Source organism: Capra hircus, chromosome 18, assembly GCF_001704415.2.
Source record: "Capra hircus breed San Clemente chromosome 18, ASM170441v1, whole genome shotgun sequence".
Taxonomy (NCBI): Eukaryota; Metazoa; Chordata; class Mammalia; order Artiodactyla; family Bovidae; genus Capra; species Capra hircus.
The window spans coordinates 52940457-52996259 of record NC_030825.1 but is presented as its reverse complement, the minus strand read 5'-3'; the positions used below and the strand labels follow the sequence as shown (position 1 = coordinate 52996259).

Below are 55803 nucleotides of genomic sequence, written 5' to 3'. Positions count from 1 at the left end.
TAGAGACCGGGACACAAGCACACCAGCCTCCTGGGGGATATCTCTGGCTCTCTATTCCAGCGCCCATCTCTGCACCTTCCAAGCCTCCCTCCCAGTCCAAGGGAATCTTTTATGACAGTCTCCACCCTGGCTCTCCTCCCAACCCCCTCCCTGGCCAGGCCACGTGTCCCACCCTCACTCCCATTTCCTGGGATGAAGCCAGAAGCCCCCACTACCCAGAGGCCCCTGCTTCCAAGGTGGCGCTAGGGGTAAAGAGCCTGCCTGCCGATGCAGGAGACGTAAGAGATGCAGGTTCGATCCCTGAGTCAGGAAGATCCCCTGGAGGAGGGCATGGCAACCCATCCCAGTATTCTTGCCTGGGAAATCCTATGGACAAAGGAGCCTGGCAGACTACAGTCCATGGGGTTGCAAAGGGTCGGACATGACTGAGCAACTTAGCACTCACACAGCCAGAGGCCCTGGATACTCAGAGGGTTTTGCTGACAATCTGAAGCTCAATTCTGGAAAGAATCCTCCAAAAGAACAGCTGAGGAGGAGGTGGAGGCCCAGAAAGGGAAGAGAGGGGACTTCACGCCCCCCCCCCCAAAAAAAAAAAGAAGAAAGGGAAGAGACTAGCTGAAGACCACAAGGAGAAAGGGAAATGGATAGTCTGCTGACTACACTGAGTTCTTAAACCACAGGCGAGACAGAAATGCAGGTCAGCACACAAACTCATCCACATCCTCACTGACTGACACAAACACAGAGACCAAGAGTTGAGGAAAGATCCTCAGACATTCCCAGACGGCAAACACACGAACTAAGTTTTCTCCCCGCAAATCCAGACCCAAAGCCTGGCCCAGGAGGGAAAGGAAAGACACGGAACCTCAAGTACAGAGTCATTACAGACAAGTCCAAAGCAGGTACAACAGCCTCGCAAGCCATACACACGCAGGCGCACGCAGACCAGCAGACCAGAGGAGCCGCAGTCACATTTGCAGACAGCGTACTCAGACGGTGGCCCCTGAAACCCTCCACGTCCATGCATCCTGCTCCAGCTCCTAAGCTGTGTGAGCAGCCACGAGCCAGGGTCCCCAAAGTAGACACATCAGGCTCTGCCCTTGGGAGCTCCTGGTTGGAGGAAAGGAAGGGGATGGTCACAGCCAAGGGTAACTCTGGACCAAGACCAGGACGCAGGACGCCTGCACAAAGGCATCTAATGCAGGCTGGCACACTGCCAGGGGCACTTCTCCCAGCTCCGGAGAGTGCCAGCCCGTGGGAGGCTGCACCCGTGCCTGTCCGCCAAACCTCCTCTTCTGTCTTCATTTATCAAACACTCAGCACCTCTCCAAGGCCCTGTGCTGGGCTAGATGCTGGGAACACAGCAAAGACCAACCCCCCACCCCCGGCTCTGTTCCCGTGGGACTGATTCATAGTGCAGTTAGAGTGTCAGTTGCTCAGTTGTGTCTGACTCTGCGATCCCATGGACTGTAGCCAGTCAGGCTCCTCTGTCCATGGGATTCTCCATGCGAGAATATTGGAGTGGGTTGCCGTTTCTTCCTCCAGGGGCCTTCCCAACCCAGGGATTGAACCCGGGTCTCCTGTATTGCCGGCGGATTCTGTACCATCTGAGCCACCAGGGGAAGCCAGGGTAGTGGGGGAGTCGGATCCATCCCCACGCCATGATGACCCGGAGCGGGCCAGGCTGGGATGGGGAGGGTGGCCCAGAGGACTGTGGGAGCACCAAGGGACCACCTGAACTAGCTCAGGGGTCAAGGAGGGCTTCCTGGAGGAACAGGCACCTGAGCTGAGAACTGAAAGATGGGTAGGAATGAGCCAGATGGTTTGCTTGAAAGTTGCATCCCAGCCCTAAAGAACCTAGGCAAAGACCCCGAGCTGAGAGAGAGCTCTTATTTGTCTTGTAACTGACTCAGCTGTGTGGTCATCCTACAAACATTTGTGTGGACCTCACCAGTCCTTGTGCTGGTCCCAAGATGTGACTCACACATCCCTGCTCCTACAGACCTCCCAGGCTGGTGGGGGCACTCTCTCCTCACATGCTGAAGCCAAATGCTCACTTATAGGACATTGTTGATACACCAGGTGTCCATGGACTTCCCCGGGGCTCAGTGGTAAAAAATACCTGGCTGCCAATGCAGGAGACGCAAGTTCAATCCTAGGGTCAGGAAGATCCCCTGGAGAAGGAAATGGCAACCCACTCCAGTATTCTTACTGGGAAATCCCATGGACAGAGGAGCCTGGTGGGCTACAGTCCGTGGGGTTGCAGAGAGTCAGACGTGACTTAGCGACTAAACAACAACAAGGTGTGTGTGAAGCCTGTCAGGTGGAGTAACTCATTTAGCCCAGACTAAAATTCCATTCTCCCACCTGTCATCCCAAGATAGACACAACACCCAGGAGCTGAGACTGGAATAGAGAGAAAGATAGAGAGAAACATACCAATTCACCCTCTCCTTCTGTGGGTTCCCCAGCTCATCCAATCTAAGGTGCCGTGGTTGTCAGGTACACCGTTTTCTATCCCATTAACAAAATTTGAAAAGTGCTGCCAATAAAGTTATAATGTATTTCACTATCACTTAAAATGTTTAGGAAATTCCCTGGCGATCCAGTGGTTAAGACTTGGCACTTCCATTGGAAGGGGTATGGGTTTGATCCCTGTTGGGGAACTTAGATCCTGAATGTCACATGAGGTGGCCAAAAAGCAGAAAATAAAATTAAATGCAAGAGTGCTTGGTAGACTTACTGAGAAAATATAGGTTTGTATCTTATACTCTCTGTGTGTGCATCTAACTAGGACAATACAAGAGAAATAAGTTAGCTAAGCTGAGCCTAAAATCACAGACTCTGACTCTGTGGAGTCACTTCTGCTCCATACAGTGGATGCCCACACTTTCTCACGCAACACATCTTCTGTCCTCCATGCCAACAGGCACAGCCATGAGGCTATTAAAAGCAGCTCGATTATGGGTAAAGAAGATGTGGTACATTACACAGTGGAATTCTACTCAGCGTAAAAAAGAATGAAATGGTGCTACTGGCAGCAACATGGATGCAATTAGTGATTATCATACGAAGAGAAGTAAGTCAAAAAGAGAAAGACATACGTTATCACCTGCATGTGGAATCTAAAATATGACGCAGCCACAGCTAAGCTGAGCCCATGTTCCCTGCAATCTGTGCTCTGCAATAAGAGAAGCCACCTCAAGGAGAAGCCTGCTCACTGCAGCTAGAGAGTAGCCCCCTCTTGCCACAACTAGAGAGTAGCCCCCTCTCGCCACAACCAGAGAAAGCCCACGTGCAACAGTGAAGATGCTGTGAAAGTGTTAGTCACTCAGTCGTGGCCGACTCTTTGTGACCTCGTGAACTGTAGCCCTCCAGTCTCCTCCATCCATGGAATTCTCCAGGCAAGAATACTGGAGTGGGTTGCCATTCCTTTCTCCAGGGGATCTTCCTGACCCAGAGATCGAACCGGGTCTCCCGCATTGTAGACAGACGCTTTACCATCTGAGCCACCAGGGAAGCCCAGTGAAGACTCAGCACAGCCATAAATAAATAAATAAAAATTTTAAAAGTAGTAAAAGGTGCTCATTTATGAGCTTATTTATGAAATGAGCTTATTACAAATGAGCTTATTTATGAAACAGAAACTCATGGACATAGAGAAGACTTGTTGCCCAGAGGGGCAGATGGGAGAGGGATGAAGTGTCAGTCTGGCATCAACAGATGTAAGTTATTATATGTGGAATGGATAAACAACAAAGTCCTGCTGAGTAGCACAGGAAACTATATTCAATATCCTGTGATACCTCATACTAGAAAGGAATATTAAAAATAAAATGTGTGTGTGAGTCACTCAGTCATGTCCAACTCTTCGAGACCCCACGGACTGTAGCCCGCCAGGCTCCTCTGTCCATGGAATTCTCCAGGCAAGAATACTGCAGTGGGTTGCCATTCCTTCCCCAGGGAATCTTCCCAACCCAGGGATCAAACCCGGGTCTCCTGTGTTGCAGGCAGATTCTTTACCACTGAGGCACCAAGGAGGCATACATATGTGTAAACTGAATCACTTTGCTATATAGCAGAAATGAACACAGCATTGTAAATCATCTATACTTCAGTAAGAAAATAAATTTTTAAAAATGCTCTACCACTAAAATAAGGATAACCATCGGGGTGAAACAATCTTCGTGTTCACACCCAGTCAGTGACAGCTGAGTCACAATGACTGCCTGGATGTAAGGTGCCAACCTCTATGACTCTTCCTGGTCTCAGAATTACTAAAAGGCAGGGTGGGTGTGGGGGGTGAAGGGTGCATCTTAGAATCGATGAAGGTGCTTTCTGAGTGTTTGCTCTGCACCTGCTAGTCCCGGAACACGGCGATGACGCAGACGGTACTTCCTGCAGGGAGGAAGTTTGTGCAATAGACACTGACTGTGGGCCAAGGCTGTTGGTTGACGGGTCTCACTGTGGTGGCTTCTCTGTTGGGGAGCCCGAGCTCTGGGGTGCTGGGGCTTCAGGGGTTGCAGCACGCGGGGTCAGTAGTTGCGGCTCCCGGGCTCTAGAGCACAGGATCAGTAGCTGTGGCACACAGCCTCAGTTGCTCCGAGGTCACGTGGGATCTCCTCGTATCAGGGATCGAACCCATGTCTCCTACACTGGCAGGCGGATTCGTTACCACTGAGCTACCCAGGAAGCCCCCACCTTCTCCCCATTTGTCATTATCCTGGGGAAACCTGAAGCTAGCCCCCAGGGGTTCATTCATTCATTCAGATAGGTACTGTCTGCCTTCTGGATCTAGACAGAGTTCTGGGCACTGACACAAGCCACAGGTGACTTTTGCGCTCATGGAGCTTATACTTTTGGGAAGATATAGATAACAAACAAAAGCAAGATAGTGTCCAATAGCAATAAGAAAAGAGAAGCACAAGGCAGCAAGTGTAAGGGGTGGATTGAGGGGTTGGTGGATCTCCTGCAACTGTGACTGCTGACCATCTCTCCATCTCCTTAGACACACACCCCTCTTCCCCACAAGAGGGGGAGTCTTTGTCCTCTCCAGAATCTGAGCTGACCTTGTAACTTGCTTCGATCAACAGAATGTCTGTATAGGATTGTCTGAGTTTGGGAAATGAAAACAGGAAGAGATATCTGAGATTGTTAACATGAGGTTCCTGGGATGAGCTTCCCTGGGGAAAGTCTCTGGGGAGAAAACAGAAAATGCAAAGGGCAAAGGCTTGGTTCAGAAAACTCAAAGCGTGGACATAGGTAGCAAAATTGCCACTATCGTGTTTGGGGCAGAATTTATCTCAGGCGAGGAGAGGGGAAAGGCAAGCAGCCAGGGAAAGGGCCGCAGGAGCTTTCAACTGTTTCGTTAATGCTTTCTGCCTTTTAGCTGAGCCGTGAAAAACACTACCCATTTCTTTATTTGTATTTGTAGGTTGATTTTGTTTTTTGTTTATTTTTTAATTATTTAAAACTTTTGTTTGCTCATGTAAGCTTTAAATAACTAATAGTAAAAAGTTTACCTTGAATCATGGACCCACATGTATGCCGTTACAGAAAAGTAGGAATGAAAAGACTTGACAATAAAAAGTCCTGAACAGTAAAATTCAAGCTTCTGCCCAGGTCAGCCCCACCCCACTCCCAAAGTACCTTCCTCTTCCTGCAGACTTCAGGGTTGCTGCTGCTGCTGCTAAGTCGCTTCAGTCGTGACCCCATAGAGTTACAGCCCACCAGGCTCCGCCATCCCTGAGATTCTCCAGGCAAGAATACCGGAGTGGGTTGCCATTTCCTTCTCCAATGCATGAAAGTGAAAAGTGAAAGTGAAGTCGCTCAGTCGTGTCCGACTCTTAGCGACCCTATGGACTGCAGCCCACCAGGCTCCTCCGCCCATGGGATTTTCCAGGCAAGAGTACTGGAGTCCGGACTCCAGGGTTAGGGTCATTCAGTGACTTTTTCCTTCTGTGAGCAGTTCCTGACCACCTGCCATGGGCTCCAGCTCAGCCCAGGTGGATCATATCCTGGCCTCATCCCTGGGGAGCTCTGATCTCACAGGAACACTTCCTTCCTTCCTCATCCCCTCCCTGCCACCCCAGGTCACTCCACACCCACACCTCAGGGCAGGCATCCTCTAGACAGGCCATGCTGGGGAGCAGAAAGAAAGAGATTTTGTTTTTTAAAATAGTGTATATTGTTGTTGTTGTTCAGTTGCTGAGTCATGTCCGGCTCTTTGCGACCCCATGGGCTGCAGCATACCGGGCCTCCCTGTCCCTCACTGCCTCCTGGAGTTTGCCCAAGTTCATGTCCATTGAGTCGGTGATGCTATCCAGCCACCAATAAACAGTGAGTATTCTTTTTTAAAGACTTATCTATTCTATTTTATTTTTTCTTTAATTTTTTGGCTATGCTGGGTCTTTGCTGCTTTGTGCTTGCTTTCTCTAGTTGCAGCAGCAGGCGTGGTGTGCACACCACGCTCCTCGTTGTGGTGTGCGGGCTTCTCACTGCCGTGGCTTCAGTCACTGTGGCACACGGGCTTAGTTGCTCTGTGCCCTGCGTGATCTTCCCAGACCAGGGAAGGAATCCGTTTCCCCTGCACTGGCGGGTGGATTCTTAACCACTAGACCACCAGGGAAGCCCAAGAAAGGGATTTTTAGAGCCAAAGGGCATTCTCCCTCCCAAGTAATAGTAGTAAATGCTCTTGGTTACTTACAAGAACCTCTTTCCACATGTGCCTTTTTGATTTCTGTACACATGTCAACTCTTGAGTAGGAAGTGTGATCACCCCATTTCATCAATGGAAACACTGAGGAGTAAGGGCTCACCCAATGTGATAAAACTAGTCACTGGCTAAGCTGGACTTCTAGCCTAGACAGACTGGTATCAGAGTCCATACTCTTAACTACTGCACTGGACTCTCTCTGATTGTGTCTCCTGACTGCAAATTGAACTTTTGACATGATTTTTCTATGAAGACTTTAGAAGAATGTCACTACCCCAGGGGTGAAGTGAGATAGATATCTGAAGGTGAAGGACATTCGGGAGCCTTTTGCTAATGGGCAGGGATGGGGGCAGGTCATGCTTGGCTCTCATCAGGTTTATTTAGTTAATCCTCTCTCCCAGGAAGGAGGGGTAACCCAAAGGGACTTCCCTGGCAGTCCAGCGGTTAGGACTTTGCCTTCCATCGCCAATGCTTTACAATGTTATGTGGGTTTCTGTTGCACAACAATCATTCAGCTATATGTAAACATACATTCCTTTCCTCCTGAGCCTGCCTCCCACCCATCCAGGTCGTCACAGAGCCCTGAGCTGGGCTCCCTGGGCTAAGCTGCAGCTTCCCACTAGCTAGCTATTTTTCACACGATAGTGCGTATATGTCAATCCTCCTCCCCCAGTGCATCCCGGCCTCCCCTTTTCCCTCTGGGCCCACATGTCCATCCCCTCTCCATCTGCATCTCCATTCCTGCCCTGCAGATAAGTTTGTCTCTCCCATTTTTCTAGATTCCAATATATGGGTGAATATAGGATATTTGTTTTCCTCTTTGTGACCTGCTTCAACAGATCAGAGTTTTGGATGATGAATCCAGCACAGTCTGAAAGGTTATAGCGATGGCCTGGGAGAAATGGATGATGGCATTATCTTTCCAGACCCGTGACAGAGTAAAGGAAAGACAGGCAAGAAGAAAGAACGTGTTTTATGTTTAGCTTAAGTACAAGGTCTTTATCTGGCATCTTGGGAGGAAGCAGTCCGCCGCAGTGTCAGCTACATCTCTTCCCAGTCAATTTGATCCGGAGGTCTCTAGCATTTTCACAGGATCAGATGCCAGGCAGGGCCATTTCAGCTGTGAAATGTGTGTCCAAGTTTCCAGTGCCTGAAGTTTGGCTGCCATCCAGGTAATGAGGAAGACCTGGTGTAGTCCCTTCCAAGGAGATCCAAGGGCAGTGGATCCCTTGTTTCTACTGATTGAAACGTTAGTGTGGGGATTAATAGCCAGATATCTGTGGAAACTAGCAGAATTCAGGGGCTTCCCAGGTGGCACAGTGGGAAAGAACCCACCTGCCAATGCAGGAGATACAAGAGATGAGGGTTTGATCCCTGGGTTTTGAAGATTCCCTGGAGGAGGGCATGGCAACTCACTCCAGTATTCTTGCCTGGAGGATCCCATAGACAGAAGAGCCTGGCGGGCCACAGTGCATGGGGTTGCAAAGATGCTGACCACACACACACGTACACACGCAGAAGAATTTCCAAGATCCAGTTCAGTTTATAGGTATCTAATAAAACCTCAGAGACTGTTGACAAGATTAGAATATATATAAAGGTGCAAACATAATTTCTTTCTCTCTACAATTGCCCTCATTTTTATCAAAGATATACAGGGAATCCCCTGGCGTTCCGGTGATTAGGACTAAGCACTTACACTGCTGGGGGCCCAGGTTCAATCCCTGGTTGGGGAACTAAGATCTTACATGCCACACACACACACACACACAAACAAACAAGACCCCAAAACCCACACACAGTCAAAATAAATTTATTTGCATGAAATGTTGTCCGATTGTTGACATAAATACAGCAAGAGCAGTGATTGACCATATATTAATAAGCTCTTTTTAAGACTGCTTTGTTAGAAATTTTTATAGGGAGTCTCAGATTAAATGCTTAAAAAGAACTCTCAAGGCCAGGAAGTCATACCAAAGTTAAAGCCACTCCTTAAAGCTGTCTGGTCATATTTGAGCCTATGCATGTCTCTCTTGACTACAATATTCCAGTCAACGTCTTGGTAATACATCCAGTATTTCTAATTATCCTGTTATTAGGAGAATAGCTTCTTGGGGGGAGGGAGTGGGCTGCTGCATGGTATGTGGGAGTTTAGTTTCCCAACAAGGAATCGAAATCATGCCTTCTTCAGTGGAAGCAGAGTCTTAACCGCTGGACCACCAAGGAATCTGTCCGCCAGGGAGGACAGATTTTTATTGAACTTATGTAAATAGCTAACTATATTGCCATGAGACTAATGTGCAAGGATTTCCAAATTTTGGAGAGATCAGGTAGAAAGAGAAAGCAAATGTTTCATTTTTGTTTACAAAGGTATACTTTGCCAAATGGCTATAAGTCATGATAGCTTAAGACAAAAATGTATATGTTCATCTCTCCGTTGTGTCTGACTCTTTGTGACCCTCATGGACTATAGCCTGCCAGGCTCCTCTCCATGGTATTTTCACCAGGCAAGAATACTGGAATGGATCGCCAAGCCCTCCTCCAGGGGATCTTCCTGACCTAGGGACCGAACCTACATCTCCTGATTCTCCTGCCTTGGCAGGCGGGTTCTTTACCATTCATGCCACCTGGGAAGCCCAGCTGAAGACAAAAGGTTTCCTTAAACTTGAAAACGCAAACACTAAGGAACAGTATGGTTTCAAATGAAAAGTGATTTAAAAATTATAATCCTCTCACTTCATTCAATCCTATGTGATTAATACTTGTTCTTCTTGAATCTAGTTTTTCCATTAGCTCTGGAAATTCTTACCTAGTTCAGTTTGATGATCTTCAAGTTATCAGAAACCTGTACTTGTGAAAAGCCCTTTCCTTGAATCTCTTTGACTATGAAGTACTTCCACAGGAACGTTTTTGTGAAAGCATCAGGATAAAAGAATAACGGTCTATAAATGACAAAAGGCTTAAAAATGCCAATGGCTAGATATCTGATGAGAGTTTAGTTCAACGCAATTGACAAGAAAATGCCATTGTTTCCGTGACATGCATTTTAAGACAGTAACTAGAATTACAACTGAAAACATTATGCCAGAACATATCAGAATGTTAGGATTTTATACAGTTTCTAGAACACATATTAATAATATTCACCCATGCAATATAACTTAAGAACATTTATCATCACTTACTTGACATTGCTTCTCATGTCATTTAACATACCAAAGAAGCCTAGTTAATTTAAAATTCTGTTTTCCATAAACAGAACAATTTTTTTGCAATGTTCCAGAAGCCCTCTGGAAATCCCCAAAGTTACTTTAGATCAAAAAGACTTTCTTTAGAATTTGGTTTGGGAGAAGTTTGGCAAAAATATCAAAAGATTTTGGACATTGACTAAATTGGATCACAGACTATCATGAAATGATAATTATTATCTACTTTACCAAAGTGACAAAAAGATTTCTAAGGTAAATGTAGAAAATCTCATAGTTCTGAGCAAAACTTAGCTCTTTAAATATTGAGGAGTCTCTGTTTTCCTTAAGTAATCAAAGATCCGATTAAGATGACATGAAGCCCAGGAAATAATTTTAACAAAACACAGAATCTTTGCTTTCTAGGCATATTACTTAAAAAGTAAAGGAAATTGATTCACATTTTTGTACAGCAGAAACCAACACAACATTGTAAAGCAATTTTCCTCCAATTAAAAAATTTTTTAACCAAAGGGAAGCCTTGAACAACCCCCTCTCAGAAGCAGACCCATACTCCAAGAAGCTGTCATTTTAGCAGATGAAAGAAGGTTAAGTTCCAATTTTACACATAAGTACACTATTTAATTTTTTTTTCAATCTTATCCAGCTTGATCACACCGTAAGATTTCTTTCCCAGATTCCTTTTCCACAAACCTTCAGATTCCTGTGTTCATTTTCATTTCTTTCCCTTTCCAAAACAACCAGCTTTATTTTAAGACAAAATCACTTTCATTTCCCTCAACAAAAATGCATCTCCATACCGCGTACACTTTTTAATTTTTAATTTTCTCGTACACTTTTCAATTGTATCTGTGTTTTTGGCTGCACTGTCTTCGTGGCTGCACACGGGCTTTCTCTAGTTGTGGAGAGCCGGAGCTGCTCTCTACTTGCGGTGCCCAGGCTTCTCACTGCAGTGGCTTCTCTTATTGCAGAGCACACGCTCCAGGGTGCTAGTTGCGGCTCACAGGCCTGGTTGCTCCCCAGCATGTGGGATCTTCCCAAACCAGGGATGGAACCCGTGTCCGCTGCACTGGCAGGTGGGCTCTTAACCACTGGGCCACTAGGGAAGTCCTCTCATACCCTTTCTAACAATAACAATAACAGCAAACCCATATCTTACTTTTCTTGCATACTGAGTTAGTAGCTTTAATTGCATATGTGAATTAGAATTCTTAACCCTTAGAAGGGCTTCCCGGGTGGCTCAGCTGGTAAAGAATCTGCCTGCAATGCGGGAGACCTGGGTTCGATCCCTGGGTTGGGAAGATCCCCTGGAGAAGGGAAAGGCTACCCACTCCAGTATTCTGGCCTGGAGAATTCCATGAGGTGTATAGTCCATGGGGTCGCAAAGAGTTGGACATGACTGAGTGACTTTCAAGAAACCCTTAGAAACCTCAACTTTTAGTGACTATAAAAGAGTAAAGAATTATGAACTTTCTTTTCTAATTAGCATTCTGTGGCTTGGCAAATTTAGATATACTTTTTATAACTTCCAGAAACATACTTTCTCATGGAACATTTTCTCAGTGTGGCATCAAATATATTTACCACTAAGCCCAAATGTCTAAAGAAAGCCCCAAATGATAAACCTATGTTCAATATTTAGTGTTTCGGTGTTTTATCTTATTTGGAAATGATCTGGATATTCAATGATTTTGGCTTAACTCATTATTTAACTGAACTTGGCTTCCCTGGTGGCTCAGACGGTAAGGCGTCTGTCTACAATGTGGGAGACCTGGGTTCGATCCCTGGGTTGGGAAGATCCCCTGGGGAAGGAAATGGCAACCCACTCCAGTACTCTTGCCTGGAAAATTCTGTAGATGGAGGAGCCTGGTAGGCTTCAGACCATGGGGTCGCAAAGAGCCAGATATGACTGAGTGACTTCACTTTCACTTCACTTAACTGATCTTAGCAAAACTAAGGTTTCCAGGTTACCAGAAGATATGGGGAAACGATTTGTAAAATTCTCCTTAAAACTTTTTATTCTACTTGCATCTATTTAATTTTGGAGGAGGGAATGGTAACCCACTGCAGTATTCTTGCCTGGGAAATCCCATGGACAGAGAAGCCTGGCAGGCTACTGGGCCACCCCTGGCAGGGGTGGCAAGAGAGTTGGACACGACCTGGTGACTAAACACCAACCATTTAGATTATTTGTGAAAGTTTCTTCAAACCCACTTACTTTTCTTACTGACAAATTTTGTGGCCTGAACTTATTTTACTGATAAACCCAAGTAGAATAAAAATTGTATGTTTGCATTACACTCCATGTTTAAAATTCAAAGACATGTCTATTTTAATCGAACCAGCAAACAAAGTAATTCTAATATTGAATGTTTCCCCATATCACATGAACCTGAAAAGCATTTTGGTGATGTTCTACTGTATTTCCTAAAGTTTTATGAATACTTAATTTATGCAAGCACATGATTTTCTTTAAGCCAACTGGATAGAATTCTTTACACATTCATTTTTGTAATACCATCCAAAAGTTAAAAAAAAAAATACCACACATCTATAACACGCTTATTGACACACATAAGCAGAGACAGATACAGAGACCTTAATAGTTTCATTTTAACATTTCTTCCATGAATCAGGTACAACAATACAAAATACACACTAGTTATAAAAGGACAGTTGGAAAAAGTTCAGCTTATCGTCTCAGATGGCTATAGCTCTCCTCTACCACCCAGGTATATTTTAGCTTAAAAGAAAGGGCCTTAAAGAAAATTTATCTCAGGGACTTTCCAGGTGGTGCGGTGGCTAAGAATCCACCTGCCGATGCAGGGGACACGGGTTCGATCTCTGGTACCGGAAGATTTCACATGCCACCGGGCAGCTAAGCCTGTGCACCACAGCCACTGAAGCTCCAGCGCTCTGGAGCCCGAGCTTTGCAGTGAGAGAAGCCACCGCAATGAGAGGCCCGGGCACCACAACCAGAGAAAGCCCAGGAGCAGCAATAAAGGCAGAGCACAGCCAAAAATAAACCAGTGAATAATCATAGTAGTAAAAGAATCTGTGTGTTCACTGCAGAGGGTGTGGGTTCAATCCCTGGCTAGGGAACTAAAATCCCACGTTTGTGCTTAGTACCTCAGTCGGGTCTGACTCTTTGTGACCCCATGGACTGTAGCCCACCAGGCTCCTCTGTCCATGGGATTTCCCAGGCAAGAATACTGGAGTGGGTGGCCATTTCCTTCTCCAGGGGATTCTCCAGGAATCGAACCGGCGTCTCCTGCATTGCAGGCAGATTCCCACGCGTTCTGCAGCAAAAAGGGAGGAGGGGGAAAGGAAGGAAAGAAAGACAGTGGTTATCTCTGGGAGAGGAAGAGGTCTGCGTCTGGAAAGGAAGAGACAGTGTGAAATGTTATATTCTTCTCTCAACTGGCCGCTACAGATGGAGGTGCGGGACAGCTGATTCGGGTAAGAATTTTCACCTTCTGTTGGCTCCTGCCAGGTTTTTTAAGGGTCCTGTCTACAGGTTCTATGTGGGATTTAAAGTGGATAGTGTAGCTCCAATATTTACCGGGACTTGGCAAGGTTTTCTTATTAATTTTTAATTTTTGTTTCCCCTTATCTGTTTAAGGGTATAATGTAGCATTTAGCAGGAACTCCCAGAGACTTGTCAACTCTAGGGGAAATTACGTGTCAAGACAGGAAGTGGCAGCTGGAGCGCCAGAGAAAAGGGGAAATTCAGTGAGAGGGTTAGAATGAGGAAGAGGAAGGTATGAAGGAGACTGGGTAGGAGCCAGAGGCAAAGAGGAAACGAGTGCAGTGGGGTAAAGGAGGTGAAGAGCCTTCTGATGACTTTTAAATTCTTTCAATCGTTTATTTGCCGCTGTCAATTTAGAGACTGTTGTCATTCAAGCTAAGTCATGTCCAACTCTTTGCAACCCCATGGACTCTAGCCCACCAGATTCCTCTGTCCATGGGATTTCCTAGGCAAGAATACTGGAGTGGGTTGCCATTTCCTTCTCCAGGGGATCTTCCCAACCCGGGGATCGAACCCAGGTCTCCTGTGTTGGCAGGGGAGGATTCTTTATCGCTGAACCACCTGGGAAGCCCTTGAATCTTGATTAGGCACAGTCAGTCGAGATAATCCATCACCTTGCCACAGATCGGCTGACGGGACATGACAGGGTCTGCTTGATGATGGGGTTTCTGACAAGACAGAGATGGGAAGCCTCCTCTCCCAGCTTTGGATGTGGTTGTACAAATGCTGATGGAGCTCTGGCCACCATTGTGCAAACACCGACATGCTGAGGACAGCAGGGCAGCAAGGTAGGTTCTCAGTGACTTTAGGAACTGCTGAATTAATGACCCCTGGGTATCTCCATCCCCACTCTTTCTGTTATGCTGTATTACATTAGGTATTCCTTACTGCTCTTAAGAGTCCCTTGGACAGCAAGGAGAGCAAACCAGTCAGTCCTAAAGGAAATCAACCCCGAATACTCATTGGAAGGACTGACGCTGAAGCTGAAGCTCCAATACTTTGGCCACCTGATGTGAAGAGCTGACTCATTGAAAAAGACCCTGCTGCTGGGCAAGACTGAGGGCAGGAGAAGGGGGTGACAGAGGATGAGATGGTTGGATGGCATCACAGATTCAGTGGACATGAACTTGGGAAAACTCTGGGAGATGGTGAGGGACCGGGGAGCCTGGCGTGCTGCAGTCCATGGGGTCGCAGAGTTGACACAACCTGGCAACTGAACCACAACTGCTCCTACTCCGGCACCTCTGTGTTTGATGTTCCTTCTCCCTGGAATGCCTCCCACTCGCTCTCCAGACCTCTGCATGGCCCTCTGTCAGCCCTTTTCAGGTCTTCATTCAGATGACACTCTAAATCCTCCCTGCATAAAAGTGCACCCCAGAACTTCCCCGGTGGTTCAGTGGCTAAGACTCCGAGCTCCCAGTGCAGGGGGCCTGGGTTCCCTAGTCAGGGAACTAGATCCCAAATACTGCAACTATGAGTGAACATGCTGCAACGAAAAGAACCTGCGTGCTCCAAAGAAGACTGAAGATCCTGTGCGCCACCACTAAGACCCTGCATGGCCAAATGAATAATAAATATGAAATATAAATGCAATTTTTTAGAAAGGGCACCCCTCTGGCAGCATCCCCACTTCTCTTCCCAAACTGTGTTCTCCAGAGTCCTCATTACGATATGAAATATCATGAAGTGAAGTGTTGGTCACTCGGTCTTGGCGACCCCATAGACTGTAGACCACCAGGATCCTCTGTCCACGAGATTTTTCAGGCAAGAATGCTAGAGTGGGTTGAGATTTTCTTCTCCAGGGGATCTTCCTGACCCAGGGATCGAATCCGGGTCTCCTGTCTTGCAGGTGGATTCTTTACCATCTGAGCCATCAGGGAAACCCAAATGAGAGGATTATTATCTTCCTCTCCCATAAAAACACAAATTTCCTGAGAGCAGGAGATTTTGTTTACTCAGCGTCCCCCGTGTCTACAACTGTGCTTGATGTATACAGTATTGTGATCAATGCATTTTTGTTAAATGAATCGCTTCAGTTCTTCTCGTTGGGCTTTCTATTACTTTCAGCTGTGAGCAAATGTTCCTGGCCTTCTGTCTGCGGTGAGCTCCTCGATTTTATTATACCTCTCTGCTCCGTCCTTTGGATCCAAAGCTTGCTTTAAAATGACGCTCACTCCACACTGAGCATGTGATCTCAAGGCTCCCAGACCTTGCCATCTGAATCCCCAGGGTATAGAGACCACATCAGGGGGCCCACTTGAGGCTGCAATGTTAGCAAAAGGAGGTCCAAACCACTAGGCACTGTGCAACGCGATTCATTCAGCTTTGGTGACAGCTAGGATCAAACCCGTCAGTCCTAAAGGAAATCAACTCTGAATGTTTACTGGAAGGGATTTGAGCAAACTCTGGGAGATGGTGGGGGACAGGGGAGCCTGGCCTGCTGAAGTCCATGGAGTTGCAAAGCATTGGACACGACTTAGCAACTGAACAACGGGACTGAAGAGGGCCCATGGTGGGGCTGGAACGGGCTGCTCTGAAAGCCTGAGGAGCGGGTGTATTTTGTCCTCAAGCCCCAGCTTGGCTGCCAGGACCTTGCTAGACCCTGAAGAGGGGAAGAGAAGGAGGAGCTGCTCTCTAATGTTCTTGAGAAGAGATACAGTCTGAGGGAGTAGCCTGGTATTGGGAACCTCCTAGTTTGAGGAAGGATGTTTATTTAGTCTTTGGGCCCCCCAGTACGAAGGAGAATGTGTAATCTTAGAAGCATCTCTCATCCTAGGAGGAAAAACAGCCTAGTCTGAGGAAGGAGGCACAGCCCTTGAAGCCCTTGGTGAGGAAAGAGGACCAGACTTGAGGAAGCCCTAGTCCGAGGGAAGAAGCGCAGCCTTTGGGGTCCCAGCGTAAAGAAAGAGGACTAGCTTTGGGGAATCTCTTAGTCTGAGGGAGGAGGCTCACCCCTACTTTTTTTACTTTCTCACTGGAAGCTTCCAACCCCCTAGAAATGCCCTGGTAGGGGGGCACCATCTGGCGGAACAAGCAGGGAGGCTTCGGGGCGGGGGTCGGGGGTGCAGGCGGGCTGGCTCAGGAGAGGGTCGCGGTGCCCAGTGCGATGGTCAGCACCGGCAGGGCGAGGCGGAGGCCAAGCGCCGCGCCCGAGTGGCACTTGGGGTCCAGGATGGCACGTTGCCTGGCGTTGCAGACGGGCGGGCCGGCCAGCCGGTGGCCCGGGAGCGCCGGGAAGCCCTCTTCCTGGCACAGGTCGCGGGTGCCGCAGCCGCGCACGCTCAGGTTCCGGCCGCCTGCGGAGACGAGGGTGGGGACGGGGCGTGAGGAGCCTGGGGGACTGCAGTCCATAGGGTGGCACAGAGTTGGACTTGACTGAGCGGCAGGTACACACCAACAGGAAAATACTTAACCACAACTGTTGGTGTGATTTTTTAGGTCCTTATCTTTTAGCCACATGTGGAAATGCTTATGGTTGAGTAATGGGATATCTGCGTGTATTCAAAATAACATGGGACCTGGGTAGAGATAAAACAGGATCGGCCATGAGCAGATAATGATCACAGTTGGGTCAAAGGTCCACAGGGCTTATTAAACCGTTTACTCTTATATCTGCCTTTGAATTTCTCCATAATAGAAAAGTTAAAAAGAAATGTAAGCCTCACAGCACAGTCTGAGTTTGTGTCATCTTGCCCTGAACTGGAGTACACTTCCTCAAAGAGCCATGTTTGTGAGTTATGGTCCCACACCCCCCATCATGCACACCCACCCACACATGTACACACACACACACACACACACACCTCAATCACAGCCCATATGAAGCCCAAGAGACCAGAGAACAAACTGCACAAACACACCCAGGCTTCCCGCTCACCGACATATCACCCCTCCTCCGGAAACACCCGCACACTTACCCCCTCGTGCACAAAAACCAACTTCCCCAGTTCATCCCTTCCCTGGACAGTGATCGATTAAAGAGCTATTCAGTCCACCTGAGCCTTATTCACAGTTAACAGTGATCACCACCAACGCTGCTGCTGCTGCTGCTGAGGCGAGTCAGTCGTGTCCGACTCTGTGCGACCCCAACAGGCTCCCCCATCCCTGGGGTCCTCCAGGCAAGAACACTGGAGTGGGTTGCCATTTCCTTCTCCAATGCATGTAAGTGAAAAGTGAAAGGGAAGTTGCTCAGTCGTGTCCGACTCTTAGTGACCCCATGGACTGCAGCCCACCAGGCTCCTCCGCCCTTGGGATTTTCCAGGCAAGAGTACTGGAGTGGGGTGCCATTGCCTTCTCCGAACCAGTAACACTGAATGTCATCAATTCCAAGATGCAAATCCCTATTCCCCAACACACACGCACACATACACACAGTTTAGTCACTCAGTTGTATTCTGCTCTTTGCAACCCTGTGGACTGTAGCCCAGCAGGTTCCTCTGTCTGTAGGATTTCCCAGGCAAGAACACTGGAGTGGGTTGCCATTGCCATTTCCATCTCCAGGGAATCTTCCCAACCCAGGGATGGAACCCGAGTCTCCTGTCTTGGCAGGCAGATTCTCTACCTCTGAGTACATGCATATATTTTTGAACACTTTGGAAGACAGCTGTCTTCCTGTCTTTCCATCACCTTAGATTTGCTGACATGCCATACATAGCCCTTACTATGTTCTAGAATTATGCTATTCAGTATAGTAGCCACTAGCTGTATGTGGCTCTTGAGCCCCTGCCATGTGGTTGGTTTGAACTGGGATGGGCTATGAGTGTAAAACCCAAGTGAGATTTCAAAGACTTAGTAGGAAAAAATGAATGTAAGATATCTCGTTTATCATTTCTCATGTCATTTGCATGTTGAAATGATAACTGTTGGATAAGTTGGGTTAAAAATATATGTTATTCGTTTGGTGGAAACCAACACAATTCTGTAAAGCAATTACCCTTCAATTAAAAAATAAATCAATTTAAAGTTAAAAAAGAGAAGCCAGAAGAAAATATATTATTCAATGAATTTCACCTTTTACCTTTTGCATAAGGCTAGGTGAGGTGAGGTGAGGTGAAGTCCCTCGGTCGTGTCCGACTCTTTGTGACCCCGTGGACTGTAACCTACTAGGCTTCTCTGTCCATGGGATTCTCCAGGCAAGAATACTGGAGTGGATTGCCATTTCCTTCTCCAAGGAAGGCTAGTAAAAGTTTTTAATTTGCATATGTGGACATTGTATTTCTTTTGGACAGCACATATCTAGAAGCTTCATGGATTATCTTATTTAAGATTCATAACAGATAAGAGACTTTGATTATCAGATGGGGAAATTGAGGCACAGACAAAGAAAGTCCCCTGCCCAGGGTCACCCAGCTCATAAGGGCTAGGATTTGAACCCAAGCAGCCTGGCCCCAGAGTCCTGCTTTCCGCCCTCCACTCCATCACCTCTCTCATGAACTCATTTCATCCTCATCAAACCCTGTGAGGTATGCTTCTAGCATCCCCACTTATCAGAAGAGAAAAATGAGGCTAAAAGAGATGAAGGTGCTTGGGCCACACAGGGTCAATGATGGGACTGGGCCCCCCAAACTCAGGCATGCCTGTATCCCAAACCAGCGTGTTCAGACTCTCTCGTGCACAGGTGCTCGCACACAAACACACATCTTACCTGCTTCAGACACCAGGTTCCCGTGGATACACTCCGTCTCCCTGCTGGGACACTGCATGTAGAAGGAGGGGCTGCAGGGCCCCGAGTGGCCCCCAGGACATGTAGGGCACAGGAACTCACTCAGGGCGCTTGAGGCTGGCAGGGCAGCTGTAGGGGGAGAGTGATGGTCAGCCGGGAGGGCTCTCAGGACCTCCCAGGGTCCTTCGTGTGCTCACAGGCTCTACTACAGGGGGATGACCTTAATGGGATTTCCCAGGGAGCTGCAGTCAAGGTGGCTTAGGGCAACCTGACTGGTAATGTGGGTTGAGTGCCCACCCTCCTCAATCCAGGGCAAACTCTCCTCCAAAGTCACCCCACCACCTCCTTGGCCTCCCATCTGACCACTTTCTGGTGGCAGCGCACCGAGAGGACTGGGCTCTTGGCAGTTGCCTTGGCAACAGGTGGTGTTGACCCAGAAGCCAAAACCAATGCTGTAGGTCAAGGCGGAGACGGAGTTGTCAGATGTGCAATTCTTGGAGGCCACGCAGGAACTGTTTCTCCAAGCGACAGAGTTAGTTGCACCTAGGACTGGAAGGATATGGAGGGTGGGTTCATGAAAAGCAAATACGAGCCATCTTCATTCCCCCACCAGAGACTGAACCCACACCTCCATGGGCACCCTCTGCTGTGAAAATGCTGAGTCCAAATCACTGGACTGCATGGGAATTCCCCAAATCATTGTTAAGTCATGAAGTCTGTTTTTTGATCATTGTGGTAAAAATATGTATATACATAATATAAAATTTACCTTCTTGGCCAGTTTTAAGTGTGCAGTTCAATCGTGTTCACTGTATTACATTGTCAGGTAATACATCTCTAGAATTTTTCATTTTGCAGAATTGAATCTATCACCATTCTACTTTCTTTATCCATGATTTTGGCCACTCTAGATACCTCATGTAAGCGGAATTATACAGTATTTATCTTCTTGTGTCTGGTAAGTAAGTAAGTAAGTGAAGTCGCTCAGTCGTGTCCGACTCTTTTTGACCCCATGGACTGTAGCCTACCAGGCTCCTCTGTCCATGGGATTTTCCAGGCAATAGTACTGGGGTGGATTGCCATTTCCTTCTCCAGCGGATCTTCCTGACCCAGGGATCGAACCCGGGTCTCCTGCGTTGTAGACAGATGCTTTACCAGTCTGGTGAAGCTTCTATATTTTTAGCTGCTTTGCCATTCAGGAATTCCTATGACACTTGCAGCATCAGGTTTTAAACTCCCATCCTCTGTGCAACCAACCTCTGTCCTTCATAGCCAGGAAAGCGTTACCATGGCTGGAACTGAAGCAGCAAACACAGGAGGGCAAGGCGAGGCCTTGGATGTCTTCTATCCCGCTTCTGCCTGTCCTCCCCCATCCTGTCCCGGGGCGCTCACCTGTGATGCCCACCGTCTGAAGGCAGTGGTTCCTATCTTCAGTGCAGGGGAGAGGGTTGCAATGGTGGAGGTCTGAGCAGGTGAAGCACGTGGTGACCTTAGCCTTGCTGCGGGCCGTGCAGGGACCTGGGGAGAGAGGAAGATGAGCTGGCTGGAGGGTGTGTGTGTGCGCGTGCACGCGCGTGTGTGTCAGTTTCTGGGCACACAGCTATATGCTAGTGACGGTGCTGTGTGGATGCACTTCTGTGATGATGCAGTTTGTGTGTCTGAGCATCCAGGCCTGTTTCTCTGTGCACACGTGGTCATGTGGCTGTACATGCATGTGTTGCCCTCTGTGTGTTCTGGAACTGTCTGAAGAAAGGTAGGAATGTTTGTGTGTCTGCTTTCATGAGCCCCTCTGTGTGTGGGTGTCTGTGCGCATTTCTGTGTTTCTGTGTCTATGTTGCTGTGATTGTTTAGTCTCTAAGTCGTGCCTGACATTTTGCAATCCTATGGACTGTAACCCGCCAGGCTCCTCCATCCATGGGATTGCCCAGTCAAGAATACAGGAGTGGGTTGCCATTTCCTTCTCCAGGGGATCTTCCCCACCGAGGAATCGGACTCCATCTCCTGCATGTTAGGCAGATTCTTTACCACTGAGCCACCTGGGAAGCCCATGTGTCTGTGTAGGAGGCTGGTCTAGGGAGTCTGTGTTTCCAGCAAGGTTTAGGGTGCTTGGATATACATGTTGGTGCACAGATGTGTCGGAGAAGGCGATGGCACCCCACTCCAGTACTCTTGCCTGGAAATCCCATGGACAGAGGAGCCTGGTAGGCTGCGGTCCATGGGGTCACGAAGAGTCGGACACGACTCAGCGACTTCCCTTTCACTTTTCACTTCCATGCATTGGAGAAGGAAATGGCAACCCACTCCAGTGTTCTTGCCTGGAGAATCCCAGGGATGGGGGAGCCTGGTGGGCTGCCGTCTATGGGGTCACACAGAGTCGCACACGACTGAAGTGACTTAGAAGCAGCAGCAGCAGCAGCAGCAGCAGCCCAGATGTGTATGTTAGCTAAGTGTTTCAGTGTGTGTGTTTATTTTGTACTTTTGTGTATTAATATTTGTGTGTTTGTACCTGTCTCTTTCCCAGTCCATGTGCTTGGATCTGACAACTAACCTTCATCTGTGTGTGTCCCTGCATACATGTGTCATATCCACAAGGACTGTACCCACAAAAATTCCACGCCCCATCTCCCAGTTGTCAGTAATCCTAGTTTGCCCTTTTCCTCTTTCCACGTTGTAAATTTTAGCTCTCAAGCCTACCATGTTTTTCTTCATCGTCATCATTCATTTAATCCTCTGATTAGTTTTGAAAAGTAAACTGCCTAACAGCTGGTAATCTGAGATAGTAAAGGTGAGAATGTTCCTGCTTTGCCTGTAAATTCAGCAAACATATCTTCTTTATCACAGGACTGTCTTTGCTGTGCAGGTTCTAACAAGAGTATTTTCTATGCCCCCAGGGCTGAGGGGACAATGAATCCAGGTTTGAAAATTACCTTTGCTCCTCTGAAAAGTCTATAATTCTGCTCAGTTGTCACTTAAAAACCTGTTGCTGGGACTTTGCTGCTGGTCCAATGGCTTAGATTCCACTCTCCCAATCTGGGGGGCCCGGGGTTTCATCCCTGGTCAAGGAACTAGACCCCACATGCTGCAACTAAAGATCCTGCATGCTGCAGCTAAGACCTGGCACAGCCAAATAAATTAAATAGATATTTTACAAAAAAAAAAACAAAACACAACTGTTAACCTGGTAAATACTATCTCAATTAACATCTCTCTTTTCTGGAAGACAAAGACTATTGTGAGTGTTCTTTGGTAAGCCAAAAGAAGGCTGTTGTCAAATCTGTCTTCTTTCACAAGCCAGGAAGTGAAGAAAAGGAAAAGACCATCAGATTTCTTCTAGACCGAGTTTAGATCTCGAATCTCATTTACACAACAGGATGTTCTCGTTTTGACGTAGGGCTCCTCTGCAGGCGTGTTTTGGGTGCTAGGATGTAAATGCAGATGGTCTGTGGATGTGTGCCAATGGGATTTTCTGCATCCCGGTGTCAGGTGGTGTGAGTGCGTCTGTGTGCATCTGTGTGAGCTCGCGCCTGTGCACATACGAGTAATTGCAATCTCTGGGAGCTTGATGGTAGGGAGAAGGGATACTTGGGAACACGTAAGATCAGGAAGGGCATTAGGGACCCAGAGAGGGCAAAGAGGGTAGAGTCTCAGGAAGTCACCATTCAAAGCACCTGGCTGGGTGGTGGGAGTCACACGGCCGCATTCGGGCTTGGTGATGAGATGAAATCCAGATGCTTCTGGGCCCAGAGTGGTGTTCGTTTGCAGGTGGCAGATCTCTGGTGTAGCACAGCCTTTCAGGGTTTGGGGGGTCCCTGTAGCAACAAGGTAAACTGGCGGGGGAGGCTCAGAGCTTGAGTCTTCCCAAATTGATGTCTTCTCTGTGTGAAAGTTTCCAGCTCTCTTGATTCTTCTGTATGATTCATTATCAAATCTATCTGGTCATTTGTTACAACCTCTTGTTGCCCACTCATTTGAAGGATTCTAACTTTATTCCTTCATATATGTCACGTATAACTACACCATGTTCTGTGGCTGCTAATTATAATAGCTGAGTTCCTTGTGGACCTATATCCGCTATTTGTTGCCGCTGCTATCATTCATGGTGGCTTGTTTCCTTGTGCGTTTCATGGGCTCTGGATTGGGAGTTCACATGGGGTTGATGTCATCTGTGGGAGTCCTGGGGGCTTTTCCCTAGAGAGGATTTGCCTTTGCTTATACTGAGATCAACTGGCCTATGCTTTGTCAGATAAGTCAGATCAGCTGACTCACTGGAAAAGACCCTGATGCTAAGAAAGATCGAGGGCAAGAGGAGAAGAGGAAGACGTGATGAGATGGTTGGATGGCATCATCAACTCAGTGGTCATGAGTCTGAGCAAACTCTGGGAAACAGTGAAGGACAGGGAAGCCTGGCATGCTGCAGTCCATGGGGTCACAAAGAGTCAGACAGGACTTAGCAACTGAACAATAAAATACTGAGAGCCAGGGGTTCTACCAACCTGGGATCATTTCAGCTTCCTTCCAAGATCCCTGACTTACATAGGGGTTACACAGTCAGTTCTCCAACCATGCTGTGGACCCAAGATCTAGTCACTTAAAGCAGGCTTTTTTTTTTTTTTTGCCCACACTGAGAAGCATGTGGGATCTTAGTTCCCTGACCAGGGATCAAACCCACACCTCCTGCACTGGAAGGAGAGGTCTTAAACATAGGCCCACCAAGGAAGTCCCTTAAAGCAGGCTGTTATAAGTATTTGCTCTCAGGACCACTGTGCATTCCATGTTCACGCACTGATCTTCTGATTTCTGCTCACATTTTCGTTTTCTTTGGGGACCCTTGGAAATCTCCCTCAAGCTCCCAAAATCATGGCGAAACTTTTGTACAGCATCTAGTTCATCTGTGAACAGTGGAACCAAGGGGGATGGGTGGTGGGAGCAATCCATCCTGGAAGCAGGCTAAAAGATTAGAGTGTATTGCCTGCGGAGCAGTTAAGAACAATAAAACCAACCGAAAGTCAGTCTGCTTTTTATTATCATCATATACCAGCACTTCTAAACAGTGGTGGTGATAAATACCTCTCTCCACCGGAGCAGACCCCTCCTACCATTCTCATTCCTCTCACGCCCACCCTCCGAGCATGCCGCTGTTAACAGAAAGACCCTGCGGAGCATCCAGTCCACCAGACTGCTAGCAGCACAAGCCCAGACCACTTCTCTCTCTGACTCTTCACAGGTAATCTAGTCTCTGATCACTGTGGTTGTGTTCCAAGCCTTTTGTTCAAAAAGCCTCTGCTCCAGCCCTGTGCAAACACGTGATGATTTAAAAATCCACCTGCAGGGATTTCCCTGGCGGTCCGGTGGTTAAGACTCCACCTTTCAACGCAGAGGATGCCGTTTCAGTCTCCGATGGAGGAGCTAAGATTCCACATGCCTCACTGCCAAAAGACCAAAACATAAAATGTTCAGAAGAAATATTGTAACAAATTCAAAAAAGACTTTTTAAAAAATGGTCCACATTAAAAAAAAAAAATCTTCCCTGGGGTAGGAAATGGCAACCCACTCCAGTATTCATGCTTGGAGAAGCCCGTGGACAGAGGAGCCTGGCAGGCTACACAGTCCATAGGGTCGCAAAGAATCAAACACACCTAAAGCGACTTAGCACGCATATCTAAGGCTTAATAATAATAAACTTATTTTTTTACCTTAAAAAATAAAATAAATAAAACGTGCAAATTCTTTAAGACCAATAGGTGAGGGTCTATACCTCCTCTCCAACGAAACCAGATGGTCTTTTGTGATGATTTCAATCAATAAAACACAGAAGACACGACAGGGTGTGAATTCCAAGGCTAGGTCATAAAAGACCATGCAGCTGCCACCTTGTTTGCTGGAATACTTGCTCTTGAACTCTTCGGCTGCCATGTAAAGATTGTGGCAGCCATGATGTGAGGAAGCCCAATGAAGAGAAACCATACAGAGAAGCTTTGAGATTACATGGAGAGAGAGGTGGGCCAACCAGCCCCAACCGCTGCCTCATTTGCTGCATTAATCAATCTATGGGAGCTCCAGCCACTGTATAAAAAGCCCCAAGGCAGCCACGACATAAGGAAAGCCAGTGTAACCAATGCGGAGAGAACACATGGGAAAGCCCAGATTCTACACGTACGAGATGCTCACTAAGCCCCTAGTTGCCCCTCGGTGTCAGCTCCAGCAGCCCTCTAGCCGTATCTATATGAGAGAACAGAACTTCCCAGATGAGCTTTTCCTGAATTCTCAACCTACAGAAACCGTAAGATGAAACCATAACATAAAATGCTTGTTTTAAGACACTACAGCTAAGAGACGTTTACGTAGCAATAAATAACCGGAACACACGTGCAAATGACCCTCCGCACTGATTTGTGCAGACAGCGTGGAGGCCGGCCAGGCAGCTGGCCTCCTGAAGGGAACCCTTACCTCCATGCCATGTCCCACTGAGGGTGAAGCACACCGTCTGGTTTCCAGTGCAGTTCATGACCGAAAGGGAGTCACACAGGCCCAGCTTATTCCTGGGACAGTGGTGGCACTGCACCCCGTTGGGCTGGGCTTTGGGTCTTGCTTCTGGTGGGAGTGGCTGTAATAAGAGTGAGATGGGGCTGAGGGAGAATCCCCCCGTTCATCCCCCTTTCCCCACCTGCTGTTCTTGCTGCTTCCACCCACCACAATCTTCCTCCAAAGTGAGACCAGTCTGGTCTGAGACACCTCCTTCTGGTCCTTGAAGACTGATTCCAAGGAGCAGTGAACAGAATCAAAGGTGGAGTTGGCCCCATGCTTTCCATTTGTCCTAAGAAAACCTTCATGCTGAAGTCCAAGGGTTCTTTCATTCATCCCACAAACATTTCTTGAGCACCTACCCTGTGCCAGGCCCTGTTTTCAAGACATTGGCCACACAGACAAAAGCCCTCCCTCTAAGGCCCCAAATTCCAAATGTGACGAAAAGGTGATGCTGTTATTTTAGATTTTAAAATATTGTGGTGTTTTACAAAAGAGTAGTTCACCACCATCTGGTTAATTCCAGGTTCTTCACCATCTGATTAGTGTTCAGAGCTTTCTTAGAGATCTGAAACATTGAAGAGGAAGCTATTTAAGCATATTTTTTTTCCTTAGTCAAAACAGCCACAGATTGTTTTAACATGGGTTTATAGTGAAACATTGGCAGATACAGAAAAGTAGAGAACTGTACTGATTAATAGATGGCTTCTCTCTACACGTGGTTATTAAATGCTTAAACTGTGGGTGGTTCCCTTTGGGATGTGCTCTGAGTATAAAACACACCCTAGAGGGTGTGTTTTCAGAGGTTTCATTTGGGAAAAGAAAGTAAAAATATCTCATTAATAATTATATATTGATTATCACCATGTTGAAATAATAGCTTGGATATGGTACCTGAAGATCTATTCTTAAAATTAATTTCACGTGCTTCTTCCTACTTTTGAATGTGGCTACTAGAAAAGCTTTCATTTTCTGTATGGCTCACAGTTTATTTCTACAGACAGCTATGGGCATCTCGCATGCGTGTATGATAAATCACTTCAAAGGCCAGTCGTATCTGGCCCTTTGAGACCCCATGGACTGCAGCCCGCAAGGCTTCTCTGTCCATGGGGATTCTCCAGGCAAGAATACTGGAGTGGGTATCCATGTCCTCCTCCAGGGGGGTCTTCCCAACCCAGGAATTGAACCCAGATCTCCCGAATTGCAGGCGAATTCTTTACCATCTGAACCACCAGGGAAGCCCTACCAAGAGACAATTACTCCAGTACACCTGAAACTAACACAACATTGTAAATTAACTATACTGCAATATAAAATGAAATATAAAAATATAAAAAAATCTTAAAGAGCAATAAAGTAAAAATATGGACTTCTCAGGTGGTCTGGTGGTTAAGACTCCATGCTACCAATGCAGAGGGCGTGGGTTCAATCCCTGGTCAGGGAATTAAGATTCCACGTGTCACGTAGCATGGCCAAAAGATAAAAATTAAATTAAGATTACCAGTAGAAGAATCTGAAAAAGAACAGATATATGTGTACGTATGACTGAATCACTTTGTTATTCATCTGAGATTAACACAACGTTGTAAATCCAACATAAAATTTAAACATTTTAAAGGAACAAAAAAATAAGATAAAAATGATCAGTAGAAGAATCTGGAAAAGAATGGATCTGTGTATATGCTTATTTTGAAATTTAAAAGAATGAAAAAAATGAGACAGTTGCTCCAAGTATTCTAAAGTAGTCTCTGCAACATTTCTTTACACATAGGAGCTTTGTCTGATGCAGTGATACTCCTAACTGACAATTTATATGCTGACTAGCACACCCCACTCTCAGCTCAGACCTGGATGTTGTATTTGGCTGATGCGCACAGTTTAGGAGGAGGGAAGTCCCGGGGGTCTGGACGGATGGCTAGTAGCCCCAAGTGTGGAGCTGCCTAGAGTCTCCTCACTGATACGCCTGCCAAATTCAAAACTCCTTCTCTGGGAAAAACAGCCAAGCAACAAAAAGTGATCTTTATCACCGTTCAGAGCCAAGTTTGGAAAAAGCCAGCGAGGAGATGCTCACTGTCAAGGTTGAGCAAGTGCAAAGTCAGCACCAGAAAATAAGCATTTCCCCTTACCCTAGACCAGAGCCCATCACCAATCATGACATATCTTGTTCTGTTTGACTAGCTTTCAGGCAACCCCTCTCCCAAGGAGAAAGAAGAGTCTGGGGCTTCTGTTAGGCGCCACCCCCCACCCTGCAATAACTCCATAAGTATAGCTACAATTTATAGAATGTCTACTCTGTGTCAGCTTTGCACTGTCTGCCACTCTGGCACAAATTATTGCACACCCATTTTCCAGATGAGAAAACTGAGGTTCTTCTTGTCCCAATCAGCCAGGCAGAGCCAGAGACTAAGGCCAAGTTCCCATGACACCCCAGCAGGATGTGTGGCCCCCAGGGCCTGGCCAACAGACCTTGTGGGGTAACACTGCTGCAGTTGTCTTCACAACAGGCTGTGTGGATCCAGAGACTCAAGCCAGGACCGTAGGTCAAGGAGTAGACATCTTCTCGACAGTCCCCAGGGGCCACGCAGGACCCATTCTTGATGATAGTCCCATTTGCTGGTGACAGAAATTGAGGATGGGAAGTTAGAGACCTCCCTGCCCCAAAGTCCTCCGGGACCTCTGCCCCCTCTGCAGCAATCCCCACAGATCAGTCTGGGGCTTCAGATGGTGTTGAGACCAACCCCCCCAACCCCCACCTCCCCACTGCCATCCCAGCAGCCCTGTGCTAGCTGAGCTACGAGGTATGACCAGAGGGGGCTGGTCCAGGCCACTCTCCTCCAACCTCTGCCCACCCACTTTGTCCATCCTCCCTACCCACCCCCGACCCCGGCCGGCCCATGCCCCACCCAGCTGCAACTGGCCAAGCCAGCAGGAGTCCTGGGCCGGAGGACAGGTTTTCTCCATGCAGTTTCCCAGCAAAGGGCAGACTGGACAAGTCTTGGCGGTCCCTGTGGGGAGAGAGGGGTGATTATACCCTGAGATTTGAGAAGGAGGAAGGGAGAACACACACACTTACTCACACACAGACACCCAAGTCAAGAGTGGAGCTAAGAGGGACTTCCCTGGTGGTCAGTGACTAAGATTCTGTGCTTCCAATAGAGCTAATGGTGGTGGGAGGCTGGGAGAAGACCAATGAACATTTTCCTGGTGGTGGGTGAATGGCATTCCAGGTGGGTGAAACATTGCAGGCAACGGTTGGGAGCTGAAATCAGCATCTCCAAGCTGGAGCTTAGGACAGTCTGCATGTAACCTACCAATTCTCACCATGGAACTCTTTCTCCAGACATCTCCCCCCTCCCCTACCAAGTCCAGAACTGAGCAGATAAGAGAGTCATTTCCTGAACTTCCCGTGTGGTCCAGTGGTTAAGAATCCACCTGTCAATGCAGGGGACATGGGTTCTATCCCTGGTCTGGGAAGATCCCACATGCCGTGCAGCAACTTAGCCCGTGTGCCACAGCTACTGAGCCTGTGCTCTAGTGCCAGGGAGCCGAAACTACTGAAGTCCTGACACCCCAGAGCCCGTGCCACCCAGACCTTGTGGGGTAACACTGCTCGTACCACCCAAGGGAAGCCACCACAGTGAAAAGCCTGCACACCACAGTATGAGAGTAGCCAGCCCCACTGCTCTCCCGCAGCAGCCAAGTGAAAAGTGAAGTCGCTCAGTCGTGTCCGACTCTCTGCGACCCCGTGGACTGTAGCCCACCAGGCTCCTCCGTCCATGGGATTCTCCAGGCAAGAGTACTAGAGTGGGGTGCCATTGCCTTCTCCAGGGAATCTTCCCAACCCAGGGATCAAACCCTGGTCTCCCACATTGCAGGCAGATTCTTTACCCTCTGAATCACCAGGGAAGATCTATCCTGAACCAAAGGTAGCAGAATCGTAAGCAGAGGGAAGATAGTCAGGTGAGGTAGGAATAATAAATTATTATTAATAACTCACCTTCAGGCAAGGCCACTTATGGCCTGATATTGTTCTAAGTTCTTAAAAATCTCTTCAAACAAAAATTTTTGTAAGTTTAGAATTATGTTTTATTTGGGGGCATTCCTGAGGTCTTAAGCCCAAGATACAGTCTCTTAGATAGCTCTGAGGGACTGTTCCAAAAATGTAAGGGAGGAGTTTTCTGGAATATAGTACAGTATAGGAGTTATTGCAAAAACAAACAAACAAACAAAAAAAACAGATAGTTGAACACCAAAAAGTTACTATTAAAGAAAACCCAGAAATATCAAGTTATTTGATTTTGCATTTTTCTATCCCCTCTAACACATTAGTTCAGTGAATGCCCTGCCCCCAAGAGCCCCCCGAGGCAGAGTCACTATCATCCTCATTTCACAGACAGGGAAACCAAGGCATAGAGAGGTTAAGTGGCTTGCTCAAGGTCACACGGCTAAGAAGTGGCAGTGCCAGGATTTGAGCCCAGGCAGCCTGGCTCCAGAACTACGCTCTCAAACACCCCATCCAGCTGCCTCTGCCGAAGAAAAAGCCAAGATACAAGAAGCTGGCACTGGGACTCCCGTCACCCCCTCCCTCTCCGAGGAACCACACACAGTGCAACTTACCTTCTGGGACTGCCAGCGCTCCCAGGAGCACTAGAAGGGGGAGGAGCCAGAACACGATCCTGGCTGGAGAGGAGGAAGAAGGACCAAGGTGCCCTGGCCTTTTATTCAAGGGCCTTGTCTAGGGTGTCAGCCCCGGAAGAGGGAGAGCAAATAGGCTGGGCAGATAGAGTCCCACCTGCCAAGCTGGCCACTGGGAGCCGGGGAGGGGCCTAGAGAGCTTGGAGATGGGGAAACTGAGTCCTAAGGGGCCTGGGGGACAAGCCAGAGGCTATTCAGTGAAGCCAAAGACGGACAGTTGGCCTGTTTTTGTGGTTTTTTGTTTTCTTCTTTCCTTTTTTGTCCTTTTTTTCTCCCCCGACCTTTTTTTGTTTGTTGTTTGGGCATGTTACTGCTATTAATATTATTACTAATAGGTTTGCTGGTCATTTTATGGGAGACGTTAACTCACTGGATCCTTCTAATAATCCTACAAGCCATTATCATTAACCCTAGGAGGCATATTCCAAAATATTTGACCAGGGACTTCCCTGGTGATCCAGCAGTTAAGAATCTACCTGGCTGTGCAGGGCACACAGGTTCAATCCCCGGTCAGGGAACTAAGATCCCACGTGCTGAGGAGCCACTGAGCCCACATGCCTCAGCTAAGACCCAACACAGCCAAATAAAAAATAAATAAATATCTTTTTAAAATATTTGATCGTCAGTCAGTACAGGGCAGGCTCTGCAGCAGTAACAATTCAGCCCCATTACTAGAGTGCTGTTCTGGTCCCCCTCACCAACCTGGTGATTCCGTTTTAGTTAGCAGAACTTGGGGGTGTCTGGGAAGACCCAGACACGCCATGAGTTGGGGAGCAGCCAGGGTCTTGGAAGAGCAGATTTCTACCAACCAAATCTGGTTAAAGTCTCAATATTTTAACAGTTGGTACGGTTGCAATCAGCCCTGAGTTTCCCCATGTTACAGAGAAGGAAACTAAAAGCTCAGAACAGTCCAGGCCCTTGTCCGAGGCCACAAGGTGAGGATTCTGGCACAACCAGGATTTGAACCCAGGCCCCACTGCCTTGACTGTTGGGCTCCACCAAGAGGGAAGAGGGAAGACAGCGCGCCCCTCCTGATGAGGCCCACAATGCTCTCTTGCCCTCACCTCTGCAGAAAGGCTTGATTTGCATATCTGCTCAATGGAGATAAGATCCATCTCAACCACCCACAAAGGGCCTTTGAGTCCCAGTGCTTGGAATGTCTCTTCACCAGCTTTGAGTCCCACCTGCCTCTCCTTTGAGAAGTAACTCTGGGGCTGCCCCTTCCCTCTCATTTGGAGCCTCGGTGTGTTGAACCCTGAGGTCCATTTCTTTCACCTCTGAAATCCTTATGATTTGAAATCAGAATTGATCATCTTCAACGGGCAGTTCCATCGTCCTGCAAGCTCTGGCTCTGACCCCTGCCCTACCCCCAGGATCTATATCAGGTGTTAGGAGACCACAGCTTGGCTGACACTTCCCAGGAAGAATTAGACCCTCAGGGCTCCACCAGTCCCTAAGCAGATAAGAAGAGAGATATATCACTGCCCTGGTGACACTAAACTGGGATCAACCCAGGGCCCTCAGGAAAGGCTCTGTTGGCTACATTCCTGTACAGGTGATGTATACTAGTGATGCTCAGGCTTCAAGGAAACCACATGCCAAGGGGGGTGAGCACTGAGGAATCAGAAGGCCAGGATTCAGGTTCCAGTTCTGCCTCCTCAAGCGGGGTAATCTTGGACATTTCACGCCCCTGAGTCTCAGTATCCTCATTTGTCAAAGAGCGCGCGTAGGAGGGCTTATGTCATAGGGCTGCCATGAGGATAAAACGAGCTGATGCATCAGAGAAGAACGCTGAGAACAACAGGTGCTCGATGGTATCATCGTCTCAGCTTCTCCCCATTGTAACCGTCATCTTCTGGCAGTGGGCCTGGCAAGGCTGGGGCTGGGCTCCCCTCTTGGCTCAGAGGAGAGATCCCAGCAGAGAGAAAGGACCAGTCCAAGGTGACTCCACAGGCCTTGCTGGGCTTTCCAGACTCCAGGGCGGGGCCCTCAATCAGGGTGTAGAGTCAAGGAGCCCACTTGGGAAGGTACCAGTCCTAAAGAGAAAGGCAGGAGGCTGGGGTGGGGCGGTGTCTCTTCTCTCCATGGGATGGGATGCTGTGGCAGAGACGAGTCTAGGGAGGAGGCCACCTCCTTCCCAGGTGGATCCCCAGCCTCTTGGTTCAGGAGAGGTGGGAAGAAGGGAGAACAGTCCCCAGGGAGCCTGAGGTTCCTGGAGGAGGGAGCAGCTCCTGGTGCTTTGTGAGTAGCAGCCAGTCTCCTCAAAGGTGAGCTGATAACTGAGGCTGAGTAAACAGGTCGAGGTTTTCTGAGTAAAGATTGTGAAGGGCAGGGAAATGTCCTTTCCATGCCTCCCTGCCCTTAATTTAAAACCTGGAGGTGGGGGACCTCAGGGCAATTCTCTAATGCATGTCCAAGCAAATATTCCCAGGGAGCTGAGTGATAAAGAATCCTCCTGCTAAAGCAGGAGATGCAGGTTCAATCCCCAGGTTGGGAAGATGCCCTGGAGGAGGAAATGGCAACCCATTCCAGTATTCTTGCCTGGAAAGCACCACAGAGAAGCCTGGCAGGCTACAGTCCAGGGGGTCATAAAGAATTGGACACAAATGAGCACCCACCCACCCCCCCTTTTATAGACAAACAACAGTATATGATACACACAATTCTGCCCCTAGATTTTTCCACCTGACAATCAGGTAACCTGAATTACATAATTTCCTCTTTTTTTTTCTTGTTGGATAAGTATACCTCTTGTACTGCTGCTGCTGCTGCTAAGTTGCTTCAGTCGTGTCCGACTCTGTGCGACCCCATAGGCGGCAGCCCACCAGGCTCCCCCGTCCCTGGGACTCTCCAGGCAGGAACACTGGAGTGGGGTGCCATTTCCTTCTCCATACCTCTTGTACAGTTTGGTACAAACCTCTTGTACAGTTCCCTGTAATTACAAACAGCTGCGGTGAAAAACGTAGGTACAGAGTTCGAGTTCCCAGAAGCGGTGAAGTGTTTTTGCAACATCAGGAGCGTTTTCTACATTTGTAAATTTGAGAGCGATTGCCAAACGCCCGTCTGTTTACACTCCTGTTAGTAGTGTGGGGAGTGCCCATTTCCCCATAGACTCCCTAGCTTTGTGCATCTTCCAGGTGTTTTATTTTTGCCAACCTTAGGAGAAAGGGGTGTGGCAGGACACCATCCTGTGTGTGCTCAGCTGCATCCGACTCTTTTGCAGCCCCATGGACTGTATGCAGCCCGCCAGGCCCCTCTGTCCATGCGACTCTCCAGGCAAGAATACTGGAGTGGGTGACCATTTCCTCCTCCAGAGGATCTTCCCCACCTGGGGATTGAACCCGCATCTCCTGCATTGGCAGGCAGATTCTTAACCACTGGATTACCAGGGGAGTTTTGCCATTGTGTGTCTTCTTCCATCCTTTCCTAATTTTTTGTCAATTCACAGGAGCTATATCCATGTCCTGTGGCTGCCACAGCAAAGTACCACAAACTGTGTGACTCGAAAGAGCAGAAATGTATTATCTTGCAATCTAGAGGCTGGAAGTCCAAAATGGAGGTGTTGACAGGACAGTGCTCTCTCTGCAACCAGTCAGGGGATCCTTTCTTGCCTCTTGGCAGCTTCTAGTGATTTGCTAGAAGTCTTTGGCTGGCAGTTTATATGTCCAATCTCTGCTTTCAGCGTCACATGGGTCTTCTCCCTGAGTCTCTGTTGTCACCTGACCACCTTCTTATAAAGACGTCATTCACATTGGATTAGGGGGGCCACCCTACTCTACTACGGGTCTCCTCTGGTGGCTCAGACAGTAAAGAATCTGCCTACAATGCCAGAGACCCAGGTTGAACACCTGAGTCAAGAAGATCCCATGGAGAAGGGAATGGCTACCCACTCCAGTATCTCTTGCCTGGAGAATTCCATGCATGGACAGAAGAGCCTGGTGGGCGACAGTCCATGAGGTCGAAAGGAGTTGGACACGACCGAGTGACTGACACTCTTGTTTTTCCTCTCCACTCTGACCTCATCTTAACTCATTACATCAGCAACAACACCCTTGTTTCCAAATAAGGTCACATTCTGAGTACAGGGAGTTAGGACTTCAGCATATCTTTTTCCTTGTTTGCTTCTTCTTCTTCTTTTTTTTTTTAAATAGGCACACCCTTCAGCCCCTGATTGGAGCTTTTAATCTATTAGCAATATTAACTCTCAGATCACAATGATTATTTCTGCTACTGTTACCTAAGGGGGGAAACGTAAGCTGCTAAGAGCTAGAGGTAGGAAAATCTTTCATTGCACAAACTCAGCAAATGTTTTTCCTCTGGCTCCCATCCTGTCTCCAGGCCACTGTAATGTCATGAAATCAGGGGGAAGCGAGGCAAAGAGGACTAATAGAGGATGGTCTGGAAAGAGGCTGGGGGCTCCCCGCCCCTGGTTCTTGCCCCACCAGGACAGCACAGTAGTTACCCAAACCCAGTATGGTAGTTATAAGTGTGAGCCGCAGAGCCTTGGATCCAAATCCTGACTCTGTACTTACAAGTCATCAAAGGCAGGTAACTTAACCTCTTACGTGTGCCCAGTCCCTAAGTCGTGCCCCACTCTTTGCAACCCCGCAGACTGTAGCTCACCAGGCGCCTTTGTCCATGGGATTCTCCAGGCAAGAATACTAGAGTGGGTTGCTATTTCCTCTTCCAGGGGATCTTCTAGACCCCCAGGAGCTCTAATCCACGTCTCTGTCTCCTGCATTGCGGGTGGATTTTTTTTACCACTGAGCCACCTGGGAAGTCCAATAACCTCTGGTATTCATTTGCTATTGTTGCCATAATAAATTACCACCAACTTACTGCTTTAAAGCAAAAGGAATATATTCTCTTACAGCACAGGAGGTTGAAAGTCTGAAATGAGTTTTTTTACATGTAATTACACATTTATATATTCATTTATATTTATTTATACTTTATATCTTTTATTTATGGACTGCGCTGGGTCTTAGTTGCAGCATGCAGGATCTTTGGTTGCAGCATACGGGATCTAGTTCCCTGACCAGGGTTGGAAACAGGGCTGCCTGCATTGGGAGGGCAGGCTTAGCCACTGGACCACATGAGAAACCCTTGAAATGAGTCCTAAGGGGTCCAGACCATGGGGTTAGCAGGATGGCACTCCCTCCAGAAACTGTAGGGGCTCAGTGATCTCTTTGCCTGATTTTTAGTAGTGAGAGCAGCCCCTCTTCGATTCCTTGGTTCCTCCATCTTCAAAGCCAGAAGCAAAACGTCTTCTTTCTCTGAGCCCAGTTTCCTTCACTCTGTCTGTAGTCGCCTGCCTCCCCTGCCTCCCCTCTATATTGACACTTGTGGTTACACGTAGGGCCCACTCAGATCTTCAGGATAAGGGATGTCCCCACCTTAAGCTCCCTGACTTAGTCGCATCTGCAGAGACCCTTTGTTCACATGAGGTAACATCACAGGTTACAGAGCTTAGGACCTGTATCTCTTGGGAGGTCATTGCTCAGCCTAAGGCAAGAGATAGATGCGTTCCTCCCTCCTGCCCAGGGTAAAGTGATTGAAGATTCATCCCCTGCGGGCTGAAACTCTAAGAGGAGAATAGCAGGACAATTAAGAGAGGAGGTCAGGCCCTGCCTAGACCACACATTTCTTTTTCTCAAAGTCAGGAGATTGCTCCTTCGAGGCCAAAGGGGAGTTATGACAACAGATATTCTCTACTCATACACATTTTTGGTAGAATTCATCTTGGATAAGAGATGCGTGTGCACACATGGGAAGATCCTGAGATGCATCACCTACGGACTGTGAACCAGTCCAGTCAAAATGATCGGCCAAATGAAACCCAGAGGAAATGCCCCATGAAAGTAATTCAAACTGCACGAAGGTGCAACTCAAGAACTCTCTCTCTGAGTCCCCTCGCGTGTCTCTCCACACATAATGTACTCTTTTTCCTCTTAATGAATACTTGACCTGCGTCACGACTTTCTGTCTTGGTGGAAATTATTTTCTACAGAGCCAAAGGGCCAGGACCCTTGTCACTGACCACCAGTCTAGTGGCTAGGATCTGGTGCTCTCACTGCCGCGACCTGGCCTCAGTGTCCGGCTAGGAACCCAAGCCCCGCTCCAGGACATCTCGGGCCAAGGCCACCTGATCAAGCCTACTACACCTCTCAGAACCTCAGTTTCCTCAACTGTAAAACAGGGGATTGTGAGGATTCACTAGGTTATATAGATAAAGCACTCAGGCCACTCCCCTGCATGGCTACAGAGCCCCATCAAACCGAGAGGCGGAGGTCCTCATTCACAGTGTCCCGCTTTGGGCCTCAGTTTGTCTATCTGGAAAAGGGGGGAAAAGGGGTGTGGACGTCAGGGTCTCCCAGCTCTGCCGCTGCCGAGGATAGGTCCTCTTTTGTCCCTCATTTTTGTAGAGGGAAAGGCGAGGGCCTGAGAGGAGATGTCCCCCATCTGGGAGGTAGCCAGGCCAGGATGGGAAAGCCCATGAGTATTGCCTGTCAGGCCTCCTGGAGTTGGGAAGGTAATAGGTACAGCCCCACCTCCACTATCAGCCCAGGCCAGAGGGGGTCACTTCCTCAGTCAGATGGCAAGAGGCTGAGGGGATTACACACAGGGAGTGTCTGTCAATCTGCCTCCACTTTTCTCTCTTTGAAGGCAGCAGAGGGTCCTTCTAGCAAACTCTGTCTGTTAATCTGTCTCTGCCTCTGTCCTGGGCTCTCAGCTTCAGTCTTCTTTTGCAATGAAAAAATATTTAATTTTGATAAAATGCATATAACATAAAATTTGTCATGTTAAGGGTACTATTCCCATTGTTGTGCAGCCAATCTTCAGAATCTGGGCATTTAAAAAAATTTTTATTTTATATTGGACTATAGTTGATTTATAATGTTGTACTAATTTTAGTGGTACAGCAACGTGATCCACTTATACCTATACACACATCTGGTCCCATCACGTCATGGTAAATAGATGGGGAAACAGTGACAGACTTTATTGGGGGGGGGGGCTCCAAAATCACTGCAGATGGTGACTGCAGCCATGAAATTAAAAGACGCTTACTCCTTGGAAGGAAAGTTATGACAAACCTAGACAGCATATTCAAAAGCAGAGACATTACTTTGCCAACAAAGGTCCGTCTAGTCAAGGCTATGGTTTTTCCAGTTGTCACGTATGGATGTGAGAGTTGGACTGTGAAGAAGGCTAAGTGCCGAAGAATTGATGCTTTTGACCTGTGGTGTTGGAGAAGACTCTTGAGAGTCCCTTGGACTGCAAGGACATACAACCAGTCCATCATAAAGGAAATCAGTCCTGAATATTCTTTGGAAGGACTAATGTTGAAGCTGAAGCTTCAATACTCTGGCCACCTGATGCAAAGAGCTGACTCATTTGAAAAGACCTTGATGCTAGGAAAGACAGAAGGCAGGAGGAAAAGGGGACAACAGAGGATGAGTTGGTTGGATGGTATCACCCACTCAATGGACATGAGTTTGAGTAAACTCCGGGAGTTGGTGATGGACAGGGAGGTCTGGTGTGCTGCAGTCCATGGGGTCGCAAAGAGTTGGACATGACTGAGAGACTGAACGGAACTGCACTGAACTGATACGTACATCTATTCTTTTTCAGTTTCTTTTCCCATTCAGACTATTACAGAGTACTGAACAGAGTTCCCTGTGCTATCAGTAAGTCCTGGCTGGTTATCTATTTTAAATATTGTTGTTGTTTAGTCACTAAGTTGTGTCTGACTCCTTTGAGAGCCCATGGACTGTATAGCCCGCCAGGCACCTCTGTCCATGGAATTTCTCAGGCAAGAATACTGGAGTGGGTTGCTATTTCCTTCTCCAGGGGATCTTCCCGACCCAGGGACTGAACCGACATCTCCTGCATTGGCAGGAGGATTCTTTACCACTGAGCCACCAGAGAAGCCGTATTTTAAAGTGTGTGTTGAGTCTCTGCGTCCCTCTCCGATTTCCCGAGTCTGGCTGTGTTTGGCCCCTGGCGCTCTCACTGTCTCTCCTTTTCTGTCTGCCTCTATCTCTCGATCCCTCTCCCTCTATATTTCTGCAGGAGATTTTCCTCTCCCCAGCCCTGGGGAACCCCCAAAACCCTCTGGACCTCACCCAGGACCCCACAGGCAGGTAGGAGCTGGGTGAGGCCCACGTGAGTCAGAGGAGGAAGGAGCTGGCATTCCTGCGTTTTTTTTTTTTTTTTCTGGAACTGTCCACGTTCCAGCCTCCTGCCCTTCTCCTCCCATAACACGTCACTGGACCTCACAGTGTGTGTCACTTAGAACAAGTCAGAGACAGAGACAGCGAGGGAGAAAGAGCCAGAGACACAGAAGTGGATGACAGAGTCGGAGAGACAGGGAGAGACAGAGGAAAGGAGTGGGACTTCCCTGGTGATCCAGTGGCTAAGACTCCATGCTCCCAACACAGGGGGCCCGGGTTCAGTCCCTGATCGGGAACTGGATCCCACATGCTACAATTAAGAGTTCTCCTGCTGCAACTAAGACCTGGTGTAGCCAAATAAATAAATATTTAAAAGAAAGAAAGAAAGAAAGGAGCAAAACGGACATATTGAAAAAGACAAAGAGGGACTTGCCCCTGGCCATCCAGTGGTTAAGACTGTGCTTCCACTGTGGGGGTGAGGTCCAGGAACTGTGGTACCATATGCTTCACAGCCAAACGAAAAAAAGACAAAGACACAGAAAGGGAGAGACAGATGGACAGATTTCAGAAAACTAGAGCAGTCTGGGGTGGGAGGATGGGAGCGCTCCGAGTTATTTCTCTGTCTTCAAATAAAAGAGGAACTCGTAGTCCATAGTGATGAGGTCATCCGGCCAGGAAGTGGCAGCGCCAGACCACACAGCTCCGTGAACTAACAAACCTGAAGCTACTCTTCACCGAGAGATGCTTCCACCCGCCCCAGACCCATTTCACAGCTGGGAAAAGCAAGGATCCATGGAGTGAAGCCACCTGCCCAGGGTCCCCCAGGAGCAAGGGGCTGAACCGGGTCTCAAGGCCACCTGGGCCAACACCCCGACTTTCTATCTCCTCACCTCATCTGCATCAGTATCTCATTCAGACTTCAAGCCAACCCCAAGAGGGCCTGACTTTTCCACATGAGGAGACTGACGCTTGGCGATGAGGATATCGGTTGAGCTGTACTATCCTGCTGTCGTCAGCACGACAACTGCTGTCCTCATGAGTCAACATGATAGTTCTACTTCCTGCCCTGTCCTACCCACAGAGAGGAAACGCAGGACCAGAGTCTAGAATCTGGATCCAACAGGGATAACAATGGCAGTGACTTTCTTATTGAGCACTTGCTATGATTATTATTATTATTGAGTGCTTGCTATTATTATTATTATTGAGCACTTGCACAGCGCCAGGCACTGTGCAAGAATGTACACTGGAAAGGGAGGTAATTAGCTTCCCTTTCCAGATAGGGGACTTGAGGCCCAGAGAGGTTAAGTAACCTGCCCACGGCCACACAGCTAGTGAGTAGCTGAAACTGGAACACCCGCAGCCTGGTCTCAGCCCCCACACTCTGAATCACTAGGTGTACTGCCTCTTGGAAAAGAGAATTTCTTTGAGATTTTTCTTACCTTATCTTTTTTATTAATTCATTCATTTATTTTTGTCTGAACTGGGTGTTCGCGGCTGCACGTGGGCTTTCTCCAGTTGCAGAGATCCAGGGCTACTGTCTAGTTGCGGCCCTCGAGCTCAGTAGTTGCAGGGCTTGGGCTTAGTTGCCCCAAAGCATGTGGAATCTTCCTGGACCAGGGAATGAAGTCATGTTCCCTCCATTAGCAATCAGATTCTTAACCACTGGACCACAAGGGAAGTCCTTTTCTTATCTTATATTAAAGTGATTACCTTAAGGCTTTGATACATTAGTAAGAATAACAATAGTTTAATCATTATTGCAGTGGTAGAGATAGCTACTGCTTACTTACAGCCTACTACTGTGTCCCTCTTAATTCTATTCCAGTTACACTGGCCTCTCTGCTGTTCCTAGGTCTCATCAGGTCCCCTCCCACCCCAGGGTCTTTGTACTAACTGTTTCCTTTCCCTGGAACTCTTCCTGGACCATCTGTCTGAACATCTATTCTCACTACATTCAGCCTCTGTTCAAATGTCACCTCCTCAGGAAAGCCCTCCAGGATTACCTGGCCTAAACCCAACCTCACCTCACTTGTACCCTGGCACCTCCTTCAGCCCGATTTGTTTTTCTGCATTTTACTTATCACAGTCTGACAGTGATAGACCAGGTAATACATAGTTACTCCCTGCTGTCACAAGGTCAGGGACATTTCTGCTGGGTCCACAGCTTCTGGACCAGTGCCTGGCAGAGAGCAGGTCCTTGGTAAATGTTGACAGAGGTTGTTGAGGCACTCCATGTGGGCCAGTGCCCATTTCAGGCATTTAATTCTACCGCATTAAATTGCTCTGACTGGGAGGGAGAGGCTATTTCATGTTTTGTATTTTATTTTTCTCTTTTAAAAGCTTATTATGGGGACTTCCCTGGTGTTCCAGTGGCTAAAACTCCGGGCTCCCAAATTCAGGGAGCCTGGGTTCAATCCTTGGTCAGGGAATTAGATCCCACATGCTACAACTCAAAATCTCAGAGGTTTAGTGATATACACAAGGGCGCACAGCTAATGACTAGCTGAAACTGGAACCCCCATAGTCTGGTCTCAGAGAAGACTGGAGATCCTGCATGCCAGAACTAAGACCCAGTGCAGCCAAATAAACATTAAAATGAAGAAATAACTGTGACTCAGTAGTAAAGAATCTGCCTTCCAGTGCAGAGATTCAGGTTCAATCCCTGGGTTGGGAAGATCCCCCGGAGGAGGAAATGGCACCCCACTCCAGTATTCTTGCCTGGGAAATCCCATGGATAGAGGAGCCTGGTGGGCTACAGTCTGTGGGATTGCAACAAGTCAGACACGACTCAGCAACTAAACAATGATATTTTGCCTTTCTTTTTTTCCTAAAGTATTTTAAGGCAAATGCAACAATGACATTCAGCCTCTAAATATTTCAGCATCTGTGGAATACAAGAACAAGTTTTCTGCATAACCACAAAACCATTGTCATAACAGCAATATCTGCTTCTTGGCTGAAATGTTTTAAAGTAAATTGGAGACACTGCATTATTTCACCCCCAAATATTTCAGCCAGCAGCTCTAAATGAGAAGGACACTTTCCATATAACCACGATCCTTCCTAACAAGACTAAGGAAAGCCCTGTAATATCTAATAGTCACAAAATTCCCTAAGGTATAAGTTTTAATTTAAAGAGTGACGTCCCTTCCTCTAGGTGATGTGGCATTGAGAGAAAAGTGGAATTCACACCCAGGCAATCCGGGGATAGCTGTGACTACCGCCAACGTGAGTCAGAGCAGGGTCAGCCCCCGTAACCCAGCTAGCCACACCCTGGTAAAGGAAGTTTTTGAGGAAGGTCCGGGACGGGTGGGGAGGGGAGGCGGGGGACGCATCTGGGGCTGACTCGCTCTTTCGCAAACTTCTGGGAGGAGCCCCCAGGGCCACAAAACTGTCTCCTTCCGGGGGCCAGACTGAGAGGTGCAGGGAGATCGCGAGCAGGAGCCACCGTCGGACATGGACCAAAAATCGCTGCTGCTACTGCTGTTGGTTCACACCTACATTCCAGGTAGGGGCAAGGTGCCCGGACCTCTAAGCTGGGGACTGGGGTCTGACGGCGGGAAAGGGAGAGCGGAAGAGAGCTCAAAATCTGATGACTTGGAGAAGGAGGGCTCAATCCCCAGCCCCCACCCCACAATCAAATAATTCTCCGGTTCTCGGCGCCCCGCCCCCCGCGGTACGGAACCGGGCACACAGTAGCCGCTCAGGAAATATTTATTGAGCAAAGGAGCTTCACGACAGCCATCCTCTGGTGAATGCGCTCTTTATGCCAGACTCTCTTCTAAGATTCTTCCTTGCAACTTCCGACTGGGTGGGCAGAACTATTTTAACCCCTTTTTACAGAGAAACAGGCAAAGAGAGGTTAACTAACTGGTCCGAGGTCGCATAGCCCGCCTTTGTAGGTGGGATTCTCAGTCGCAGTGGCTCCCACAGCCCCCTGCTCTCTATCAGATCCCTCCCCTCCGACCCCCGCCCCGCCGCACACACATTCATAAGACGGGGAGGACAGCGCCTCGTTTCACACAAGGTCTAAAGAGAGTCAGGCTGAGTCGGGCCGAGCCAGGGGCTAGGGAAGCAGGGCTTGTACCGAGGCTCCTCCCCTTTCACTATACCCTAGCCGACGGGACCTCTTACCTCCTTTCTTTGGAAAATGGAAAACGGGTCGAAAAATGAAAGGAAGTTGAGTTGGAACTGTGAGGGCGGGGTGGGGGGGGGTAGGAGTTGAGAGTTGGTTAGGTAATGAATAACTCAGAAAGTTTTCTGGACCGCGGGAGAATGAGTAATAACTCGGTAGGGGACTCCGAATTTGGAGCGGGCAAGGATCCTGGCTCAGAGCAATAACACCTCTTCTTTCGTCCCCTCCCTCTGCCCCCAGCCTCTTGGGGCCTGCGATGCGTCCAGTGTAAGAACGCAACGAGCTGCAGTGTTGAAGAGTGTGCTCCTGGTCAGGACCTCTGCAGGACCACGGTCCTGAGTGTGTGGGAAGGTGAGCTGGGGAAGGGAAAGCGAGGGACCGAGAAACCTTATCTCACGAGTTATCAGGGAAATACACAAGAAAAAAAAAAAAAGTGTTGCTGAGACCCGTAACACGCCCACCAGATGGACAAGCGTTTAAGAATCTGACGGTACTGAGATCGATGAGGTTGTGGAACTGCGGGCTCTGCCGTTAGGGAGGTAAATTTGTTCATCCACGGAACAGAGCCACGTGGCAATATCTGATACAAATAAAGATTAACATAACCTACCAGCAGCAGTTAAACTTCAAGGAATGTAGAGACCCCAAAGAACCTTAGCCACACTTGCCTTGAGACACATGTAAAAGGATGTTCCTAGTCCTCATATTCGTGACCCAGAAAACTGGAGACTGAACTTAGGGTCAGCAGAGGAGAAACCTGTAAGCATAATCACACATTATACCCCAGGGCAGCTGAAATGAAGGTACTAGGGCTGTCAGGGACTTCCCTGGTGGCTCAGATGATAAGGAATCTGCCTGACATGTGGAAGACCCAGGTTCAATCCCTGGGTTGGGAAGATCCCCTGGAGAAGGGAATGGCAACCCACTCCAGTATTCTTGCCCGGAGAATTCCATGGACAGAGGAGCCTGGCGAGCTACAGTCCATGGGGGTCACAAAGAGTCGGGCACGACTGAGCAACTAACACACACACACACACACACACACACATACACAAGGCTGTAAGTATTAACCTGGATACATCTCAAAAATGTAAGATTGAAAGAGGGAAAAAAAGGCATGTCGCAGAGTTGGACACCTTTTACTAGAAATAGTATTTAACAGTCAAAATAAGCAATGACATACATTGTGCATACACAGCGGTGAGAATTACTTATATCAGTGGTTGCCTTCAGACAGGGAATAAGAGAAATGGGATTGGGAGGAGGGCAGTAAGCAGGAGGCTTTAACTATCTTTTAAACTTGGTTTCTCTTTTTAAAAAAAAAAAATCTGAAACAAATATAACAAAATACTAATATTTTATAAAGTTTTGTGACTAGTGCTCAGTATTTATTATATCATTCTCTTGTACTTTTTGGTAAGTTCAAAGCATTTTCCTTTAAAGATTCCTACTAGAGGCCTCTCTCTGTTAAGATCTCCAAGCTGGGAGGGAGGAGTTGATAGATCCAGAATGGTACAGTGTTGTCATTAAGAGAGAGTAGGCTTCTGGTATAGAGGTTGATGGGGAGGATGGGGAAGTCTAGAAAAGACAGAGTTGGACTCAATTAGGAGAAGAGGCCTGGCAGGGGTCGGTCCTGGGAGCAGGTGACTTTATAACCAGGAGTGTCAGAGGGTGGTTGGGTCCAGGGGAGTTTCTGGGGGTGACAAAGAGACATTCCTCATAGGCAGCAACAAGATGAATGTGATGAGAAAAGGCTGTACCCATCCGGACAAGACCAACAGGTCCATGAGCTATCGGGCTGGAAATCAGATCATCACCCTTTCAGAGGCCGTGTGCGGGTCAGACTTGTGCAACAAGCCCAACCCTGGTAAGTAGGGCAGCCTTTGCCACCCCCAACCCGAAAACATCCCCATCCCAGTCTTAACATCACCCTGGTCTTATCCCCAATCTGGGGCCACTCCAACCCCAGCTCCATGCCTTACCCCAGGACTGATCCCCCAGCTAAAACCTTTCCTTATCTTAAACAAATCTCCAACATGGCTCCATTTCCATCCCCAACCCCAATCCCTTCCCCAACTTCATTTTATCCCCAACACTCTCCAACTCAAACCCATCCTCCTCCTGAACACATCTCTAATCCCATCCCCCAATCAATCTCAGCTCATCTCAAACTGTCACTGGCCCCACTCCCAACTACAAACTCATCTCATCCTATCCCATCCCGCACTGCTTGTGTGTCTCTGTGTGTGTGGTTGTCATTTATAAGATACATCACCGGCCTTTAAGAAGCTGTGTATACATACACCCACTTGAGTGGTGGGTGAGTTATCTCACTGACATTTTGCCATCTCATTTTTCTCATGGGAGAGGAGATGGTTCAGGCAACAGATGCTTCATATCTTAGCAAGGGACCAAGATACAAAGACCAGTGATGCCAGTGACTCAAAGTCCTTAAAGGAAGTCAAAAGAGGAGGGAGCCAGACAGGCTGCCATGGGCTGGTAAAGTTCCCTAGACTCAATTCTTGAGTTGGGCGATGAAAAAGGAATGTGAAGAAACTTCTGCAAGGCTTTTTGTAGAGTTTCATGACTTTGGGCGCTGGTCCGTCAGTGTAAGAAAAAGACTTAGAAAGGCTCAAATTCCTCCGAATTCTCACAGGAGAGGAAGAATAGGAAGGAGGAGCCCATGGTGCAGGGTCAAGCAGAGATTCCTCTTTCTGGCCCTGGGGAGAAAGGAAATGTGTTAAGACCAGTCCAGTCACAGTGATATCAGTCAACAGAGCGCCTGCGTCTGCACTCAGTTTTGCCCTTGTTTCTCATCTGCCCTGATTCTGCTAACTTTTCACTGATCCTGACCTCAAACTTTCATCCCTTGGTGGGAATTGAATCAGATGTTTATTTTCAAGGAAGTGACAGGAGAGAGGATGTTGGCTTCCTCTTTCTGTTAGATGCGCCAAAGGAAAGCAGTAACAGTTGAGTCTCAGGAACACTTGTAATCAGCGATAACAACCAAAATAGTTAACAGCACTGGTCAGTGCAGAGGACATTGACCAGTCGGGACCTATTTCCCTCAAGGCCTCCTACTGGGCCTGGTATTTCCTCTTTAGGGGATCTTGGGGACATAGGGATTTTAATGGGCTTCCCAGGTGGCGATAGTGGTAAAGAACCCACCTGTCAATCAGGAGATGTAACAGACGTGGGTTCAATCCCTGGATCGGGACGATTCCCCAGAGGAGGAAATGGCAACCCATTTTTCTTGCCTGAAGAATCCCATGGACACAGGAGCCTGGTGGGTTACAGTCCATGGGGTCACAAAGAATCAGACACAACTGTTCTTCTGTGATGCTGGGGACATAGCAATGGCCAAGGCAGCCTTGAGCCCTGCCCCTCTGGGGCTCATAGTCCGGTAATGTGTGTATATACGGCAGGGGTGGGAGGCCGGGAGGGGGCAGGATAGACCATCACCAAACAGTGACTGCCCTGCCCCCAGTCAGAGCTGGGATCAGGGAAGCGCAGAGAAAGGTGTCAGGACCCTGACAGAGGAAACAGACCGGAGAGGTCAGAGCTGTAATAGGGGAGCACAGTCCAGAATCATCAGGGCTGAGATGGGGCAAACAGAGACCAGGCAGTGATCAGAGCGGGGATAACTATGGGGAGGGGCTGTAGGACCCTAGAGGAGATAAATGACTCAGGCCAGAGGAGGTTTCCTCTAGGAAGCGACAGCTAAGCTGGGTCTTGAGGGAGGAGGAGTCAGGCTGTTAAAAAGACGGTGGAAAGGGTTTTTCCAGACAGAAGGAGCAACAGATACAAAAGCAACAGAAGACAGTGAAACTAGCATGGCTGGAGGAAGGACAGACAGGGCAAGAGGAACTGATGAAATTGGTTATACAAGGCCTTCTAGACTGTAGTGGGGAATATGGACTTCATCTGAGGAGCACTGGGAGGTCCTGAAAGGCTGTAGGGTCACCACCAGATCTGTGTTTATGCGCAAGTTGTTCTGACCTCCGGCTTCCCAGGTGGCACTATTGGTAAAGAGCCCAGCTGCCAGTGCAGGACATGTAAGAGATGTGGGTTCAATCCCCGGGTCGGGAAGATCCCTTGAAGGAGAACGTGGCAGCCCACTCCAGTGTTCTTGTCTGGAGAATCCCACGGACAGAGGAGCCTGGCGGGCTACAGTCCATTAGGTCGCAGAGAGTCGGGCAAGACTGAAGCGACTTAGCAGGCACGCATTCTGACCTCAGAGTGGAAGACAGATTGGAAGGAAGAAATGATCGAGGGAAGGTAGATTGCTGCTGCTGCTAAGCCGCTTCAGTCGTGTCCGACTCTGTGCAACCCCATAGACGGCAGCCCACCAGGCTCCCCCGTCCCTGGGATTAGGGGAGACCAACCTGGAGGTGTGTGAGGTTGTCCAGATAAAGAAGGGAGTGTACGACTTCCTTGGCAATCCAGTGGTTAAGAAAGACCTCATGCTTCCACTGCAGGGGATATGGGCTCAGTCCTTGGTCAGGGAACTAAGATTCCACATGCCACGTGGCGTGGCTAAAAACAAAAAAAGAAGAAGACAGTGTCTGTCTGATCAGCAGATGGAGAAAAGTGGATGGATTTAAGAGCTATTTAGCAGGCAGATAAGCATAACTTAATGATGGGTTAGATGGTGAGGGCAGGTATGCAGTTCTGGTCATGTGGAGTTACTTGTTTCAGACCAACCCCACCTCCCCGACTATCCACCACCAATGATAGTTACAAAAGCTGGATAAATTATAACCAATCATTGAAGTCACTCAAGAGCAGCAAATGGAGAGAGGAAGTAGAGGTGCTCCAATCCTTGAAATAAGGGAAGCACAGAAGTTGAATTCCAGAGACAAGCTGGCTTTTACCTTGAGTGCACCTGCCAATTCACTGCTCTGGAAGGGAAGTGGGACGCAGATAGAAAGAGATTGTCGCTAGACTGAGAAGGCAGAGGTTGAAACCTGGGGCTGCCAGAGTGTCTGGAAAACGAGAAGTAAAATCGTGGAATGCATGGAACCACAGGAAAGGGAGTCCCCAGATCTGCAGATTTCCTTCAAGTCATTGGCGAGCCGTATGTGCATAGCGTTAGACTCCAAGAAACTCTACAGAAAATAGTATCTGGGAAACTACAGAACTGAGCAGGAATTCCAGCGAGCATGTGATGCTGGGAGACTGAAGCTGCCAAATTGGAAAGAGAAGTCTCAGGCTTTCCTCTGAGACCACACCCCAAGAATAAGGGCAAAATCAGAAATTGACCAGCCCCGCTCAGTAAAGAATCTGCCTGCAATGCAGGAGACCTGGGTTCGATCCCTGGGTTGGGAAGACCCCCTGGAAGAGGACATGGCCCTCCAGCCTGAAGAATCCCTGTGGACAGAGGAGCCTGGTGGGCTGCAGTACATGGGATTCGCAAAGAGTCAGACATGACTGAATGACCTAAGCACCGCACAAAAATGCCTACATCCAGTTCCTACGGGAAGAAAACCTAATCTCTCTTTGGCAGAAGATAAAATCATTTAAAGCTTTACAACTTGTTATCTATGTCTGGCATCTAATCAAAACATACAAGGTATCCTGAAGAAAATAAACAGGACAAATCGACTGGGGAAACCAAGAGAAAAATCCCACAACAGAAACAGACTTGTCGTGAATCCGATATTGGAGTTATTAGACCGGGGAGGTCTAAAATAGCTATGATCAATATCTTCAAGAAAATAGAGGAAAGGATAATTTTTAGCAGAAATCTGGAATCCATTTTAAAATGAGTCCAACAGGAAATAGAGAACAGGGTCTAACATTAAGAACTCAATAGAATATGCTTAATGGAGATCAGAAGCAATACGGCAAAAGGATTACAGAAGATAGGGAAGTTGGGGTGTTTAGATTGATGCCTAGATATGGAAGAGCAAGGAGTCTGCCAAGTGTCTACCCTGGGAGACCAGATGGGGCCACCTCAGAGACATGGAATTCAGGAGAAGCAGCAGTTTGGAGAAGATGGAGAGTCGTGTTGGGGCCAGGCAGAGATTCAGGTGTTTGACAGATAGCCAGGGGACCGCCAGGAGACCCGTGGGTGTACAGGTGTGGAGTGCAGAGGAAAGTCTTGCCTGGAGAGAGATTCGTGATTTCTCCGCAGATAGGTGGAGATGAAGCAATGTCAATGATAACATCCAATGGGAGAGAGTACATACCATGAGAAATGAAAAAAGGACCTCAGACAGAGCCTGGGTATCATCCACATTTAGAAGAGCAACATAAGAAGGAGAGCTCACGAAGGAGACCCATGGGTGACGTGAGACAGCTATGTTGGCAATGATGGCAATTTGTATTTTCATTTTCATGGTGGTTCATATGAGAAGACGTGGGCTGTTGGAGAAGACGTGGGTTGTTGGCCTTTTAAGTTATTTTTCTTTGGGGAGGGGGTGGGGAAGATTTGGCTTTGAAGGTAAGTGCTTCACCTAATTACAGCTGCTGGCCTGCCGGTTAAGTGTCTTGGCTGAGAGAGCCCTCTAATTTCTCTAAGACTTGGCTCAAACTCAAACTTGGATATCTGGGGTCAGGAAGGAGAGGGCATGCCAGGCTTGGGGATGGTGTGAGCCAAGGTCTGGGCAGAGGAATGACTCTGGTGTTTCCAGGAAAAACTAATTCATCCACTTGGCCTGGACAGGAAGGTCCATGTGAGAGGCAAAGTGATCACAGATTAGTCAAGTGAGACTTTGACGTATGACATGAGTGGGACGTCCTATTGCTGCAGGACCTCCTTGACGGTTCAGTGGTTAAGACTCCGTGCTTGCAGTGCTCAGAGGGCGGGTTTCATCTTTGTTCGGGGAACTAAGATCTCATATGCTGATCGCACAGCCAAAAAATGATAATAATAATTAATTCATATTTATTGAATATTTTATCTGGCCCTGGCCCTGTGCTGGGTAATGTTGGCACACAAGATAGCCCAGGCTCTACCTGGAACTTAGTACAAACAGGGATGATCCAAAATAGACAGAGCTGGGATTGGAGAGCCCAGAGGGGCACCTAATCCAGCCTGGGAGGTCAAGGACGGCTTCTTGGAGGAGGTAAAAATTAGGGAAGACGACTCCTGAAGAACGAGTAGGAGATAGGGAAATTAGGGAGCAGGGTAAAGTGTTGTGCAGAAGCAAAGGCTGGGTGGGAGTCAGCACTTACCCTTGGGGTCTGAGGGAAGCTGCTATAGGGTCTGAGCAGATGGGGGAGAGAAAGGAGGCAGGAAGGGTGGCCAGGAGCCAGTCTTTGATGGGCCTTGAATGCCACCCTGAGTTTCTTGGATTTTATTCTGAGGGCACTGGAGACCCATGCAAGAGTTGAGCAGAGGAGAGACTGGGTTCGATTTGAGTATTAGAAGCATCCTTCTAGGGCCATGTGGAAGGCACTGGGGTGGAAAGGGTAAGAATGGAAACCAGGAGGCCAGGGAGGAAGCTGGTATTGAAGGAGGTCTGACCCGGTCATGGAGCTGGAAAGGAAGGGATGGATCCTAAGAAGATTTAGGAGATAGGATGGGCAGAACTTGTTGACTGGCTGAAGAGTGGGATAAGGAAGAACTGATGTGCAGGTGAGTCCTCTAGCAAGATAGGTCTCTAGGACTCCTCCCGTGGGGTCTCACCTTCCTGCTCCTCCCCAAACAGGTCCAGATGCTACTTTTTCCAGAAACCGCTACCTTGAATGTGCTTCCTGTGCCTCGACAGACCTCACCTGTGAGAGGGGCTGGGACCAGAGCATGCAATGCCTCAAATCTCGAGATCAGTGCGTGGATGTGATAACCCACCGGAGCCTGAAAGGTGAGCCCCAACGTGCCAGCAACTCCCCTTCCCAGCTTTGTTCTTCCCAAAGGCTGCACTTAACAACAACCCCCTAAATAACAGGGAGGTAAGCAAGGTATAAAGTTAGTACTCACACAGGAAGCCCAGTGATGGGAAGTCTAGGGCCACTAAGACAGTTTTACAGTCACCAGATGCCTTCTCGTTTCTTACATGTTGCTTCCATTTGCAAGACTGCCTCATGGTCCAAGATGGTTTCCTGAGCACCAGACCTCGTGCCTCACAGAAGGGGCAAAAGGGGGGTGGCCCTGCTTTTGTAAAGCTTCTCCTTTCTGCAAGTCCCATAAGCCTTTTTACTTAGATCATATTGGCCAGAACTTAGCCACATGACTATGCCCATGTGTGCATGCTAAGTCACTTCAGTCATGTCTCTTGGCTACCCTACGGACCGTAGCCCGCCAGGCTCCTCCGTCCTTGGGAGTCTCTAGGCATGAATACTGGAGTGGGTTGCTGTGCCCTCCTTCAGGGGACTTTCCCAACCCAGGCATCGAACCCGCATATCTTATGTCCCTTGCATTGCCAGGCGGGTTCTTTACCACTAGTGCCACTTGAGGAGCCCTGACTGTACCCATGGAGGCTGGAATCTGTGTCTCTTGGTTGGATGTATGGCTGCCCCTCATACAGTGAGAGTCCTATAGTGAAGGATGAAGCAGAAGATGGACAGGCGACCAATTCAGTCCCCGCTCCTCAGCAACAGTCTGACCTCCTCTGTCCCCACAGAGAATCCAGAGGATGAGCGCCACATGAAAGGCTGCGGCATCCTTCCTGGCTGCCCAGGCCCCACCGGATTCCACAACAACCATACCTTCCACTTCCTGCGGTGCTGCAACACCACCAAATGCAATGCGGGCCCAGGTGAGGGGGCAGGGGACCCGGCGCAAGACCTAGGACTGCGGGCAGAGCGGTGCATTCAGGCTGGTTGCTCACAGGCAAACCCCTCCACTCTGCTTTCTCCTCTGGGGAAAAAAATGGACCTATCAAGCCCTTTCTCAAGAAAGATTTTGTGGGAATTCAAGGAGACCATCAAAGCCTCACCAAGACCTGTGCTTTATGCTTCTCCATCTTCTTGAAACCTTCCGCTGCTCACCACGCTGGTCCCAGCCATCATGGCCTCTCACCTAGATTGTGGCAATGACCTTGCTGCCCCTCCTGCTACCCTACAGCCTACATTCAACACAGCAGCAAGAGTGATTTTTTTTTTAATGTAAATCAAAGCATGTCCCTCTTCCTCAAACATTTCAATGCCTTCCACTTGCTTTTAAAATGCTGTCCGAAGCTTCTATTATGCTGTCTGTAACCCAGCATGTGTCTGCCTCATTGCCTTTGCACATACAGTACCCTCCACCGGGAACACATCTCCCCTAGGAGTTTACCTGGCTGGCTATTTCTCCTTCATCAGGTCTCAGCTTTAAAGCATCATCCTCAGGAAAGATGTCCCTAACTCTGCCCTCCCAAGTATAATCTAGATCCTTTGCGTTACTCTGTCTCTGCAAACAATTATTGGCCAACAGGACTTTCGATGGTGATGGAAATTTCTGTATCAGTATTGTCCAATAGAGTAGCCTCTACTACATATGGCTATTGAGCAGTTGAACTGAATTTTGGATTTCATTCCATATTCAGTTTAGTGTCAGTGGAAACAACCACAGGTGGCTAGCGCCCATCATATGGGACAGTGTAGCTCTATTATTTATTTGTTATTTCTTTTTATGGCCGCACTGGATCTTTGTTGCTGCCCATGGGCTCTCTCTAGCTGCAGAGAGAGGGCTGCTTTCTAGTTGCAGTGTGTGGGCTTCACATTGCAGCGGCTTCTGTTGCGGGGCACGGGCCCTAGGGCACGCGAGGTTCAGGAGTCAGTGTTTCTCCAGCTCTAGAGCCCAGACTCCAAAGCTGTGGCCCTCACGCCTCGTTGCTCCGTGGCATGTGGGATCTTCCTGGACCAGGGATCGAACCCAGGTACCCTGCGTTGGCAGGTGGATTCTTAACCACTGGACCACAAGGGAAGTCCAGGGACAGTGTAGCTCTAAATCGTAAGTTCTCTGAAGGCAGGGACTGTTTCGCCTTATCCAGAGTCTAGGCAGGTGAGGGTTCGTGGGGAGATTTCTGTCACAAGCCTCAAAGAACCACCCCCGCAACCCTCACCCCCGCCCAAAGAGGGTGCTGTTCCGAGGTCTGACCACAAGGGAGCGCCATGACATCTCTGGCTGAGAGGGGGGAGTCCTGGAGACCTAACGGTGGGAAACCCTTCGGGCTAATTTCCTTGGTTTCTCTGTCACTGATCTTCTCCCAAGTCCTGGAGATTCAAAACCTGCCACCAAACGGCTTGCAGTGTTACAGCTGTGAGGGGAACAGCGCCCACAGATGTTCCTCTGAAGAAACTTTCCTCATTGACTGCCGCGGCCCTATGAATCGATGTCTGGAAGCGACAGGCACTAAAGGTGAGGATACTTGGATGCTTGAGGGGGGTGGGGAGTTGTGTGAGGGGGGGGTTCTGCAAGAGGTAACCTCCTATGAAACTGGACTTAATTGAGGTGGATCGTCCTGTTGGAAAAGGTAGGACTTCCTTCAGGAGGGTGCAAAGTGTAGCAAGGACTTAGGACTCCTTTATTAGGAAGTGGGTATCTGCCCTACAGACAAGTGGATTTATTTCTGGGGGAGTGGAGCTTCCGTGGGTGGGTGGGACTTCTGCGGACTTCATGAGATTCCATCCTGAGGTGTCCGGGACCGGGTTCCTCTATTCCAGAGCTTTTCAAACTTTGGGGTCTCAAAATTCCTTGATGCTCCTAAAACTTACTATTTATGTCAGTTACGTCTGTAGCTATTTACTGCATTAGAAATGAAAACCAAGAGACTTTAAAATGTACTTATTCATTTTAAAAGAACAATTGAAAACTCATGACATGTGAACATATTTTTATGGGGGGGGGGGGGAAGGAGACATTTTCCAAAAGGAAAGAAAAGTGAGCGAGAAGATGAACATTGTTCTTTGCAATCTCTTTAATGTCTGGCTTAATAGAAGACAGCTGGACCCTCATATTTGCCTCTGCATTCAGTCTGTTGCAAGATCACATGCCCTTGGGTTTCTAGGAAACCCCTTGTGAGAGAAAAAAAAGAAAAAAGGCAAGTGAGGTTGTAGCATTATTATGAGAATAATTTTGACTTCACAGAGCCCCTGGAAGGGTCTGAGGGAAAGCCCAGGCATCCCTGCACCCGGCTTAGACCGGCTGCTTTTCCAGGTGGCACCCACCACGAGGTGGCGCGTCATGCAGTGAGAATTCCAGTTTCCAGTCCCCAGAACTCGGAGTCTCACGTGGTCCTTCTCTCTCTTCAGGACTGAGGAACCCAAGCTACACCATCAGAGGCTGCGCAGCCCCCTCGTGGTGCCAAAGCCTCCACGTGGCTGAAGCCTTCGACCTCACCCATGTCAACGTCTCCTGCTGTACTGGAAATGGCTGTAACCACCCAGCCAGGGACGCCCAGCCCCGCAAGGGGGGTGCCCCCCAGACCAGCCCTGCCCACCTCAGCTTCTTTGTCAGCCTGCTCTTGACTGCCAGACTTTGGGGAGCCACTCTCCTCTGCACTTGAACCCCACATTCCCACCACACTGGCTGGATCCAGGGGACCCCTTTGCCCTTCCCTCAGTTCCCAGCCCTACCAACTTACTGTGTGACCTCAGGCCAGTGGGCTGCCCTCTCTGGGCTTCAGTTTTCCCAGCTGCCCAGAGAGAGAGCTGTGAGAACCAGAGGAAAAAAGCTAGCAAAAGGCTGCCGGCCAGCAGGAGAGAGCTCAAGTGATTATTGATAGTGTTGCGGCTATTGTTATTATTAATTAATATTTGTTTTATTTAATATTTTATACCGAAATATAAGTTCAGTATTAAAGTATGAAAAATAAGATTTTTGAACCAGTGAACAAGGCCACATCTGCCCTTCTCCAGAGAGGATGAATGGGGGGGGGGCACCTTTTCACAGGCTCCTGGAATTAGGGGGTCATATTGCAGGACCCAGGCATTAGAGACCCCGGCCTTGGGAGCTGTCCCACACAGCCTTCCACCCAAAGCCACCTCCACATCTATTTCTGGCCTCCAAATGCAACTTTCCAACTCACTGACCCAAGCATTAACCTGCCAGTCTCTTCTCCCACATCCAAAGGTCAAGACTATTTTGTTACTCTAAAGGGACATGTCTGCGTTTCCTAGGGGGCTCTGAGACAGGAGATGAATAGATGACCCCTGGGAGCCCTGCCATGAGGACTAAGGACAGGACTTCATACCCTTGCTGCTCTGTGGGCCGGAGATAAAGGCTGGGCTATATTTCCTAGGATGCTCTCAGGCCAACTGAGAAAAAGCCAGAACTACCATTTCTTTTGTTTCTCTTTTTAATTTATTTTTTGTGAGAACTACCATTTCAATGGTACTCTTCGACCACAACATGGCAGAATTCATGTTTTCCATGGTTTGCTGAGGCAAGCCTGCAGAGACAAAATTGTTTCCCTGGAATGCTATGAAGAAAAAGAACATTTTCCATGGTATCTGGGGGCAGGTGGAGGACAGGGTTTCTTTTCTCTTCTCAATTTTTATTTTATATTGGAATATACTTGATGAACAATGTTGTGTTAGTTTCAGGAGTACAGCAGTGTAATTCAGTTATACATATAAATGAAAGTGAAAGTGTTAGCCGCTCAGTCATGTCTGAGTCTTTTGTGGCCCCATGAACTGTGGCCCACCAGCTTCCTCTGTCCATGGGATTCTCCAGGCAAGAAAACTGGAATGGGGAGCCATTCTCCAGGGGATCTTCCTGACCAAGGGATCGAACCCAGGTCCCCAGCATCACAGGCAGATTCTTTACCACCTGAGCCACTAGAGAAGCCCCATTTTAAATCTAGTGGTGTTATATGTCAATCCCAAACTCCCAACCTGTCCCCTCCTGCCCACTCGCAGAGAAAGGATTTCTTTTTCAGATCTTCTCAAATCATATATCCAGGCTTCCCAGATGTCTCAGCAGTAAAGACGCCACTTGCCAATACAGGAGACGCAAGAGACGAGGGTTCGATCCCTGTATCAGGAAGATCCCCTGGAGAAGGAAATGGCAGCCTTCTCCAGTATTCTTGCCTGGGAAATCCCATGGGCAGAGAAGCCTGGTGGGCTACAGTCCATGGGGTTGCAAAGAGTTGGACATGACTGAGCACATTCACACACAAATCATATATCACCAACTGTCATTGTGGTGGCCTAAAAGGATGGGGTCAGTATCACCTCTTGGACTTCCCTGGTGATCCGGTGGTTAAGACTACATGCTCCCAATGCAGGGGAC

General features: G+C 48.2%; 2 protein-coding genes across 2 annotated transcripts; one reads left to right on the top strand and one right to left on the bottom strand.

Moving 5' to 3' along the window:
• Window positions 15750-30336, bottom strand: LOC108637996. Its single transcript, XM_018062537.1, has 9 exons — window positions 30252-30336; window positions 28538-28639; window positions 28101-28247; window positions 25560-25703; window positions 22781-22921; window positions 20505-20630; window positions 19497-19661; window positions 19095-19241; window positions 15750-16746 (listed from the first exon to the last, which is right to left on the bottom strand). Exons 2-9 carry the CDS (start codon window positions 28593-28595, stop codon window positions 16529-16531), a joined length of 1146 nt encoding a protein of 381 aa, XP_017918026.1. The 5' UTR covers window positions 28596-28639; window positions 30252-30336; the 3' UTR covers window positions 15750-16528.
• Window positions 41840-55032, top strand: PLAUR (plasminogen activator, urokinase receptor). The gene is made up of 7 exons (XM_005692612.3): window positions 41840-42017; window positions 42885-42995; window positions 44368-44511; window positions 50300-50452; window positions 51212-51346; window positions 52783-52929; window positions 53823-55032. The coding sequence occupies exons 1-7, from the start codon at window positions 41966-41968 to the stop codon at window positions 54074-54076; spliced, it is 996 nt and encodes a 331-aa protein (XP_005692669.2). The 5' UTR covers window positions 41840-41965; the 3' UTR covers window positions 54077-55032.

Coding starts and splice junctions, on each gene's coding strand:
- LOC108637996 (XM_018062537.1), bottom strand. CDS start 28,595: ATGGAGAAAACCTGTCCTCCGGCCCAGGACTCCTGCTGGCTTGGCCAG. Junction 22,922..25,559: donor CAGTGGGACATGGCATGGAG/GTAAGGGTTCCC, acceptor TTGTTGCTACAG/GGACCCCCCAAACCCTGAAA. Junction 16,747..19,094: donor GAACCTGGTGTCTGAAGCAG/GTAAGATGTGTG, acceptor TCGTCTCCGCAG/GCGGCCGGAACCTGAGCGTG.
- PLAUR (XM_005692612.3), top strand. CDS start 41,966: ATGGACCAAAAATCGCTGCTGCTACTGCTGTTGGTTCACACCTACATT. Junction 42,018..42,884: donor GGTTCACACCTACATTCCAG/GTAGGGGCAAGG, acceptor CTCTGCCCCCAG/CCTCTTGGGGCCTGCGATGC. Junction 50,453..51,211: donor AACCCACCGGAGCCTGAAAG/GTGAGCCCCAAC, acceptor CTGTCCCCACAG/AGAATCCAGAGGATGAGCGC.